The following is a 60,948-nucleotide window of genomic DNA, read 5'->3' as shown; positions in this document are numbered from 1 at the left end:
GATCAAAAGACGCCCTGAAAAATCAGATTAAAAGGGGCTTTTTTAATAGCTGCATTTATTTCCTATAAAAAATTAGAATCTATAGTTTATTATTGTTTTCTTATGCTGTATATATGCTATTAGGCGAATTTACCCTAAATAGGTAGCCTATTCAATAAGGGTACCGTCATATTTTGCGTATAACTGTTTTGAGTGGATTAATATTTCTACTTATTATCTTGCTTTACACTAAGTTTAACTATATGGTAGGATATCCTAGAGAAAGCATATCTTGAGGGGGTGTATTGGAGGGAAATTAGCTTGTCTGTAATGTGGATATCGGTTATATCCGAGGTCGGATATGCCGAGTTCACCCTGGATCAGTAAGCCCTTAGGGGTACCCCCTATCCTACTATAAATAGCTGGGAACATAAGTCTCTTAGAGAGGACTTGGTTCCTTCAATCAAGCATTATCGCATTTTCCCTGTGCATTCTGACAAAAAGCTCCCGAGTGCCTACCTTAGGTATGTACCTAGGTACCTAGTCACCTAGGTACCTTACCTGTACCTGTAGGTACCCGGTACCTACACCTAAGGTCGACCTAGGAGCACCTGGGTACGTCCCCCAGCTTTGTCATCGATCCTCGTCTTCCCATCCCCCAGGGCCCCAGCCTTATCCCTGGCCTCATCTCTGGCGACTTAATCAGCAACCTCGCGTTCGTCGATCGAGCTCAAGTTGTCGTAGACGCAGCCCCTTTTGAATGAGCCCTCTCCCCGCTTCCCCCCTGTCTACTCCCCAAGCGTGGTGGCCTGCCAGCCAGACAGATATGTAAGGGACACGCTTTGGGGCAAACCTGTGCGGTCCTTCTCAAACCGCATCATGTCTGTCATTCAACTCGAAGAGTAAGTAAGCACTCGCCGCCTCGTTCTTGAAACATTCCAAGGCTCCCAAAGACTCCCAACGCACCCCCCTCCCCCCCCATCCCATCTGTGGAAAACTCCCTCTAACATGCCCTGCCAAGACTTGTGTCATATCAGCTACGAATCGCCTATCTGGACGAAATCGCCGACGGGGTTGGTGAGAGGTTGCTCACTGTCAATGATAACCTTTTGAACTCGGCCTCGTTCAAGGCTGCCGGTTGGCGCCCCGACTCGTCCCATACCAAGCGGACTTACTCTCCGCCCATCCCTACGGCAGTCGCCTCGGATTACTTTCAAGCCCCCAAACGAGCAGGTCTCACGCTGGAAGATGGGGAGGACTATGGCGGTATGCTCACCGGGGGAGGGGCCGATACCATAGGTCCCGGAACGGCGACGAAGAGGCGCCGGCGCCTGGAGCAGATGGAGGAGGAGGAGGACAGCAGCGACCTGACCGACGAGAGCGACGAAGAGCATGAACAGAGGGCCGCGCAGCAAATCAAGTTTTCCAAAATGCCGGTGAGGCAGCGTGCCGGGTCGTCCCCGTCGCAGGTGCTGCTGCCTGCCAGGCCTCCGACGTCGCCCCGGGCCCATCGGCGAGGCTCCCAGTCCGCCCTGGGCGCCGTGCGTGAGCGGCCGCGTAGGGACACGGTCACCAGCAGTGAGATTTCTTCCGAGAACGAGTTCGACCTACCCGCGGCTCACAGGCACCGCGAGGCCGGCCGCGCGGCGGCAAGAGCGGTCCGCCTGCAGGAGAAGATCAGCGAGGAACCAGCGCAGCCGGGAATCAAAAGGGTCGGCACCGACCTCCTGCCCGAGGAAGAAGAGTACGACTCGGACGAGGTCTCGGATCTGTCGGGGGATTACGTCGCTAGCCTGGACTCGGCCTCGATCCTGGACGGCGTGGAAAACCCCATCAATGCCTCGCCGACGGAGCAAGTGGTGGGAACGCCGCCGAGAAACTTTGTCAGGCAATCCACGATTCGCAAGTCCCACGTTCCCGCCAAGCCCGCCGTCTTGGAAGCCCTCCCCCCTCCTCGCCCGATGAGCATGATACGGCCGGCGAGCTTGCTCCAGCCCACCAGTTTGCTCTCGGCGGCGCTCAAGGCCAAGGAGCACAGACCGTCCGTCCCGTTCCAGAAGTTTGCTCATCTCAGCGGCCAGGGGACTCAGGGCTCCCTCGCCGTGCGCATCTACGCCCCCTTCTGCAAGACTCCGGCCAAGCCCTTCGAGGTGCTGATTCGGCCCCGTGCCCAGGACGGCCAGGGTGCCGAGCGCGCGGTCACCGTGACCGACTTGATAGGGCTCAGCCTGTACCAGTACCACAAGGAGAGGAAGGAACCTCAGATTCCGCCCCGCAAGTACAGCGTCAACTGGTGGACGCTGAGGATGGTGGAGGAGGGCGGCGAGGTTGACGACGACTTCCCCGCCTTTGACAGATGCCGGCCACTTGCCGCCTTCACGACAGTCAACAACGCCAGCGCACGAGGTGGGGGCCGAATGCGGTCCAACTCGACCGCGTATGATGACTTTGCCCTGGTCCCCGCCTCGGGAGAGGAATACGAGGAGAACAACGTGCTCACCCCCCAGCAAGACGAGGCCGAGGCCGAGCCGAGGCAGGATGCTGCAGCATCAGCAGCAGCAGCATCGCAACAGCAAGCCAAGCGCACCGCCGAGAACCTCGACGACGAAGCCGCCACCGCTGCTCCAAACGCGCCAGCACCCCCGCGCAAGCAGTTGGTCGAGGCAGCTCGGCCGCGCCAGAATCCCATCGTCACAACCACGTACCGGCCCAACACCCCCCTTGCCGACACGCCGCAAGTACCCGTGACCATGCCCAACACGGCCCGCGGCCAGCAAAAGCTGCTCCGCGTCCACATCATGTCGTCAGACGTAGCGCCGGGACAAATGGTGACGGTGGATGTAACCACGGACACGTACCTGGCCGAGGTCCTCGACACTGTCTGTCGTAAGAGGCAGCTTGACAAGGCAAACCACGTGCTCAAGCTTCCGCTCTCCGGAGCCGTAGTCATGATCGATCGGCCCGTGTCGTCCATCGGCAACGTCTCGGACCTCGAGCTCTACAGAAGGCGGTTCGCCACCGACGGGCCTTTGAGCATGACCGGGTCGCCCAGCAGCTCGTCGCCGAGGACGGTTGGTCTGCCAAGCAGCCAGGGGCTCGCGCAGAGGAGAGACAACAGAAAGGGGCAGCTGCTGGGACCGCACCCGCTGGCCCAGGAGGGGCTCAAGCAGGATGAGCTGGGGACTGCCAACTACAAGAAGTACGTGGTCTGGAGGAAGCAGCCGATGCGGCTGGTGAGCATGAGCGAGAGGATATTGGTCATTGACGGGGAATACATTCACATTGTGCCTGCGTCCGGAGGGAAAGCGGTGCATGACGGATCAGGCAAGACGACGACGGTGCACTTCAGCAATGTCATTGGGTGCAAAGTTGCTCGAAAACATCCCACAAACGTAAAGGTGCGTCTCCTAAAGTATCCCGGGGCCTTATTCCCCCCCCCCCCCCCCCCCTTTCCCCGCCTCCCCCTTTACGTTTTTTTTTCTTGTTGTTTTTTTCTGGCTCTTTCTTTCAGCGCCTTTCTTCTCGTATTTGCTTTGCGAGTGTTTTTCCCCATCTAGATCTAGTTGCAGCCTGCTCAGTTGCTGACGACTACGACCCGTGGATATAGCTCGTGGTGTATAGGGCTGCCGAGAGCAAGCGGTACGATTTCGAGGCTCGCGGCGCGGACGAGGCGGCGGAGATTGTAGCGGAGCTGAAAAAGGGCATCTCGCCTTATCGAGAAGTGTGAGGGGCCGGTGCCCCTTTGTACGTCATACATCGTGGCTGGAATAGCGGACAGTCCGAGAGGCTGGCTAGACGGGACTGCGGGCTAAACGCTCGCTAGCTTGACGGTAGAGCATTCGATAGCCGCGGCGTAGCAATGCCAAATGCCGATCAGTATTGGGACAAGCCGTGTGGGGGGATCTAACCGCCAGGGGTGATTACAAACTGCTCCTGTTTTGGCCTAAAACGAAGCTAATGTGCACATCGTGTTCCAAGTGAAGAGATGGCGCAGCTAGCTAGCTACCCAAAGTAAATTCTCTGCAATGACCAGCAATGTCGTTTACCGACTACTTGTTTGACTGGTTGAAAGTTCATTGCATTCTGGAGGATCGCAAGTTGCTATAACTGCCCCGGCCCAGGAAGCGGGGGAAGGGTTACTTGCGGCGTTCGCTCTTCGTACTGGGGGCGCAGATCCCTGTAAACGGCGAGTGAGGAGGGGACGAGTCGGTCTGATCACCGGAAGAGTCGGTCTGACCAAGCGAACATTCCGCATCCTATAACTACTGGCCAAGTTGGACTCAGTACAAAAGTCGGGGGCGGGACGCCGCAGTACCCTGTTCGCTACTGCCCACCCAAAGTCCCGATTTCTTGGCAACAGAATTCTTAGAAGACGAGGCCAAATATTCGATCGATCGCCTTCATCATGTCGTCGGCCATGGATACAGACGACATAGTGTATCAGACCATGTTTATCGATAATGCGTCGATGCCCAGAGACCTGATGTTGTCGCTCACTCTTCATTTCAACGACGTTCTCGACGGGGACAAGCTCCATGGCGCCTTGTGTCGACTACTGTAGATTGGCGACTGGCGCAAGCTGGGCGGCCGGGTCAAGCGAGGCCAAGGAAGAAAGTGGGAGATTCATGTTCCCAAACGCTTCACCGCGGATCGGCCCGCCGTGTCGTACACAAAGGCATCCTTTGACATGAAAATGCGTGAGCACGAGACACTCAAAGACTTCCCAAGAAGCACGAGCGATGCTTCGTTTCAGCCTACAGGACAGGACTTCTTTTCGGTAACAGTGCCCCGGAGCACCCCTATGTCAATCAAAGAGGTGGTAAAACATGGCTTGCCCCTCGGGACGCTGCACGTCGTTACCTTTGAGGATGCCACTCTTGTGACCATTACCTGGCCACACCTGATCGTGGACGGCATGAGTCTCTCGGCCATCCTCCGCGCTTGGTCCTCGGTCCTGGCGGGCAAAGAAGAGCAGGTCCCCTCATTGTTGGGCATAAACGACGACGTCATGTACTCGGTCGGCGAGCGAGCAGACAATCAGCCGGTCGGCGAGGAAACAGACGGTCAGCAGAAATGGTTTTGGAAGAGCCAAGTTCTCGCGGGCTGGGGCTTCGTGGTATGGGTCATGCTGATCATATGGAGCATAATGACCGAGGCCGTCGAATACCGGACCATCGTCCTGCCAAGGGCTCGGTTCGCGCAACTAAAAGCCCGGGCAGATGAGGAGATAGCCGAGCAGCACGGGGGCAAGGATACAAAAGTGCCGTGGGTCAGCGAAGGCGATGTCCTGCAGGCCTGGATTCTGAGAATGGCGGCGCGCGCTCAGGCGTCTCGACGCACCATTTTCGGCATCGGCATAGTCAGCCTTCGAGACCGACTGCCCGAGTTTGCCACTTCTCCCCAGGGCGAGTTCATTCAGAACATGGTAGGAGGGTCGATAGTCTCTCTGCCAAGGGAGGCTGCCGGGGAGTCATTGGGATCCGTGACGTTGCGCTGCCGAGAAGCTCTGAAGGAGCAGACTGAGCCGGAACAGGTCAGGGCCCAGCTCCGCTACCTGCGAGAGCTTTGGGATGCAGGGAAGGATCCACAGCATCTAGTCGGGTCGCCGAGAGCTCAGACATATTACATATCTAACTGGAAGAAAATGGACTTGCACCGAGTCGTCGACTTTTCGCCTGCCGTGCGGACATCAGAAGACGAGGCGACGAGGAGCAATCCTGTGGGCAGCCCGGTAATCTTCATGGTGAACCAGCGACGGGTTTCGGCTCTCATGAGAACTGTGCTGGTGATTCTAGGGAAGGACTGGGAGGGCAACTACTGGATTACCGGGCGTTGTTCGCGCAAATTTTGGGCCGTGGTGGAGCAAGCCATCAAGCAGGAAACATTGGAAGGGGGTTCGTGAGGAGTTTCCAACAATGGCACGAGATGACGACGACTTGGAGAAAGGAGGTCTTGGAAGACTACTGGAACGGAACGAAACCCATGGGAATCGAAAGAATCGAGAGAATCTCGAGCTTGGCGTCTGTTGCTTCTGTCATTGGGCCCCACAAGATAGATGAATAATCGTTCCGGATTTGCGGACAGGCCGTTGCACTGTGCAGTTGACGATGTTCGCTCTTTCCGTTTCTGGCAATTACCTACCGTAGGTACCTACCTCCTAGGAGGTATGTACTGTTATACCGTACCTAGGTAGGCACGTAACTTATATACCTCATAACCTCCGTAAGTGCAAGAGGGACGGGGGGAATGACACGATGCATTGCGTCATCCGTCATGGTGAATCATGGTGAGATGCTGTTGTTCGCAACTCGCCTGGTTCTCGTTCGCCATTCTTTCAGATGGCGCCGCTTAGATTTCAGCATGTCGTCCCCCTCCCCCTTTTCTCCTGGGCCTATTGGGTCAAGCCGTCGTTTGAGGATGTCCGCCGTCCAGGTTTGATGTCTCGCAACAAGTCTGGGTCTTTGAATGAACCAAGGATTTTTTGTTTTTTTTTTAACTGCTTAGCAATCGAGATGCAACGCAACGTCAACGGCGCACCCCGTGTCCTCCAACGTTGGACTCGGACGGACGGACAGACCCATGTGGCTGATGGCAGCTTGACTCAAGGCCCCAAGCGAAACACCGGACCTCTCTCTACCACCCGCCCATCCCATTTCAGGCATGAGGAGTTTTTCATCACCGTTGAACGGGGCAGCAACGAGGCAAAGGTGCCAGCCAGTCTTTCCGCGCGGAATCGGGGACGGTTCGAGCTGACGGTTGTTGAAAAAGAAAAGAAAAGAAAAGAAAAGAAAAGAAAGAAATATCCGTCGAGACCCGAGACCATGGCTACTTGAGAACCATCCGTCGAGACTCGAGACCATGGCTACTTGAGAACCATCAACCAAGACGGGCAGGGGCAGGGGCAGGGCAACTTCAGCACCAACCTGGGCAAGGCGGCTGCTCATCGGCGATGACGCAACCCCCCGTCGGCCGATCCCCGTACCTGGTAAACCAACAAAATTCCTTGGTCCAGCCTTGCATCTCCCATGTCAGGTGGAGTGCCTCGTCTCCGTGCCCCAAACGTCAAGATCTGGCCGTTGCCTTGTTCTGGAGAATGACAAGGCTTTCGCGCTCGCATCTTATTGGAGATTCAAGGTGGCTGTGCGGACCCGACGTGGCTAATGTGGAGCCCGGAAAAGAAAAAACGCAAAGGGCTGGTCCACCTGGTCCACCTGGTCCACCTGCCAACTAAACGGTGGAGCTCTCGCCGAAGCTGCAGTTGGAGAGAAGTGGAGATTCATGACGATGCTTATTGTAATTTGTATCCAATGATCTCATTGTGAGTTGCTCGTACTCCAGACATCGGACTCCATGCTCTGGAATCTTGTACCTTTCCTTCAACCCCTTGCCCCTGAATTCCAGAAAAGAAAACTCCAATAACAACCACTAACCCCGTCTGAGAGCAGAGCTTCGCCACTTTCCTGGCCTGTGGCCGCTCCCCTCTTTTCCCGGCCTTGTTATAAATAAGCCGAACAAACACCATCTTCTTGCTCGGTTCCCACCACCTTCTGCTTCCCAAATCCCGTTTCACTCGTTGATAACTTGTACATCCCGCCGCCTCACCACCACACGCAAACCAAGCCGAAAATGAAGTTCTCAAACGTCGCCGTCCTTGCCCTCGGTGCTGCCGTCCAGGTACGTCTCGACCAAGTGACCTTTTGAACAGAGTCCTCGGCCGCCATGTCACCGCAACTAACTCCCCATCTTCCTTTCAAGGCCAATCCTCAGCCCGCGGACATGTCTGCCGTTTCCGCGGTCCTCTCTGATGCATCCACCCTCGTCAGCGGCATCCTCTCCCAGGCCTCTACCTTGGCCAGCGGCATCAAATCGGGGGCAGTCGCATCCTCCGTTTCGAGCGACATTGCCAAGGTGACAAGCGATGCTGCCTCCAAGGCTTCCAGTCTCAACAACATCATCGCCACCGCCACCGGGTCGGCCAAGTCGAGCGCCCAGAGCGAGCTCTCCAAGGTTACCTCCAACGCCGCAGCTGCTACGAGCAGCATCGCCTCTGCAGCCTCTAGCTCTAGCTCTGGCGGTGCCTGGAACCCTGCCCCTACCGCTGCCATGGCCGTCGGTGCTCTCATGGGTGGAGCTGCCGTTTTGGCTAACCTTTAGAGGAACCGACAAAGTTGACAAGTTAAAAAGCAGCTGGTCATGCTTCATATGCTCAGGGTTATCGCGGAGGAAGATGTTCCAAAAAGAACGTAAAGTTCTTCTTGGCATGTAACGATGTGCGGGAGAGCAAATTGACCAGGTTGGTGTGTGTTTAATCAACATGTTAATACGCTGTGGGGGAGACTTTTGAGTCAAGATGCAAACCAGAGTTTTGTAGTACAAAACTCGAGTTCGGATATTATTTTCGCCAAAGCGTTGTACTCCCATCATCCCATCATTGGTATCCGAGGATAAATTATTTGTAATTCGTTATATATAATGCAAAAGTCATTTGGGTATGCGTGAGTGCGGTACACTCGGAAACGCGCTAGTCTTGGGGGATGTTAATGCGGTGTCTTTTGTCGGATATCCCCCCATAGCCGGTCAATGCTTTGAAACGTTGCCGTCACATCCCTCATAATATCTGGGTCTACCGTGCCACCCAGTTTTTGCTGAATCTTGTCCGGGTGCCAGCGTACTCTCTCCTCCTTCAGCTTCGCCAGGAAACCTTGCTCTCCAGTGCTCTCCAAGTCAAGGGCGTGGATAAAAAAGGATCGGACGTCCTTTTCGTTGACGCCCCTATGCTGGTCATGGACGACAGGCCAGCTCAATTTCGCTGGGTCGCCATCCCAGACGGCCCACGAAGCAGCATACTCTTGCCAGCGCGTTGCCCATTCCTTCTTCTCCCGCCGCACTTGGCCACGGCGGAGGCTCTGCTCCATGTCGCGCCGTAGCTTACGGGCTCTCCTCTCCTCCTCCTCTTGCCGCTTTTGCTTCTCTCTGCGTCTTGCCCTTTCTTCCAGCAAGCCGGCGTGAGTCTTTTCCCACATCTTGGCCCGCACGTACGCCGCGTACTCATCGTCCGTCATTTGCTCCAGCTCGCCTGACGGGCCGACCTTTTCGCTCGGGTACACGTGGATAGGCTGCCCGTAAACCGACTCCCAGTACGAAGCCCCTTCGTCGTCGGCCATGGCATCAAAGAGGGATTCCCGAAAGGCGGCCTCTGGATCAAGAGAGGGGGGCTCGTGAGGGTTCGGCGGTGTCGGGGAACGGGTACCGTGGCCATGACGGCGATGGCGATGGCGCCGGCTGGGTTTGCGGCGAGGCGAGTAGCGCTCATCATCAACGGCGGCCCGGCTGCTGCTTCTTTCGTCTTGGTGGTTTCTGTGGCGCCGATGCTGGGATCGGTGATGCCGACTGGATTTGTCCGTCTTGAGTCTTATTCTAGATGTCCGAGGACGGGTCGTGTCATTATAGGACCCTTGTTCTCTGCCTCGGGCGGGTTCGTGCGTCTCCTCGGCTTCTTCTGCCGCGTCGCCACGGCCTGTAGCATTTCGGCTTTCGGCGGGTATTTGCGGTCGAGATTCATCCATGACTTCTCGCTCGAGCGGGTTGATGGAAGACAAGATATGTCGTCGTTTCAAGGCTGGCGGCGAAGTAGTCATGTGACTGAAGGAGGAGGGCCCAAAGGCTTGTTTCAACGAGGAATAGCTGGGTGGCCGTGAGAGCACCAAGTTTGAGAGTTGGTTATTTTCGTCACAGGAATAGACTGCTGGAGGGGTAGGAGTAATTTAGCCTCTTAGTTTTCGAATCTCGAGTCGTCTTGAGCCTTGACGTTTCGTCTCGTTTCGTTTCGTTGGAAGTTCTCACTGGCGGTTCAGCAGAGCGACCCACTTTTAATTTGTTGCTCCAGTCTTTTTTCTGCCCGACGGGTCACCGCCTCGCCTCGCCTCGCCTCGCCTCGCCCCGCCCCACCGGCCCTTCCTGCTTTGTGACTGCACGGAGTTATGCACTCCGTACTTTGTACTCGTTACATATTTTACACGGCGCGTAGCAAGGGAGGCTCTCAAATACCAATTGGCCGCCCCCCCCAAACGACACGAATCCCTTGACAACGACTTGCGACTGCTCAGGAGCCAGGAAACCATTGCGCTCGCAAAAGCGCTTCACAACTTCACCGACAGTCCCCTTGCAGTCACGATGCATTGGTGATGTCTCCTCAAAGGACTGCCTGGTTGAAGCCGCTTCTGTTACTTTCCGCCGACGAGGCTCCTTTTGCGACGACGTTGCCCAGCCATCCACATCCGCCATGGCAGGCATCTTTCTGCTCCTGGCGCTTTGCGTGAGTCGACTTCTGTCCCCCCCCCTCGGACATGTTTTCGATGTCTTCGCACGCTAATTGATCCCTGGCAGGCAGTGATGGCCGTTACGTACGAAAGAATCCTCATTAATTATCTTTGGGCTTTGACACCCGACAACAACCCCCGCCCCAAGTCCACTACTAACATGGCCGCCGCCCTTAGATCTTTTCTTGCTGGGGCGCTCCCCTTGTCCATGTCGCTTTCGCAATCGCAGCTGCGTCTAATGTCTAGCATCGGCGTCGGTATATTGGTGGGGACATCGCTTATAGTCATCATTCCCGAAGGAATCGAAGCAGCTGCTTCGTCGCCCATTACATCGCACGCTCATAAAGTCCGCAGCCTGGCTCGAAGAAGCCCGTGGAGCTTCGGTCTGGGAGAGGGAGAGATAATGGAGCAAATCGGCGCAGTCGCGACACTGCGTCGACAAAACCCCCCCCCAAGTGAGGAATGGCCGGCCGTCGTTGTATCACGCGCTACCCATCCAGGAGGCTTCAGGCGAGACAACGAGCCTGCCGCATCCGCGCCGCCCGAAGGTACCAAGCACGACAAGCCGAAACAGGAGGGGAGAAAAGACGGGCAAGGGGTGGAAATTCCAGCCTTCGAGGTCGGCTTCTCCATGATCCTTGGCTTTGTCCTCATGTTCCTCATTGACCGGCTGCCCAAGCATGCCTCGGCGAGTCTGCTGCCCGGCCCACAGCCTCAGCACTTTAGCTTGGACAACCTGGGCGGGACTGGCGTAGCAATGGCATCAGAAGAAGACGAGGAGGAAGGTCTCCTTGGCTCACTAACCCCCTTGTCAAAATTCACGAGAACCCTCGCTACAACGACGGGCCTGGTCATACATGCCGCAGCTGATGGCATTGCCATGGGCGCTTCCTCTGCCACCTCCAACGTAAAGCTAGGATTCGTCATCTTCATCGCCATCATGATACACAAGGCTCCAGCTGCCTTTGGGCTGACGTCTGTTCTTCTCAGGCAAGGCCTCTCGAAACGAGCGGCTCGTGGGCATTTGCTTGTGTTTAGTTTGGCAGCGCCAGCGGGGGCTGTTGCGACATGGCTCATGATCAAGGTGCTGGGTGGCGAGCACCTAGACGGCGAGAGCGGCACGTGGTGGACGGGGATGCTGCTGCTCTTTTCCGGGGGCACTTTTCTGTAAGAAACCGTTGATCCTTGTTTTGCTTGCTTGAAAATCGCCCTGCAGTCTGAGCGTTGAAAGAAATGGGGGGGGGGGGGTGGTTGGTTGGTTCGGGTCAAGTTGTTTCAGGCAAAGCAAGTCAAAGACGACGGGCTGAGGGTTGCTAACAAGGGTCGTTTTCCATCAGATACGTCGCCATGCATGCTATGCAAGACGACAGCTCATCTCATAGTCACGACAGTCATTCGGGAGCAAACGGCTATTCGGATGCGACGCCGGCGTCTCAACGTAAGCCCAAAGGTCCTGAAGCTCGTGACACTTTAGCCACAGTGGTGGGCATGCTGTTGCCGCTTCTGACGCAGTTCGGACACCATCATTGACCGGGGAAAGAGGGGGGAACTCGTGCTCGTGGGTAGGTTTTTCTGGAAAAAAAAAAAAAAAGAAAGAAAGAAAGAAAGAAAGAAAGAAAGTAACAATGTTGAGCTTGTTGGGGCCTGATTGCGGACATGTTTTCTGTCGATAATATGACGACATGGCCAAGGAAATGGTTGAAAATGATGGCGATGATGGCATTGAATCCGGATAGATTGCACGTCACCACCAGCGCTGCTGTTGCTTTCCAAGGGCAAAGCGATGGAGATGGATGGTGACGGGCGGTGATGGTGATAGGCGGTGATAGGCGGTGATGGGTTGGTTGCCTCAGGTGCCTCATATACCAGGTAGGAGGTAGCTGACCTAAGGTATGTATGTACTCCGTACGGATGTAGACGCCGCACCAACGGCAGGCAAATCCATCAGCACGGGCGGGGCAAAGGGCGCTCCCGCCGCACTGGGCAACTATCAGGGGTCCCCCCTCTCATGTCATCCATCCTCGATGCTTTTGCTATACTCGACTTTGGTATGGCGTTACCGTGAGAGCCGCAACTGGAGATATGGAGGGGAAAAAGAAAAAGAGATGTGCCCAGCCAGCTTCCGACAGGGCGCGAGTGCCCAGGGCGGCGAAGAGGTCAGTCAACTTGGGTATGTGTGCACGGTGATGCAATTTGAGATGAAAGAGTGCTGGTTGGTTGCAACGCGAATCGTTCCTGCCCTTTGTTGAAAGCTCCTCGTTTCGTTCGCTGTCGTATGGAATGACGACGGCAGCTTTGCCCCGCCCGCCATTGCTCCATGCGAGCGAAGCACAACCTGTCAACAATGAACATGGCTTGGCCCTTGGGGGGTGGGGGGGGGGGGGGTTGGGTGCCCGAAACGGCGGCCGTGGCTATTGAGTGCCATGGGATTCTCTGGAATGCTGTCTGGCTGGTGTCGATGATTGGATACGACAGCACGGGGTTGCCATGCCTGCCTGCCTTGCCTGCCTGCCTTGCCTGCCGGCCTACCTACCCATCTCGGGTTGATTGATCCAGATTTGTTGGACCATGCACCGTGGCGCGAGCATTCTTGCTGCACAAATTCCGAGATGAGATGGCTACCGCGTGGCATGCGAGAAAATGGTTCAATGGCCAAGTGGTGGTGACCAGAGGGAGGCCCTGACCACCATCCCCCCTCTTTCCCCTGGCTGACCGCGTGCCGGGCCACACGGTCTGGTCAACTCAATGCTTGGCACTTGCCCAGGCCAGGCCAGCCCTGGGACCAGCCTTTAGCGATTGATGGCTCCACAGGGCAGTTGCCCACCAACTACAGATACCTAGGTATGTATGTACATCTGGTAGGTTGTACTGTACGTGCAAGCGCTGGGGCGTCTGGTTGCTGCTGCACATTGATGATGAGTGCATGTGGTTCAGTGCCTTGATCCTGGAGGGGGTTTCTTCGCTGCATTGGTTGGTCCCTGATGGTTACATACGGCTCACGCTGGAGTTCGCGAGCGACCACACTGATAATTTCGATGATTGATGGCATGAGCCCTTGCATCGCCGGGCAGACAGACACTGGGGGTCAACTAACGTTACTAACCGCAGATGCCTGGCAGCCCCTGGGCATGGCAGCGTTTCAGCCGTCGTGCTACAGTATGTGCATCTGTCTGGTAACAAGGCACATGCAGACTCAGACCTCTGTTGCGCATCAATTGGTGCTCTCCAGGTCTCGCCAAATGCTGAATGCTACAGTAAGTTGAACGCAGCAGCACAGGGCAGCCAAGACTTGTCGGAGCTTGGACTCTCCAGTCCGCAGCTATCAATGTAGGACCAGCCAGACCGACACTCCAGTCCCCTCCCCGACTTCCCCTCCCCCATCGCCCTTTCACCAGAAGCAGAAGCAGACATGGAAGCATCTGACGTTGCCGCTGGCTTTGCTTGCTTGCTTCCCGATAGGCAGTTGAACAAACTTTGACAAGCGAGCACGCCCCGAGCCCTTCCAGTCTTGCTGACCCGGATCGCCCAACGAAAGGAAAGGGTCAGCCTTCGCCTCTTCTCCGTCTAATCCTGCCCTGCTTGACCTGAGCATGCGGCCTGCGGCCTGCCGTCAACGTGGACTCGTCCCTCTTCTTTTCCCTCTTCTTCTCTTCTTCTCATTCCCACCCCTCCTCGCCCCCATGTCTCGCTCTTTTCAACATCACCAAGAACCCTTGCAATTTCTCGATCCCCTGCCTGGCTCCCGTCAACTTCTCTGCTCGCTCTCTGCCGAACCGAGTCGTCCTCAACTTGAGCAATCCCCGTGCGAGTCCCTTGTGCTGCCGCCTAGTCGACAAAAGCTGGCATTTGGATCCGGATCTTCAATCTGCACCGTTGCAGCCCCTTGCGCACGATAATAGATAAAAAAAAAAAAAAAAAAAAAAAAAAAACACAACTACGGATTAGCCATTCCAGGAACCCAAAGCCATTTTCGGCTATCGAGGTGGTGGGTAGTCATGTATGTATTTATGCGTTCCTCCTGCTAGCGGCCCCACCCCCGGGGTTCAACAGCCCACACGCCCCACACACACTCTCACACCCCCCCCCCCCCCCTCCCTCTCCCCTCTCCTTCTCGTGCCCTCCTCTTCATCAATGCAGTGCCGATGCTGGCGCGGTCTTGGCCAACCAGAAACTGCCCCACCCTCCTTTGACTTGCTACAAGAGACCAGACTGGTTCTGGTAGAAACACTAGGACCACAAGTCACTACACTACGCTACTAGTACAGTATCATCCAACCTCCCACCGCAAATGCTTTCTTCCACATGACAAACTGCCAACGCGAGTCTTGTCGCAACTCTGCCGTCCTTCATCGACTACTTCCCTACCCCCCCCCCAAGATTCCCCAGCAAGTCCCATCATGTGGAATTAATTGCTTCATGAGCTGAAATGACCTGTTCAAGGCTGATTTAGCCCGTCCTTGGCTTGCCGAGCGTTTCGTTTTGATTTGTGCACCTCCCCTTGTCGAATCTCCCCGGGTGTCTTTGCAACCCCCATCGACTCTCGACCCTCGACTGTCGACTCGCGAATCACGCCTGTGCAGTCTGGCGTTTCGATTCGGGCTAGCCTTGTGTGTATTTTCTGGCCTCGTGGGACAACAAGCCGCCGCCATGGATTGCTACAACCGACCCGTGAGCCTTTCGGAAAGGAGAGGCAGCATCTTGACCGAGGAACTGGCACTCAATACCGGAAACACCGCCCTAAGCAACCCCAGGATAGAAAAGCTTCCCCAGAAACAGAATCGACACATGAGAGGGCCGCCGACCCCAAGCATACCGACACCTGCGACAGACTATGACCAACAATTGACCGGTTCACCGCCACCTCCTCCCACCCCAGCCGCATCGCCTGGCCCTGCTCATTGCCAACCTGATTGGAGCGATGCTGCTGACGACGAAGACTTCTTTCTTGCCAAAGTCCGACAGCACTTTAAGAACTGCTCAGGACCCCAGCGAACAAGAGTCCTGGCCGATCTGCTCAATCTCTGCACAAGCCAGCAGCTCAGCTTTGTTCACCAGTTTGTCAGTCCGCTCTTGAAGAAAGACCCCTTTACAAGCTTGCCTGATGAGCTATGTTTGAGGGTAAGTTGCATGCGAACCCTTGTGCATTTTCAATTCATTTCACACTCGGCGTGACTCCCCCCCCCTTTTTTTTTTTTTGGGATCTCCCCCCGCACTCCCGTTAACCAAAAGACCCAGATTCTCTCCTTCATCGATGACCCCAAAGTTCTTGCTCGAGCATCTCAGGTGTCCAAAAGATGGCGAGATCTCCTTAGCGACGACATGACATGGAAGAACCTCTGCGTCAAGCACGACTACGGCCGTCGACTTTCGGAAATCAATGCATCGTCCCCCATCTCCCTGATAAAGCCCGCAGCTCACGCTTTATCGAGTAGGGACTATGAGATGGCAGCTGGCAGTGGTTTTCCCGCCTCGCATCCGCTCTTGGGCCACAGCACGGGTTCTAGGAGCTTCGATGGCGCTACATGTCGACCGAGGCTACGATCGTACAAGTCTCATTTCAAGCAACGGTATCTGGTAGAGGCTGCTTGGAGATCTGGAGGGACGAGTGTCCACAGGAATATCACCCAAGAAGGCGGCGTGGTCACAAGCCTGCATTTAACATCAAAGCACATTATTGTGGCTCTAGATAATGCCAAGATTCACGTTTTTGATGCCAATGGAGATAATCAGCGTACATTGCAAGGCCATGTGATGGGCGTTTGGGCCATGGTGCCGTGGGAAGACGTCATGGTCAGCGGCGGTTGCGATCGGGACGTCCGCGTATGGGATCTCAAGACTGGGTAAGTTGTTGATGCCTTCGGCCCGTCCGCCGCCCAATACCGTCGGAGCCTGGTGGTGACTCATTTTTTTTTTCCTCTTTACACAATAGTGCCTGCCTGCACACACTGCGTGGACACACCTCGACCGTGAGATGCCTCAAGATGGCCGACTCGACGACGGCCATTTCCGGCTCTCGCGATACGACTCTCCGGATTTGGGACATCAGAACAGGCTTGTGTCGCAATGTGCTGGTAGGGCACCAGTCCAGCGTGCGCTGTCTGGAAATCAAGGGGGATATTGTGGTATCTGGCAGCTACGATACCTTTGCTCGAGTATGGAGCATCTCGGAGGGACGCTGCCTTCAGACGCTGCAAGGCCACTTTAGCCAAATCTACGCCATTGCTTTCGATGGCAAGCGAGTAGTCACTGGCAGCCTGGATACGAACGTGAGAGTCTGGGATCCAATGACGGGGTGAGTATGCTGCCTTTCTTGCCTCCGGCTGATGGCACCCCCCCTTTCTTTTTTTCTCTCTCTCTCTCTCTCTCTCGCGGCGCTGGTGCCGTAACGGTTCTTGTTGCCAGTGGACTGTGCTAACAAGCCCGACATAGTGAATGCCTCGCCATTTTGCAGGGTCACACATCGCTTGTTGGACAGCTGCAAATGCGAGGCGACACCTTGGTGACGGGGGGCTCGGACGGATCGGTCCGGGTGTGGTCTTTGGAAAGGATGTGTCCCATCCACCGTCTCGCGGCTCATGACAATAGCGTCACCAGTCTGCAGTTTGACGATGCCAGGGTTGTCAGCGGCGGCAGTGACGGCAGGGTCAAGATATGGGATCTCAAGACGGGCCACCTTGTTCGAGAACTTATCGCTCAAGGAGAAGCGGTCTGGCGTGTCGCTTTTGAAGAGGAAAAGTGTGTCGCGTTGGCACTGAGGCAGGGGCGCACCGTCATGGAGGTAAGATTCGAACGATTTGCTTTCCTTCATCCCACCTAATCTTGTTTTTCAATCTAGGTGTGGTCGTTTTCGCCACCCGAGGAACAACTCTATGACCGGCCCCTGTCACTGAGGGAGCGCGAGTTGCAGCATCACCCCAACCGACCTCACAGTGCCATGGATGATGACTATCGAGCCCGCGACCCGACCATTGCCGGCTCTAGCCGGGATAATCAAGATGTCGACATGCAAGATGCCAGCGTAGCAGCAGGGCCTTCGGCGGCGTCCTTTGCACGAGAAAACAAGACGTTTATGCACGATGACTGACGACTATTCAAAGCTGTGAATGCTTGCAATTGACGAGTGGTCAGTGCAAGCCGTGGCATGATTTACATTATCTACCTACCTACCTACCTACCTAAGGTACCTATCCTCCTTTGTCGGCAGAGGTACCTTTTGCATGCCAGCACCAATTGTATATGCTTTTCCAACGACCCTCGGCAGGGGCTCTTGTTACTTTTTTCGAATGAGAAACGAGTGTGAAGCTTTGCTTTGTCTTTCCAATCTGGACAGTGGTAGATCATGGGGCGGATTATACAGCTTGGGCGAAGATTTTTTTTGGGGAGCATGTTACAACAGGCGTTGCTACCTTATCTGAACGCGCATATTCTTTTTTGTTGGCATTTCCCATTGCGTTTTTTTTTTTTTTTTTTTTTTTTTTTGTTTTCTTTTTCCTTTCTTTTTTTTGACAGCCATCAATTTGGGAGAAAGTTGCATCATCGTTTACTACCCGCTAGGACCATGCGCATGGGAGTTTAGAAAAACAATCATATCTGGTGAGGGAGTAGAGCAGCAACCGGGATTCGGAATAGGAGTTGGAGGAGGAGCCCAGGTCGGTCGTACGTACATAGTCGGGGCTCGAGCGGCTATTATGGGATCCACATGCGACCATTATTAGCTGCAGCCATTGATATCTTTGAAAGATGGTTATCCCCAGAAGTTGCTGTGATGCGGATCGAGAGTGACACTGTCGTTGCAGCTGAGGACATGTTGATTCAGGTCCAGCCAGAAATGCACTGACTGATTGATATGTACTGTGCAGTCTGGTATCAATGAAGTTGAGTCCCGTCGGACTCTGTCCAGCGCTCTGTCCAGTCTGATAGGTACCAGACATATTCACTCTTCCAGTACGGACTACTGTATTCCGTACTCTCTCTCCAGTCTGGCAACTCTTCTCTCATCGAGGTACGTCCGCACAGTACGAAGTACTTGGAGAGCACCCATGACCCACCCGAGAAAATGCCGACGACGAAAACTGTATTTCTCCTCGTCCCTCCCTCTCTTGTCTTCCATCCATATCCAGATGCAAAATGTCTCCCATTGTCACGCTACCGCAGTAAACTCCTCAAGTGTCCCCCCACCGCAATTAGCCAGCTGCAATGGCCGAGGATGACGAGCCCCTGTGCGCCCCGCCCCGTTCACCGGCTTCATCATCTCAACGGTTCCGTCCCGGACGTACTTGTTTTGTATATATGTACTCCGTATCTAACAAGCTTCTTCGTCTGTAGAGCGCTCTCGGCACATACGCTCGCCGCATTAGCCGAGTTCAACGCGGAGAGAGATGCCCACCAGTCGAGGTTTGACGAGTTGAGCGCCCAGGCCGAACGCCAGACCCCGGTTTCAATGGATTCCTTCACCGAGGATTGGAACAAGTCTCAGTTCTGGGTTGGTTTTTTTTTTTTTTTTTTTTTTTTTTTCCCAATCTCCGCCGAGCCCCGTCGTTTTACCATTCCCTTTGGGAGTTTGGAGAGCGACGCATTTCGCGTAAAGTAATTTTCCTCCGGTTCCTCCGCCGCTGATGGGCTGCTTTATGCCGGCGGGGGTGGTTAGTACTCTGACGACACGGCCGACCTGCTCGCCGACCAGTTGCTGAGCGGACTCCGTCGCGGCTCCAGCATCGGCGTGGTTTCCGCCCCGAGTGTGTTTGTCGCCCTGCGCAACAAGCTGGTGAGTGGAGTTTTGGCATGCGGGTGAATCCCGCCAACGACCGACGGTGTTGGAAAAGGAAGGGAAAAAAAAAAAGAAAAGAAAAGAAAAAAGAAGAAAGAAACGCGTAGCTTATTTATTCGCAACCCCGAATCTGCCACCGGGGGGTGGGAGGGGACCGTGGCCAGGGGTGGCAACTGAAAGCAGCGGCGTGTCTCGAGCGACGATTGCCCGAAACTGGTTCTCCTGGAACACGATGATCGCTTCGCCCTTTTCCCCGAATACGTTCGCTACGACTACCAGCAGCCGCTCAAGCTACCAGGTATGAAAAAAAAGATTCTTTTTCTTTTTAAATGGGAAAAATAAAAAGCCCCTTGCCTCGAGTGCCGAGAGCCTCTTGTTGCTTCCCCCCCCCTCCCCCTCTCTCAAGATTGTCAGATTGTCTGGTCTTTTGCACACCCGGCGAGCCGGTGGTTGTCAGCACGTCGTGATGGAAAGCACATGTGGCAAGGGTCGTGGTTGGCGACACGCTGACAATGGTTGTTGAATAGGGCAGCTGAAGGCAAGTCTGGACCGTATCATCTGTGATCCTCCATTTCTCAGCGAAGACTGCCAAACCAAGAGTAAGTCCCCTTATTCTAGCTCCATCGACATGCTTCCTGTTCTTCTTCTTTTTTCCCCCCACATTGCCGAAGCCTACTTGCTACCTTTAACCCATTCCCTCCATTCATTGTCATCATCTTCTTTACCTTTCTTTTTTTTTTCTCTTTCTAACTCGGAATACGACTTGCGCGGCAGCTGCACTCACGGCGCGCTGGCTGTTAAGACCTAGCCGCCCGGATATCCCGCTGCCCAGAGTCATCGTGTGTACCGGCGAACGGATGGAAGCTTTGGTGACGAAGCTTTACCGAACGCTTGACGTGCGAACTACGGATTATGAGCCGAAGCACGCCAGAGGACTGAGCAACGAGTTTTACTGCTATGCAAACTTTGAGTGCCCGGCTTGGAGTTGGAAAACATGAGTGCGTCGTTAGTCGCGACGCCCTCCACGTATGCCATCGATGCTTTCACCGTCTCGCTGCCTGGACGACGTCTTGGTCAAACAACACGCCACTTACTACTCATAGGGCGGCAACATTTCCGTGTCAAGGTAGATGGAATACATGGGCATGAGAGTTTCTGCTACAATGTTGTGACATGGATTTTTTTTTTTTTTTTGGATCCCCTCGTCATGATGCAAGCTGCGATAGAAGAGGCCCGGCTTTACGCCAGGGAGCGTATTATATAAAACAGCAAGTAGGCTTGCGCACCCAGAACCTCTGAAATGGTGGCTAGTTCTACTCTGTGGTCGTTGAACTTGAACCACTATGCCAAAAAAAAAAAAAAAAAAAAAAAAAAAACACCCCCATCAGCTCCCGCTGCACAGCATGGATGGGAATATGAAAAGGAAAAAAAAGGAGAGGAAAAAAAAAAAAAAAAACTTACCTGATCGGCGACCCTGCAGTACGATACATAGTGGCCCGTCTCTATTTCTCCCACGTGCACAACGACGCTCAAGAGATCGTACATGCAGGACCGTTCCAATTCTAGGCTTTCCCGGTTGTCTCGGTTGCGAACCCTGTTGGTGTAAGGGAGCATGTTGAGCTGCAGGGGAAACTGGACGCCATGGTCAATCTTGGAGGCTGCTCGATCGTGTCTGCCCTGCTTGTACTCAAAACGCTGGAAAAGGGGGCGGGAGAGGGGGGGTTCACACTTTTTAGTCATCATTTCCCAGATACTCTCGAACAGCACCCGCAACGTTGGTGGAAACCTACCTTGAGCTGGATCGACAAGACGTTGGGCAGACGCTTGATGCTCGTGTAGCGTTTTGCTTGTTGAGGGGAAGAACAGCCGTGGCAGCGGTATTCGCACTTGTCAAACTTGACATACTCTTCGTCCAAGCAGTCATTCAGGGTCAAGGCTGGCACTTTTTGGCCCGTCTTTTTGGCCCTTCTTTGCATCAGAGTGTCGAGGCCGAGACTGAGATCCAGGAATGATTGCACGGTATTAGTAGTTCCCTTGCAGTTCTGGCAAGTCGTCGTTGTCTGCATCTTCCCGTAGAACGTTTGGTGAATGATGCAGTTGCAGCTGTGCTCAGACCCTATTTCCGGCCTCTTGCCGTCTCCGTTGCGTTCGTGCAGCTCCTCGGCCAGAAACTGGAAGAATTCGTGCGCGTCCTGCTCCTTTGTCGTGACGAGGTTTTCGAAAGCCTTCTTCTCAGAAATCCAGAAGCCAGACAAGATATTCGCTGCCGTGTAACCATTGGTGTTTTCCAACGCGTAAAAGTCTTGAAACATGTCGTCCATGGCACAGCTCAGGCAGTGAGAATCAAGGCAGTCGGGGTTTCTCTGATGTCCGTCGCTGAGGTAGAAGTTGCGCAAGAGCGGATTATGCAGGAAGCTCTGAAGCACAACGTTCTGGTAACATGTGGCACCAGCATTGTAGATGCCCCGCAAGCCATTCGCCCTGCAAGACGATATCGTCGTGTTGGAGCTTATGTAACGGGGATCTTCTTTTATCGAGTCCATGAAGAGCTCGTCAGGCCTTCTCTTGCGCCCTACGTGGGATATATGTTTTCAGCGTCGCGTCCCTCTACAAACTGCTAATATGCGCATAGCCAAAGCAAAGCAACATGGTACGAACCGGAGAATGACCCAGTCCCGATTTTACGTACGCGAAGTTCTTCCAGGGTCGGGTCCCAAACTAAATCGTCGCATATTTGGCAATATAAAGAACCGCTTCGAGAATCGACGTCTAACAATTTCGAGTTAGCACTCAAGAGGACGGTCCGGGCAAGGAGGAGAGCAAAGATTCTCTATTTCTTCCAGAGCAACCTACAAAAGCGGTGTGATTTCTTCGATCCGTGTCGGAGACGATCCTCTTCGGTGACTGTAGTGGGGCATTGGAGGCAGAGGTAGTTGGAGGTGAGCGAGGTGACGGGACGCCCTTCTTGGCTTGTTGATGTTTGAGGTACAATCGGCGTCGAATCAAATATGCCGCGAAGTATCATTTTATAATGTGTAATTGAGCTGTTCATAACTTCTTGTCCCTGGGATAGGAGAAGCTGGACATGTTCTATGAAAGATGGTCAGGGAACTTGCGAGCTGAGGAGCCGGGGTGGGGAAGGAAAGGGGGGGGGGGGGGGGGTTTCTTGGGTTTTATTGTGCATACCGCACCCGAACACGGGGATGCCTGGTGCAGGGGATTTGACTTTTGCATTCTTTGGGGACGCCGGTGTTGTGGGACGGGTGGTCATGATGACTTGGCTGGTTCCAGAGCGGATGAGGGAACAGATTGACGAGGTCCAGTGAAGAGACAAGGCACGACTTGGGAGTTGGGTGAGACAAATGCTTGTTGGGAGATTCGTCGTCAACCGCTTCTTCTAGACCAGGGTCTTGACAAGACCGTCGCCACGCCAGCTGCAGAAAGGCTGATTAGATCAGGCGGTGGCGATATCGCAGCCTGTTCCGTTAGATACGCCCGCATCTACTCATCAGAAGCAACTCTACCTTCTTCTGAATAACTCAAGCCGCTCGTACTCTGTCGGAATGGCAAAAAAGCGACGACCTGGCGATGGCGAGGTTGATGCCAGAGGCTGAGGCCCGCCTGGTCAACCAAGTTTCGTGCGATTTGGACAAGAGCGGAAAGAAGAGGCTCTGTGCCGGTGCAAGATACGAGCTCGATTGAACATCTATCTCGGCTTGTTGACTCGGTGACGGAATGGAATGATCAGGTCCGTCCCAGACTCCCGGTTGGCCGTGGCCGTAGATATCCAGCAAACGATAAAGGATGGATGATGGTCTGTCAACCACGAACAGCTCCGTAGCATTATAACCAACGCTGCTTTGGCCTTTGGCGGTAATCGGTAATCGTAATCGATAACCAAGTACGGAAGTACGGATGCCGGTCTGGTCGGTTTAACCTTGCAGCAAAAAAGCTGCCCTGCATCTATCCGGAGGCGCTGGAAATGCACTGTGGGGTGTGGCGGGAGCAGCTCATTCGCTGGGCCCGGTGGGCCACTCGTCCCCCGCCCCACCACCTCCTTCCCCGAGTCATCCATCCTCCACCAAAACTCCTGCAAGTTCACTTGCTCGATGGACCGTTAATTAACAACCAACAACCATTGCCCTTGATCCACGGATTCGCCAAGATAGTGCGTGATGCTTTCTCATGTCCTGATCCCCGACGCTGTATGCTCAAAACAACTAACTTTGCTACCAGAGCACATAGGATGGAAGTGGAGGCTCTGCAAGCCCAACTCAGCCATGCGCTGCAGCGAGCCTCGATTGCATTCCAAAGAGTCCCAGGCTCTGCCGTTCTTGTCAGGTACATCCGGTCGAGCTACCAGAACGATCCAGTGCGGTCCGCCATTGAACTTGTCTTGGTCTTATTCTTCATACGATATCTGTTGTCTCCGTCTTACTCGACTCATAAGCAAAACTTTGTCAAACTCGGAGAAGATGTTGGTTGCCTTTTTTTTTTTTTTCCAAGTCTTCCTTGCAACGTTCATTGTGTTGGACAGTGGCGTTTCAGGATTGGATTTCATGGCATTTCGCTGACCTTGCAATCGGACGTAGGAAATCGACGAGTTGATTGACGATTGGGCACCAGAACCACTTGTGTCCGAACAGACAGCACTAGAGGAGGCCGAGAGTGACAAGCTTCCTGTTATTGTCGGGTAGGTAGTACCTCAGCCATTGCCCTTTTTCTTCTTCTTCTTCTTCTTTTTTCTTTTCTTTTCTTTTCTTTTTTTTTTTTTTTCAATTCTAGGTTCCATTTTGTTCTACTTGATTTTCCTCGGAATCGTCCTGGCCTTGTTCTGTGCTATGCTTGGTCTAGATCACACTCGCTAAAATGCGCCTTTTCAACGTATAGACCTACTGGACCCAAAGTCAAGCTGTCGACCGGTAGAACCGTAACGAACCTGGCCTCTTATAACTTCTACAACTTCAACGCCAATGAGCAGATCAAAGAGAAGGCTATTCAGACCTTGCGGACTTATGGGGTTGGCCCTTGCGGTCCTCCTCAGTTTTACGGCACCCAAGACGTGCACGTCAAGGCCGAAGCTGACATATCCAACTATCTCGGGACCGAGGGCTGCATTATCTATGCGCAGGCCTTCTCCACAATCTCCAGTGTCATTCCCGCATTCTGCAAGCGTGGCGACGTCATCATTGCTGATGAGGCAGTGAATTACTCGATCCGCAAAGGATTGCAGGCTTCTCGGAGCAACATCAAATGGTTCAAACATGGCGACTTTGACGAATTGGAGAGAGCAATGAAGAGCATTGTCGTCGAGCAAGCCAAGGCCAAAAAGCTAACCCGCAGATTTGTCGTCACGGAGGGCTTGTTCGAGACGTGTGGAGACGAGACGAACCTTCCTCGGCTTGTAGAACTGAAGGCGAGATACAAGTTTCGCATCATGCTGGACGAGACTTGGTCCTTTGGCGTGCTGGGCCGCACGGGCCGTGGCCTTACGGAAGCACAGAATGTTGATCCTCAGCAAGTTGACATGATTATCGGCTCCTTGTCTGGTCCACTCTGTGCCGGCGGCGGCTTCTGTGCAGGCGCAAAGGACGTGGTCGAACACCAACGCATCACCTCCTCGGCATACACATACTCGGCCGCCTTGCCTGCCATGCTGGCCATGACGGCGAGCGAAACCGTCAGCCTTCTACAGTCCAATCCCGACATATTGACCCAATGCCGGGAAAACATCAAATTGATGAGGCTACAGCTAGATCCCCGCAGCGACTGGGTAACCTGTACCAGTGCTGCAGAGAACCCCGTTCTGCTGCTTGTCTTGAAGGCCGAAGTCGTGGCCACCAGAAAACTCGGTTTTGATGACCAGGAACGCATCCTGCTGGAGTGCGTCGACGAGGTGAGTGCTCAAAAGCCTTTGGACAAGGTCGTATCATGGCGTCGGTGTCATTTACTCTCGGAACATCCGCGAATGCCCGCCTAAACTTTGTTTGGTTAGTGCCTATTGAACGGAGTCCTCATTGCCAGGCTCAAGACGAGACCGTACGCAAACGCCATTGCCTCCCGAGACAGCAACTGGGTTCCTCAACCGGCTTTGAAAATATGTGTTTCATCTGGCCTTTCGAGGAAAGACATCGACAAGGCGGGGGCCACTGTGCGACACGCCATTGCCAAGATTATGACGCGAAAAACGAGTAGCAAGGCGAGTTTATAGGTTGTGATCAACCTTTTTTTTTTTTTTTCTTCTACTTGTTCTTCTTCTTTTCCCGGCACCGAGGGCCTGTATGAACCTGGGGGTTGCATTGCACAGAGTCTGCCACCCGTGGTCGTGTAGGAGATCGTGTCCGGATATCGACAATATCAGCCGCTGCGGCGGCGTTGTACTATGGCTATCGGGAAAACACATGGGAGGACGAGGCCTGCCCAGTGTCTCCCCAGAGGGCTGGCATATAGTTATTTCGATTTAAGCGAATATACCAGCACTGAGCACATGGGGGGAAGCTAACTGCTGCTGTCTGCAGACCCTGCAGTTAGTTGCTGGTGGCAGTATAGGACCCGCGCCGGAGCAATTGACATTGAACCAGACAGGTTCAACTCTGGCCCCTCATTCATCTTGACAGGTACATAATAAATTGCCAAAGCCCTTTCATGGCCTAGGCCCTACCTAGGCTGCTTTTCTAAAGTTAAACGGAATGGAATGGATGGCGGGTTCGTGTCGCTGACCTGCTGCTGGTTGTACTCCGAATGTACGGAGTATCCACACTCAGGAGCTCTGTACATCGGTACATTGTTCTTCCGTACCTTAGGTACTAGGTACCTGAGGTAGGTTGCCTCTTGTTAGCTCGTACTCGCAAACTCACAGATTCAAAGCCACTCCTTGGTTAACCTCATGGGCTCTTCAAGATTCAAAAAGGGTCGAGGCGCTACACTGCGACTACCGGCTACCGACTACAGACTACAGACTACAGCGCCGCGGGTGTCGACACCTTCTACTGCGCGCATACGGTGTCCGTCGTCCTTTCATTCTTTCTTTCTAATTCGCACAGCCAAGGCAAACGAAACAAACCAGACACTTTGCAACATCCGCGGCGCTTTCACTGTGCGTCCGCCATGTGGCGAGACCGCACCAACCTGTGAGTCGCCTCTACCAGCTTCATTCAAACTGCTTGGGGCCTGGGAAGGGGGGGGAAGGGGGGGCTGCTTAAGCCGTCGCCGATTTGCGTTGGTTGGTTGGTGATTTCGGACTTCGGCCTGACATTTCTGAACCCTCTTCCCCCCCCCCCCTCCCCCTCTAGTTACATTTCTTATCGCCAATCGTACGGCCATCGCCCTAAGCAACGGAAACCACCATACGCTCATCGCTCCAATCCCACGTCATCCGAGATCCTCTCCGGCGCCTACTCGAACAACAGCTATGGCGCCGACGACCGACGCGGACTGCTCTCGGGCGGCGAGCTGGACGACGACGATGGAGACGCCGTCATCGAAATGGACTTGCTGCCTCCGCGCTGGGCTGATGTGTCGGACGAGATAGGCGACTTGCTGGCGGAGGCGGCTTGCAAGGGCCAAGACCTCGACGTGCTGCACCAGAAACACGTCCTTCCAGGCTTCAACGACGACGAGTCGAAACGAATGGAAGAGAAGCAGATTGAGCTGCTGACGCGGCAGATAACAGGCACCTTCCACAGCTGCCATCGCAGCATCAAGCGCGTGGACGAGCTGGTTCGCGAATCCAAGCATGCCGGAGGCCTCTCCAGGGCAGAGGAGACCATGGCCAAGAACATACAGATATCCCTGGCGGCCAGGGTGCAGGAAGCAAGCGCCAGCTTCAGAAAGAAGCAGAGCGTGTACCTCAAGAGTACGCAACGCGGATAAATGCCGTTCGCCGTTCGCAATTCGCCGTTCGGGGCGATGCATGGGCTACTGTTTGCTAACGAAACGACGGCGAGTTTCTAGAGCTTCGCGATATGGACGGCCTAGCCAGCTTCCCAGCAGCCGAGCGGTCGTTGACGCCGCAGCCCGGCTCGTACTTGGACCCGTCTCTGCAGGAGTCTGATGCCGACCGGTCGTTTTCCCAGTCGACCCTCCTCGCCGCGTCGCAGCAGAAGCCGCTGGGTCTTGACGACGCCACGATTAGAAAGCGGGAAGGGGAAATCGAGGAAATCGCGCAGGGCATCATTCAGTTGTCGGATCTGTTTCGCGATCTTCAGAACATGGTCATCGATCAAGGCACCATGCTGGATCGCATCGACTACAACGTCGAGAGCATGAGCGAGCATGTCAAGGGGGCTGACGAGGAACTCCAAATCGCATCGGGCTATCAGAGGAGGACGGCCAAACGAAAAGTTATTCTGCTCTTAATCCTCGTCATTGCCGGGCTGTTCATTTTATTGTTGGTCAAGCCGAGACGGCGGTCGCAAAGCGTTGCCAAACGCGCAAAAATAGAATAATAAAACAGCTGCACAGCTCGCAAGGTGTGCTCCTAGACGACTTTTTGACCAGCGGGAGCCATCTGGTATCCCGACATTTTTTTATTTGCTTGTACAATAAAAAAGACTTGGTCACCGCAGAATCGAGTATCGACAATTGTCTAGGCAAATTCCCCCGTCCCCCCCCCCTCTCTCTCTCTCTCCATATCCCTGGTTCAGCCCATCTTGCCATACTTCCGAGGACTCTCGTCGTCATAGAACTGGCCCAACAGTTTCGAGTATCTGATCCAGAGTTTCGGCTGCTGTTTCCCAATCAGATGCGCCATGCTAATCACGTCAGGAAGAATTTCCGAACCCCAAGCTTGATCAACCAGGACCTTCATGCGCTGTAGGGATAGTTCGTGCCTGTCTCGAAACTTTTCCCTCGGATGCCCGGGCATCTGCCTCAATGCAATCCTCGCCAGTGCGGCGGACCGAAGTGCTTGGCAGTCAATAAGAACGCCTTGGTCCCGGAGACAAGCCAGCAGCCTCACGCCACTCGCTACGTCAAACGATGAGATTCCACCTGAAGGGTCCAAAAATGAAGCAGATCTGCACCTTGTACCCAGAGTCTGATCAAAACCCCAACGGATGATGGATCGCTGCAGCTTCCGGTCAAATATCTTTTGGACCGGGTGCTGCCGGTGGCGAAAAGGTAGATCTGCAGGAATACGCCCCTCCAAGCGCCGTTGGGCGTCCGGTGATGCATCCTCTGGCATTCCATCGCTCGGCTGCCAAGTCACTGCTGTCTGCACCTCAGGGCCGCCGGGCGGGGTGGGCGTTTCCTGATTTTCATCAAGAGGCTCCGACTGCGTCGACGTCGGATGGTCTGGAAGATGAGCGTTGCTCGGGGGGAGTCCTGGTTGGAAGGTGTTTGGTGGAAGGTCTTCAGGGTGAACTGGCATCAGACCGCCCATGCGAGGAGAGTACATCTGCACGATTTCCTCACATAGCTGCCCAAGTTCATCAAGCCGGCCGAGACGTCCGAGGTTGTAAAGCAACAGCTTCCAGTACCGTATCGGTATGGGAACCTCGTGAAGTGCCACTCGGCGAATCATGTCAATAGCCCTGTTCAGTGGAGACTTGGAATCTGCGAGAGCATGCTCTTTTGCACGCGTGCTTCGCTTAGGATGCTTTCCCAGTCTCGAAAAGGCCTCCTCGAGCAAAAGACCCGCATGTTGCTGGCTCAGGTTGACTTTCATTGCTTCCATGCGATCAAGTACGCCTCTAGCCAGGTCCATTCTGCGCTCGGCCAGTGCCTGGTCCAGAAGTGCATTTAATCGGCCCGTGAGGGAGTCGGTCTCGATAGCCAGTTCGACACCCTGCATCAACCTTTCTCTTCTCCAGTGCCCTTCCCGCACGGATGCAGTCATGAGCATTCGACGTCTTCCAACACTATCAAACTCGTCTGGATGAATGTCGCAAGCCAGCAGTTCCTTCAACAGCAGGTCGTCTCCGTTATTGGCGAAGAATACAACTGCTTTGCAGTACGTTTGGGGTGAAATGCTGATGCCCAACTTCTGGATGCAACTGATCCGCCAGGAAATCGATTTCGCGTCCGTCTCTCGCAGTGCGAGAGACTGCAGGGACCTGGGGCCTATCTCGCGAAGACCGAGCTTCTGCGCCAGATGAATGGCGAACTCAATCGATGTCCAGGAGCTGGCAAAAAGCCTTGCCACAATTCCATCGCTGTACTGGCCTTTGTCGGAGCCGTTGTTGTTGGTGCTGGCTTGGGGGGGATCTGGCTGTGCCGAAGTTTCAGGCCCGCCTTGCAAAACCGCGGTTTCGTGCGTTGTGAGAACGATGGATGGGTAATATCGGACAAGGAACTGAAGGAATGGCTTGGATTTTCTGTCTACAGGAAAGTCCCCGAATATCAGCAGCTTCTTGCGCCATATGCGGGCTAAATTCGATAAACCGGTCTCGAAAAGCACAGGAATTATATGGTCGTATAGTTTCCTTTTCCCACCAACAATGTAAAGTGCTCTCAGGCTGCTTTGCATCTGCGGCGACGGGTTGACGACATGGCTTGCGAGCAAGGCCCCAAACACATCCATCGACGGGGGAAACTTTGGCACAAGAGCTAGATGCCATCGAAGGCTGTCTTCAAACTTGTCATTTTCGAGCTTGTAATGCATGACTTTCTGGTATAACCCTGGCCAGGAAAAGCCCGACTGGGTGAGAAGACGAAGCGCCGAATCGACAAGAGAAGTCAGGCGGGAATCGATGCTCAAGGCAGCGGTCAAGATTTCATCACGGAGCAATTGTGCATCGCTTCGACTGAGTACATCTATTCTTCCGCTCTCCAGTAAATACTCAAACAGCTCCCATATCCCATCGTAACCCTGGCTGCGGCGGATGGGTTTGAGGAAATCCAGCCACGCAGCAGGACAGGCTGCCTGCAGCGCCAGGTCAAGTTCTTTCCTCAAGTCCTGTACTGGATTTCTATTCGAACTCGAACGTCGTTGTGCGGCCGATGTCATGAGTTGGCGCTTACAATTGCTCCCTTTAGAGAGCTGTTTGTTCCATCTCGACGACGACGACGACGACGACGACGACGACGATGGGAACCCTGAGTTACAAACGGAGAGTTCGGTCGACCAAGGTGATGCTGACGTCTTCAACAGTGTTTCGGAAATGAAAGGATGACAGATCGGTATGCCCAATGCAGTTGAATGGCATGCCGAGGCAGGGAGATGCTGGTCTGGTTTGAGAAGATGCTCTCCAAAGATTCCCGGCCCTGCAGCAGTGATTCGGTTGATATTTGCCAAATGACGAAGTGTCAGCTCCGATCTTCGCATTACCAAGAGACCGCATAAGGCAAAATCTATAAAATCACTCGCTGCGTTTTCTGGAGGACCAAAATGAGACCAGATGGGTGGGATTTGTATTTTGCGGCGAGATTGAAAGCCTTCTTCATGATCAAATTACTTATTTAGCAAGCAGATTGGGAGGCGGCGGGCTGCACGTGGTCGGCCACTGGTCAAAATGGTTTCAGCCTAGTGTCGCTGAGTCATCAAGATTGTCGTGCCTTTCAAGTCAACCACCGACGGCAGAGTCCATACTCATTTGCGCGTACAAATATTTTTCGACGACTTCCTTTTTCGACTCCTCGCCACGGACTACCGCAGTAATCGCCTCTGTTGCAAGAGTCATCGCCGTTTCGAATCAGATACTTCAAAATGGGGTCAGTTCTGACGCACGCCCAATGCAATGCTCTCGTGCCGCCTTGATCACCACCTATCATCGTCCCAAATGACTTTTCCCTGCGCAACCTGGACCTTGCTCATTCAACTGCTGACCTGAACAAAGTATCATCGATGCCAAGAACAAGGTGCCCGAGCACCAGAGATTCTACCAGCAGGCATACAAGGCTCACACTCGCCTCTGGATGATCGTGCGTCTTGGTTGATGAACAGCCGACCTCGCCGGCCTCAATGGACATGCTGACGCGACAGCAGGGTTCCCGAAGCCGATGGTACATGACTCCTTATCTAATTGTTTTATGGGGCAGCTTCGGAGGTATGCCGCTCCGATTGGCATTTCCATGGCCAAAACTAACCTGCTCTAGCCACAATGTACGCCGCTGGACGTAAGATTACTGGTCACAATACCTGGTTTGGGAAGGAGTAAGGAGACGGTGGTTTTCAGTTGCCATGCGAGGTAGAGGCGGCCACAGGCCAGCCCATGGAACGGTTCGAGTTAATAAAGATCAGTGCTATTACAGCTGTGCATGTCTCGGCTTGGATGGAGATACTGCTCCCGCTCTACAGAAGATTGTATGTGGGAAGTGAACTGATTTTGTTACATTGTGCCTGCCTCTCGAATCGCCCATAGACTCCGCTCAGAGAGGACATACATGGCTTGAATCGTGTTGCTGTACTGAAAAGCAAAATTAACCAGAGCTCGCCTGTGCTAGCTGAACATCATACTGATGGATCAATATCCTGTAGCTCCTGGGGCCTTCTCATCCTTCCGCAAACTTGCCAACATTTCTCGAAAACGTTCTTTCCCAGAGGCTGCAGCGCCACCCTTTGTGCCTTTTCCACTCAGGTCCACGAGTTTGGCAATACGATCCCAACTCGTTCCACTGGATACCATGTCCTCGTGGCTGGCAAGGAACGTCTCGGCCTCTTTTCTCGTCTGGGCAATTCCCTTCTCCTTCTTCGTGTTGTAGTTGTCGTAAAAGTCGTCAATATTCTGTTGGGCTTCCTTGATAGTCTCTTCGCGCTGTGCGGCGAGTTGTTCTGCTCTTTTAGCAATTTGAGCATTGCGCTGCTCTCGCCACTGCTTGATGACCTCCGGTTCTTCTTCGTCCCCAAGAGCCTGAGCCTGAGCCTGAGCCTGAAATCCAGAATTGTAGCTCACAGACGGACCGGTGACAGAGCTGCTTCCTTGCAAACCCGCGGTACCCTAGAAGATATTGTTAGGCGGCTTTCGTAAGTTTTTCCTTCTCCAAAGGTTAGAAATTTGGACTATACCACGGATGGGTTTGCAAGGTCGGGAAACTGTGTCTCAAACGTGGAATCTCCGGCAACGTTCGTTTCTAGGAGGTCGTCGGTTGGTCCCGCAAGCGCTATGGTATCCTGACTCGTCGCAAATTGGCTTGCGTCTTCACCCAAGAGAGCTTTCTCTCTGGCAAGGAAATCATCGGCTGACGGCTCAGCAGCGGGCTCTTTCGCATCGATTTGGCCTGTGAGAGACGGTTAGAATATCTGGCGAAGCTAGGCTTATCGCACTCCAATTCACCGACCTGCAGAATCAAAGTCATCCAAAGAGGGGAATCGATCCGCCATTTTGACTGGATATTGATCTTGGGAAACCGGGGAGATACTAGGTCGGTTCTTATTCGGTGATGTTTTTTTGAGTAAATGTTCGGGGGCAGGCGTTGTTGGCTCAGCAGCGAATTGGAGGCTTACATTCAACCAGACTTCTGGAGGCACCCAGTTGGTGACTGACTGACTGGAACCACAGGCGCATGTTGCTGCCAAGACTTCCCACTATGCTGCCGGGGGGGCACCACCCCCCCCCCCCCCCCAAGCCCGCTGGCCTGCCGCACAAGAGGTGGTTCTGCCGGGCGGTAAAACAAAGGGATCTGTACAGCTGTACTCCGTATGGCACATATGTTTGTGGTTTGTGTGGGTCTGGTCGGAGCAGCAAACGCCTCGCCAAACGAAGACCAAGAAAAGAAGCAGCTCTTGCTGATGGACGAATGCCAAAAAAATAACCACTTTTGCCACTCGGGACGCCACGCAGCAAAGCGCCAAAAGCAACCCATTGCGATTGCGATTGTCGGCTGTTCGTTCGCTCACGGATGCACTCGGTCATGATTCCGACACTGACACTGCCAAGCCATCTCTCAATTTATCCCCTCGTATCCGCACATGCAACCGTGACGCGATAACTGCCAAACAAGCGGACCACTCAAGCCCACCCAAAGGGGGTCCGGCAGACAGACAAGTCAAAGACATCGATCGTGCTGCATGCAGGGTCGATTTTGGAAGTCCTCCCTCCTTACTTGCGCAGTCTTTCCACTCTCCACGAGGTCTCCATGGCTTACAACGATGACTCGGTCCTGGCGCGACTCTCCTCCCTTAACGAGAGCCATGACAGCATCGCGACCGCAGCTCAGTGGATAATGTTCCATCGGTAAGCGGGCCTGCAAAACACTACGCGACCGTATGCATGCAACGACAGCCGTGCTAAGTCTTGTACAATATCTAGGCGTCATGCGGATAGAACGGTTCAGCTCTGGATGCAACGCTTGAAGGATTCGTCCAGTACCAAACGACTGAGCTTGATTTATCTTGCCAACGGTAAATGGTTCCCCCGAGTTTGGATTTGACAACTGTCCTTATATTCTGTCGTGCCGGTACGCCAACAGTTGCGGCTGACTCATTGCCATCAAAAACAGAGGTTGTTCAGCAGTCGAGGATACGGCATAAAGAGGATTTTGTCATAGCATTCTCCCCCGTTGTCGCCGAGGCCTCGGCTACGGCATACAAAGGTGCTCCCGCGGAAATACAGGCGAAATTGCGCCGTGTCATAGATGTTTGGAAAGACAGGTCCATCTTCGAAGCTCCTATTCAGGAAGCCATTCATGCGCGGCTAGATGGTATGTGTCAACGCCGCTCACCTCTAACCTCTATACTCACAACCGTGGCAGAAATCGATAAAGCCCGAGGCGTTCCGCTCTCTGGCTTTGGGGTATCTCCCTTCAAAGGTGCCTCGGTGCCACCCGAGTTTGCTCCTCTGGTTACCGCTCACCAAAAGATCGTGAAACTCAACCGCACTTCACAGACGACCGTATCGTCCGCCATCCAAGAATATGACAGCCAGGTGGACCCGGAAGCGCCCGTCCCGTCAGCGCCCGTATATGCAGCTCGTCTCAACGGTCTATTAAAAACACTAGTAAATGCAGACAATGCAGTCGCTGAATGCGTCAAAGCCCGCGAAGCCCTCGTGGCCGGGCTGGAAAAGATGCTCGAGGTTCACCGGTCTGCCTTGGTGAACGAGAAGAAGACATCAGAAGATATACTCGAACGGAAGACGAAGATTGAAAATCAAAAACAGGAGGTGGAGACGGCCATCATGCGTGCCTTGGGGCCACCAGAGAGCAATGGGGCAATGGCGGGGAGTGACTCTGGAAGCCCTCATCCCGAACCAGATCGGCCGGAGATGGAAGCGCTCACCCCCCCTCCGTTGCAGGATGATTCTGCCGCAGGGCCGTCAGAAGGACTTGATGTGGCCGATGCCGTGTCAGCACCTGGCAACAACATGGATATGAGCCAAGAACATGCACAGCCACATCGCGCAATGCCCGAATCTGCCAACGGACCCAACAAGAGACGACGCATAGACGACACAGGAGACTTTATTGATCTTGGTGGTGACGATGGCATAGAACCTGAAGTGGCGGAGATGCTGCAGGATTCGCCTAGTGTATGAGTGTAGGAATTCGAAGGAGCCACATGTCCATGGAACTTTTATCGTTTTTACCACGTGCTTGAAATTTCTCATTGTACAGCAAGATTGAAAATGAATAGTCCACAATCCGGGATTTAGGAAGTGCAAACCAGGTTTTCACAGCCCAAGCCGTGGGTTAAGTAATTTCGGGCTTTTTCAAAATGCCCGATTTAGACCAGTCGACTTGAACCCTCATTTGGGGAAAAAAAAAATTAAAAAAAAAAAAAAAACCTATGCCGGCTGTTGAATTGGTCGCGGGGTCAAGAGTGTTCAAAATGCAATATTGTTGGAGGGCGCACAATTATGGATATACCTTCTTCATGTTGGCTTTATCTGCAGGTATGTTAGGTAAAAAGAACCTAGCACTGTATCGCGCCAAGCTGGTTCCGGGTGATAGTCACCTCTTGTCAGCTCGCTTAAAACAATTTGACAGCAGACATGGTTGTCGTTGGGCCTCTCGGTGACTTTGTTGAGCCGTCGCACGATTATTAACGACCGGAACACTGTGACAGCCAGCGACAATGACCAGGCACAGCCATTCTACCCAAGATGCTGTGCCACACTCGTAGTGCTTGTAATTCTATGCTGTTTTCCGAATCCTAGGAGCCTTGCCATTATCATGTGGTCCTGTAATGTCGTGGTCGTGTAATTCTGATGATGCCTCGCACCGTGTTGGCCCTTATGCCTGCCTACCTACCTCTTATAACTTCCTCTGTCGTTTGGTTTATTTTCCTCCGTTCTATAATGTCATCGCCGAAAGGGCAGAGGGGGCCATCTCTGTAGCAAAATTGTGAAAATAGCAAGGAACGCCTGGCGAGGCTTTCCCCATGCCCCATGACAAGTGATGCAGATGAAAAATCAGCACATCAGGGTCTGGTATAATGATCACGATAGCAGGCACCCAATAGTACGGAGACAATTCTAGTAGAGCCATCGGTAGTTGGCCATCACAGCCGCGGGTGCCCATAAGCGCAGCCTCAATCAGGCATTCAGCAAGTGCCCATGTCTACAGAATCGGCTCAGTTTGTTCAGTTCGTGCCTGCATGATAAGCTAGTGAATACATCCTTCATTCATAGTTTCAAATTTGCTTTCAGCACGGAAAATGCCATCTCTCTGTTGCCGACAGTGAGGAGAGAAATCAATTGGTTTGCGAAGATGATGGAAGAAAGTTCGGGCTTCCCCGCTTCGCTTCTGCACGAGTCCAGAGCCTTTGCGTAGTAACTTGAGCCCAGGTAGCTTATTCCAAGCAATTGGAAAAGGCGGCCTAGGTTGTAGTAGCGCTCGGCTGCGCAACTAGGTCCGTCGTTGTTCGAGTTGTGCAAAGCGTACTGGGACAGAAAGGCTTGGCCTTGCAAAATTAAATATTGGCGATTGCTTGATTGCCTTTTCAATCCGTAGTGGACGTATGCCAGCCCCAGGCTGAGGTTTACCATATCATTGGTTGGGTCAAGCGATCGCGCTCTGAAGAAGTAGCCTATAGCAAAAAAAGAGTCAGTCTGACATCGTCTCCAAATCTTCATCTATTCCGATCGGTAGGCGCCCGTACCTAGAGCGTACGAATAGCTAGTCGAGGTGAAGAGAATATGACCGTAAAGCATTAACAGGCATATATCAATGTCTAAAGGAGCAGTCTCTCCTTGTTCGACTTTTCCGGCACCTCCCCGTTGCATGGCGGCCGTCTCGTGGCTAGAATCGATGGCTTTGATCTGTCGCAGAATGTATTTCTGGGCTGGACCAGACGTATACCAGGACACGGGTGACTGGCAAAGCAAAGACAGAAGAGCAAACATGCGATACGAGTCGGTTATTGCGCGGTCACGCATCAGTTGTCGAGCGATGGCAACGCATCGCTCATCGTCGTTAGCGTAAATGGCACATACTACCCCAGTCAGTGTTCCTGCTGCCATTCTTTCGAATGGGGGCCAGTTTTCATACCGCTCCATGCCACATAGATGCAGAATTCATGCCTTGGGGACTGGAAGACTGTTGAGTCTTTTGCTGCGGCACACACTTGGTACGCTTCTTGCCAGCGATTCATAGTTGCCAATCCGATGGCGTAGTCGAGGAATAAGTCTAGCCAATCGTCAAAGGTGATTCCTTGATGCGTTGTGGTATTCAAGGCTTCAGGTTGTTGGGTGTGTTGGCCAGGAACCGGGGCAATCGCTGCCGGGAATTAGTCCACCAAGTATGCACCGAGGTTGAAACAAGACAAAACCAACGGTTTTGCGCATGGGCGTCTTGCAGATTTCGTCAGACTTACATCGGGTTAGTCTCTCGTACATCTTGGAGAGCTCCGTGTCTGGCGACTCTCCCGTGCCGTTATTCAATGGTCCATTCGACCCCAGAAAATGCAAGTACTTATCCCAAGTGTAAAACCTCTTCAATGACCTAAAATCGTCAATGAGCTCTTTGGAACACGACATCCATTGTGATACCAAATCAGTCTGGCCCGCCGATATCTTTCGCTTGAGGTCCCGTACAACGTGAAAGTATTGCGAGAGTTTAAGAGCACGAGCTTGTTCGTCCTGGCGACGTTTATCTGGGCCAGCAAGTCTCTTCGGTCGATACCTCCTTGGTATCATCGGCCTGCCCGCGGGGCCTCCTGGAGTGACCCTGGTTGCGGCATTTCCCAAGGAATACCGCCGGAAAGCTCGTTGCGGTGTCTTCGCCGAGATGTGAGAATTTCTGGCTAATTCCTCGGATGCATCGCCGACGACGTTGCCTTGTGCGCCACGCAAAGCTAGCGCTTCTGCGGCTAGAATGAGAGCCTCCTCATCCTCTCTGGCTTTCTCATATAAGTTTGCAAGCTCAATCCGAGCGTCGATGTTTTCTTCATCAAGATCCAAAGCGGCAAGAAATAGTTCCTCGGCTTTTGCCTGTTGTCCCGAGCCTAGATAGCAGCGTCCTAGTTGGAGCAGTACAGCAGCATCTTGGTCGCCCGGCATGTTTTGCAGCAATTCAAAATACTGTATTGCTTGCGTGAAGTGTCCGCATTCATTGAGCTCGGCTCCTAATTCGTATGCTAGGAAAGGAAAGTCCTTGGCAAATATTTCCGTCGAAATATCGCCTGGATTCAGGTAGCTTAGATGGTTCTTATACATTAGTGCCGAGGAAATAAGCATTGGAGAAATGAGACACTCACTAAAGCTTCCTGTGTGTCTCCAAGTTTGAGGCGATATATTGCCAATCGAGCACGAAGATCCAAAGGCAAGGTTCGCCTTGGCTGTTGCACAGTTTCGCCGAGAGCAATGTAGTCAGTGACGGATAACCGTCGTGCGTCTGAAATGTCCAACTCTCTGTCATCCATCTGCCAATCATCCCAGAAGGTTTCATTCAAGCGCCCTGAAAGCCATCTGGAGATTCGTTTCAGCTCATATATCGCTTCGGCATAGCTCTCTACCATCGCCAGCAGCTCTACATAAATGCCGACATCATGCCATAGATAGTCTTTTTCCTGCTCGCTTTCGCCAGCAATTATGTGTGCGAAGCATCGTTTATAAGCGGAAATTGCAGGGAGTATGGCAGATGCCGCATTTCTGCTATCAATGCTTGCTTCCGCTAATCTTCTTATGATTTCCAGGTCATATGGACGTTGCTTGACAATAAACTTATACTCTGCAATGGCGGCCAGAAGGTGACCCTGTCGGTGACAAACGTCGGCTTTGCCGATGCGAGCTTCGATGTTTGTCCGATCTGCCCTTAGGGCTGCTGAGAAACAAAGCCTTGCAGTATTCAAATTGCTCGAGTCGGCGTCATTCATGGAGTCCAGCGCAAAGGAGGCACACCTGAGCCAGCCCGATACATCCTTCGGTCGAAGGTGTGCTGCGTAGACCATAGCAGACAGTGCTCTATCTAGTTCACCCCGCTCGCTAAATATCGCTGAAAGTGCCGTCCAAGCTTGGTGGGTTTCCGCATTGATCCTGATGACCTCGAAAGCTATGTCAATGGCCTGGTCATAGTTGCCACTGAGGAAAGCCTGGTTAACCTTCGAGAGCCTGGCGGTAATGTCGCCTCTAGGTTTCGCTGCTTTTCGTGGACCCCGGGCTCCCCTCCCTCGCGCTGCACTCCGCCTTCCTTGGGGAGCATCAGAAGCCCCTCTATGGGATGCCAAGAATTCTCTTACGGATTCATCAAACCTGGCAATGTCTCCTTGGAGCGCCTCAAGATCAGAGTCAACGTCGGATTCATCATCAGACGGCCTTTTGAACATCGATCGTTAGTTCCGCTATCGAGCTCGATTCTCATTCCGTAGCGAAGAAGGGACCAAAGAAACAAAGAAGATTAAGAAAGAGAATGGGAAGGAGTGGGAGAAACGGGACAGGGATGACAAGGAGACTGAACATGGAAAAGTAGACTGGCCATGTTAGCAAGTCTTTACCTTCCTGAAGGAGATCTATCCGTAGTCTCCATTCCGTTTACCTGTTATAGAATATTCGAATCTTGCTGCAAATGTTGGACCTGGGTTTTCACGGTAATACACCCAATAAGTTGGCAGTGGAAAGATGACGCGGTTTGATTGCAAGTCACAGCTCAACCGAGGTTGTTTCGTACGGGTCTCCTAGGTGGAGGAAGGTTTGGACTGCCTGCAGTTGTGAAGCAAGATGGGGGCAACATTTTCCAGCTTTTACTTTTAAAATATAATAATAAGAACCTTTTAATAAATGCGCTTATAACTAGCCTTAACACGGTGCTTACATAATCATTTTTTTTTAGTTTTAGCTGATTAAGATTATATAATATTAGATTTTTTCTTGTAATAAAAAAATGTCAAGATTTTATATATATTAAAGATATTATTATTATTAAATTACGCTAGAGGCTATTTAGAGCTAAATAACCTATCTAGTACTTCTATAGAGATAATTTAGAAAGAAAAAACCCGGCAGCTAGAAGGAAAACCCTTCCTATAATCTTAATTTCTACTTTATATCGCCCTACAGTAGGGGCAGTAGGTATCCAATGCGTAAAAGAATAGGATATATAACCGCTTAGGACTATATCTAGCGGTATTACTTAGAAAGAGTGCGAGTATAAATTCTAAGAGTATTAGGCCTAGATCGGAATACTATTAGGTGCGAAATAAAGGGAAGGTAAGGCTAAAGGGGTAGGATTAGCGGTATTCTCGCTAAGTGCACGCCTTTAGGGGCCTAGGCATATCTTAGGCGCATTAGTCTATAGTATATAAGCAAAAGTAAGCTGAATTTAAAGATAGAAGTGATTAGCCTTAGGCACTATATTGGTATATAGGTTAATAATACCCCCTAGCTTTATACCTTTTCTTTTTTTTCTTTTTTTCCTCTATAGTGCTAATTCTAAAGTATATAATAACCCCTCTATTGCAATATAAGGCCGATACTAACCCTATTAATAGATCAGTAGCAGTAGTAATAATAGCAATAGCAATAGCTATAATAATAAGAATAAGAATAAGAATAGTAATAGTAGAAGTAAAAATGCCTAAACGGTCGGCGATACTAAATAAAAAGGTAAATATAGGTCTTATGCGCTATAAAACCGCTTTTAACCTTTATATAGTAGCCTAGAGAATTATATATATAGCTATACGGGCTATATCTAATATACTTAGAGGACCCTAAGTATTAATACTATAATTAATAAGGTATAAGCTAGGTTATACCCACTTTTTAGCGAGGTTAATATAGGTAGGGACTAAAGCGGCCTACTATCCTTATACCCTAGCGGGTAAGATATATATACCCCTAAAGAAGACCCCTAAAAATTAAATCCTAATATAAGAACTCCTAAATATATAGGAGACTATTATTAGGGGGATAAAAGTACATTTTTAATTTATATATAGCGCGGGTTATTAGCTAATTATCTTTGCCTTTAGGTAGATAATTATAAGGCCCTTTAGTAGAGAGCTAAATAGGCATCTACCTCTTAGGGATATAAATAGGCAATAATAGTAATAGCAGTAGCAATAGGGGGCCTTAGCACTTTTAAAGCAACCTAAGAGATATTAGACCTTAAAAAAAAAGGTTTTTACTTTAGAATAATAGGCCTATACCTAAAAGGATATTATTATATTATTATAGGTTTTCTTAGCCTAAGAGGGGGGGGAAGGGGCTTTAGAGGGGGAATAGACTAAAGATAATAAAAATAAAAAGGGGGAGGGTAATAAAGGGAGTAAAAAGAGGGAAAAGAAAAAGGATACCTTTAATATTAAAATAATAACTATCGACTAATTTTAGCTTATAAGGCCTAAAAGATTTACTTATTTTTAGGGCTTTTTATTCTTATTATAAGATTACTATAAATATTATATAGGAGCTATATAGGGGAGTTTAATAGCTCTTTTAGTTATACTATATTAAAGGGATTAGGCAAACTAGAATTAATTAAATCAGTCGATATTAAGTATTTAATAGGCGATCGTCTATATAAAGTATAGTTTATTAAGTGCGATAGATATACTATATCGATTATAAAGTAAATTAAGGCTAGGACTAAATCTAAAAAGTATATACTTTTATTTATAATACTTTAGGCAGAAGAGAATAATATAATAAAGGTCTTTTAGGCCTTCTTTATAGTAGTAAAAAGGTAATAATATTAAAGATACTTATTAGAGGTAAAAGAAAAAGTTAAAGCTGATTTTTCCTATATAGAGTTAAATAAGTATTACTAACTTATGCTTTTATAAGCTTTTATATAATTAGGTTATTTTCGCTATAGATTAGAAGTTTAATACCCTTTCGGCCGCTAAGGTCTTATACTAAAAGCATTTTACCTTTACTATTACCTAATTATTTTACTATTAGTTATACTAATCTTTTATTAATCGCTTTTTAGCTAAGAGTTAGTTAAGATTAAGATTAAGGAATTGTTAAAATCCTATAGTAGCCTACTAGGCTGCTGGCCTAATGCCCTACTGGCTTACTGACCTTCTAGTCCTTATACCGCCTCTTGGACTTACGGTAGTCTTACCAACCTTAGGCCTTTGCCTTTACCTTAGGATTTTCAGTGGATTATTTACTGTATATCAAGTAAAGTAGGCCTTATTAAAAAGGTGTGGCATTGCTAAATTAGCGTGGTGGGCCTACTAGTGTGGTGGCGGCCTACTAGTGTGGTGGCTAGTCCACTAGTGTGGTGGGTAGTCACTAGCGTGGTGGTTAGTCACTAGCGTGGTGGCTAATTACTAGTGCGGTGGTTAGGGTGGTTGGAAAGGCTGGATATAGTGGGGCTGCTGACGTATTATATATGTGGCATAGCGAGCATTATGGGGAGCTTTCTTACTGGCTACCTTGGATGCCTAGGCCCACCCCTCCTTTGTGTATATATAGGATAGCTTTTCCCCTTCTTTCTAGATAGTTGAAGGGTAGCACAATCGAGTCTGTTAATGCACTATATGCCTCTTAACTTCTTACCTTCCCTGCGTTTTCTAGTTATCTTATATTTGCCTTGCCTTTACACTTGCCCTGCTTTATAGCACTTGTATAGTCTTAGGACTTGGTGAAAAATCTAGTATTTATACTAAGATTAGTTCACAGGTCGCAGACAGTCTTGTGCTATCTAGCTAGCTAGTAAGGCTCTGCTTTTATAGTGACCTTGAGAATTGCAATAGGTTATGAGCCCGGGTTTTTACTTTTTTATTTTTACCCTACCTTTTTGTGTTCACCCCTTAGTCTCTTTTGCTTATTAGTACTATTAATATAGCTATCCTTTGGTATCTTCGGCTTACCTATTATCACCTTTGGCTTACCCTTTATTACCTACGGTATTACCCTGCGGCAATCAATGGCGTACCTAACGGCAACTTACGGCGTAACCTCACGGCATTTTTAGCGTAACCTTACGTTATTTTCGGCGTAGCCTACGGCACCTACAGATTTTATAGTGTGATATCTACCACATTATACCACTGTATAACACCTTTATACCTAGTGCACGATACCTACTGCACTATACGGCACCTGTTATACTCTTCCACTTATAGCACTTTTGGTATGGCACTTACGGCACCCTTTTATATTACGGCACCTACGGCACCATATAAGCACCTTAAATACTAACGCTATAGTACGGACTTGCACAACGCCTACAGCATCTATATTTTTATACTGAGACCTACCGCTATATTCTGTGGTTACCTTTTATAGTAGGCTACTAGCCACTATATTTACTAGCTGTCTAGCTAGTTACTTGGCTATTTTACTAGTTATTCGACTATTTTGCTAGCTATTCAGCTAGTTATTCCTCTGTTTTTATAACTATCGGCACTATTTTTTAATGGATTTTTAAACCCTTTTTGCCTACTATGGCAGAGTCAGGATCTTATAAGGTCCCTGAATCCGATACTGAAGCTGATGTTAATGCACAACTATAGTTGGATATAGACGATATAAAATTCTAGATGAATATACTAACTGACCTTATATAGGGCCTAATTAGTAGGCAAAATAACGATTCCTAGGCTACCTAGGCTACTAATAAGAAGCCTATTAAAGCTATTGAAGCTAGACCTTCCACTAAAGCGATTACTACTAAGGATGATAATAAGGCTAACGTTATAGAAATCGACCAACCTTCTACCCCTATAAAATATAAGGGTAAAGAGCCTGTTGAAATCAGCGCCTTTTTAGCTGTATTTTGGTACTGGTCTCGCTACTGTACGACGTCTTTACGTTGAGATATCGCGGTGGCTATACCAGGCGCTATGGTGGGGCACAGCGCCCCACAACGCCGATTACAGTGGGCCACAGCGCCGGTCACGGCACCGGCACAGCGCCCCACAGCCGGCCACAGCGGCCGGTCACAGCGGGCCACAGGGCCCACAACAGGCGGCGCATTTCTACGGGATTACCAAATGGGCAAACCAGCACTTTCGGCCTTCTACATACAGTCACCCGCTACACCGGTCATTTACGGCAGACCGATATAGGGCTTCCGGCCCGTACGGCAGGCTGTTATAGGGCATCCGGCACACCGCTATAAGCCACTGGGCTTGGTTGGGTAGGCATTGGGTAGGATATTGGGCACGGTTGGGCAGACCGACTTTTCGTCGGGTTTTTCGCTATTTTTGCGGTTTTTCATTATTTTCAACCACTTTTTCAAGATGGTAGAAATATGCCCAAAATTCCCTCTTTCTAGCTAGAATAGTCACCAACAATTAGAATCAGATTTCCCTGATATCTTTGCTCTGGTCAACCCCGTGTGTGCGTTTTTAATCTTTAACCAGCTTGTTTTATTCTGCAACGCCTTGTACGCCACTGTCGGTACTTAGTATACTTTCCAACAGTGTTCTGAGTCACCATTTTGCAACAGAGCCTATTTATACTATAACGGGACTAATAACTATCACTAACTAAATTAGTGATAGGGCTATTAAAGAATTAGCTAAGACTGCCAACCGCTTTAAGGAATCTCAAAAGCTAAAAAGCCCCTATAATTTCGACTAGTAGAAGCAGGCCCTTACTATACAACTTAGGGCCTTTAAAATAGCTAATTTTATTAACGACCTTTCTATAGCAAGGCACTTCGATGAGTCTGAGTAGGCACTTCTACTACTAATGCTAAAAAATAGCTATAGTAAAGAAGCTATAGAGGCTATAGACTGGTGTAATGACCCAGAGGAAGCCTACCTTCTGCTAGTAGCCTAATATTGCCACTCACCAGAAGTATAGCGGGCATACTTATACCCTACCTTTCATACCCTTATATTTACCGGTTATAAAGGCACTTTAGAAGCTTTTAATAGCGAATTTAACAGCTATATTTCTCGCCTTAGAATCCTAGGTTTTAAAATCGACTCTTTCGACCAAATTAACTAGTATCTTTAGGCTATAGAGGGGGTATTTACCTGCTGGACTGAACGCCAACGCTCTATGATTAGGGCTTATAACGCCTAAGGTGTTATTAATAGCAGTAAATTTAACCTCTAGTATTTTATAGTTGACCTACTAGAAGAATAGCGTTCTAAAGGGTCTAATAAGGTGGCTGCTAATAATAACCCTAAGCAGCTTAAGGCTTCTAAGGACCCTAAGAAAGGGTCTACTAATACCGCTTCTACTAATAATAGCAAGAATAATTCTACTAATAATAGGAAAAAGAAGTAGCAACAGAAGAAGAAATAGGACTCTAGTAGCAATTAGCAAGATATTGAGGCCTTTATTATAGGCAACTATAATACCTAGGATACTAATATATCTTATTCTTCTTCCACTATATCTACTGAAAACCAGCCCTTAGCTATAAGCTATAGTGCTAAATCAGGCGGTAGGACCCCTAAAGATGCCCTCCTTTACGATATAGGCTCTACTTGTTATATTGTTAATGATAAGAAGCATTTTACTACTTTTCACCACTTTAAGAAGAATGATAAGCCGGTAATTACTACTGGTGGTGGCCCTATTTCCTCTACTAGTTGGGGCACAACACGATTTACTGTTCTATAGGGTATTAATCCTACTAAATGGGGTATTATAGAGCTTAAGAATGCACTATATATTCCTACCTTGGATATTAACATTATTAGCGGTGTAAAGCACTATGCCGCTAAAGGGGTACTAATTAAAAATCAGCTTTGGTCAGCAAGCCGTAAATGTATTGGCATTTTTAACTTTGAAAAATATGGCTTTTTCCTTTCACAGAAAGGAATAGATATACCACTACTACATTAACCTTGCAGCCATTATACTGTTACTAATAGTATAACAGTAGAGGTCCCCAGCCCTACTAACCCTGCTGATTATAGTGATCCTAAGGATACCACTATTACCCCTGTTCCTACTACTGCAACTAGTAAGGAACCTATAGAGGCTACTAGCCCTACTACCAACTCTCCCGCTATTACGACTAGCGAAGAGCCCGCTATTACGACTAGCGAAAATCCCGTAGTGGCTACTAGCCCTACTCCTGCCCCTGTAGCTGCTGATACAGAATATCAGAAGCTATTACAGTTAGCCGGCATTTGGCATATACGGTTAGGGCATATAGGTATTCAGCTACTTAAAAAGGCCTGTGCTAATACCCCTGGTCTACCTAACCTTAATAAGGTTAAAGATGCTGATTTTCGCTGCCTAGCCTGTATTCAGGCTAAGAAGGTTAGAAGACCTTCTAAGGATGCGATACCTAATCCAGCTAAATGCCTAGATATTATAGAAGGTGATACTTTTGCTATATCACCTATACCATATAACAAACGACCTATTGCCCTTATATTAGTGGACAGAAAATCCCGATTTCGTTGGCTTTACTTACTGCCTAATAGGGAAGGCACTATTGTATTTAAAGCATTACAGAGCTTTATATAGAGCCTACAGGTCAGATATGGTAAAACGCCTGTTGAATTCTACTATGATGGTGGAAATAAAATTAACAAAATGCTTAGTAATTGGCTTGTCGAATAGGGTATAACTTTTAATATATCTTGCCCCTATATTTACGAATAAAACGGCCTAGCTGAGCGCTCCATTAGGGTTATAGCTGATAGGCTATATGCTACTATGGCCTTGTCAAGGCTACCATCTAACCTCTGGTCTGCTGTAATTACTGGCGTTGTTATGCTAGTAAATATAACAGCTATTACTAACAGACCTTCTAGCCCCTATCAGGAGCTACTAAAGGATTATTGTCAAGGATTCGGGCTACGCCCGTATCATGCTAAGGGCAAGCTCGAGTATGCGCGCAGCATAGTGCTAAGGGGATATAGGTGTCAATTGTACCAAGTATGGTAACTTGGTACAATACGTACTCTTTTGTCTGGTCTAACGGTTAGGCAGAAGAGTAGGTTTTTATCTGGCGATATGCGCAGACACCCGCTTAGGGCCCAATTGGGCCACATCGTTACATTTATACTAAGTTACCTAAGGTTATAGGTTCGAATCCCGCATACGGTGCACGGGCTCTTCATCTGGGCTTATAGAGGACGTGCTACTAGCCTCTGGGGGGTGCGTGGTATCATATAGCCGGCTGCGGAGAGGGGAGCTATATTAAGGATTCGGGCTACGCCCGTATCATACTAAGGGCAAGCTCGAGTATACACGCAGCATAGTGCCAAGGGGATATAGGTATTAATTGTACCAAGTATGGTAACTTGGTATAATACGTACTCTTTTATCTGGTCTAACGGTCAGGCAGAAGAGTAGGTTTTTACCTGGCGATGTGCGCAGACACCCGCTTAGGGCCCAATTGGGCCATATCGTTACAATTATGACTATATTACGCCGGAGCATTACCCTGATCTTATTAACCTTAGGGCTATTGGAGCAGCTATTGAAGTGCTTATACTATACGAAAAGCGTGTAAAAAGCCGTAAATTAGCGCCCCGTATCGAGCCTGGTAGGCTCCTTGCCACTCTAGGTAATAATACTTACCTAGTCTACCTTCTAAAGAAGAAGGTTGTTACTAAAATAACTTTTATTACCTTTATTTATTAAAATGAAGGTATAGGCCCTATTTCTAATGGCCTAGAAGGAGACTTTAATAGAGGGCAAAATACAGGTTCAGAGGGGGTATCTAGCAGTAAAGAACCTGCTATTTTACTGGATGACCTTGAAAGTATTTCTGACCCTACTAACCTTACTAGTATTACTAATACTAATGCCATACTGGATGACCTAGAAAGCATGCCGGACTCCACTAATTTTACTAGCGTTATTAATACTAATGCTACCCCGGATGATATTACTAATACTAATGTTACTTTGGATTACCTTCTTAAGTCAGAAGGTATTATACTATAGTCCCCGGCTATTGTCAAGGATGACCTTATAGATATCTTTCTTAGCCTTACTCCTGCCGACCCTGCTAGCCCTACTGGCCCTATTAACCCTATTAGCCCTACTGACTTATTCCCTAATTAGGATTTATACTACCTGATATGGGATTCCTGCTATAAAGCGAAGCGTAAGCTTGCTAAAAATGCTGACGGCACGCTAAATAGCTGGAAGGATGTGCTATAAAGCCCTGAAAAAGACCTTTGGATAAAGGCCTTATTTAAGGAATTTAAGCAGTTATTGGATACTAAAGTCTTCTAATTTATTCCTAAGTCTAGCGTTCCTATTGATAGGAAAATTATACGCAATAGGCCTGTTTTTCGGGTTAAAAAGGATGCTAATAATCAGCCTATAAAATATAAGGCTAGATTAGTTATTAAGGGTTTTATATAAGTCGAAGGAAAGGATTTTTAGTATACCTATACTTCTACCTCTATCCTACCTACCTGGAGGGTTATACTGGCTTTAGCTGCTAGTAATAACTGGGAAATAGAGCAAATTGACTTTATAGGCGCTTTTCTAAATAGCGAACTTTCTGAGACCATTTATATAGATATTCCTGATGGATTCCTTAAATTTACAGAAAGTTTACTAACTAATAGCAAGCTTTGGTCTAATATATAGCGCTAACGGCTACTAACTTTACTTAAAGAAGCTGGCTTTAACCCTTCTATAAAGCAAGCTATTTTATTAAAGAAGGCCCTATATGGATTAAAATAAGCACCCCGCGAATAGCAATACCGGCTAAAAGACCTAATTTCTAGTAAAGGCTTCTTACCTTTAGCCTCTAATGCTGCCATCTTTTATAATAAGCAAACCAGCACCTTTATCGTTACTTATATTGACGATTGCCTATTAGTTGGTCTAAATATAACTTATATTAACCAGCTAAAAAGGAAATTTCATAAGGTTTATACTATAGAAGACCGCAGTCCGGCTTCCTTCTTCCTAGGTGTATAGATTATACGAAATAGGAAGGAAGGTCTATTATGGCTACACCAAGCCCAATTTATAGCAGAGGTTCTAGCTAAATTCGGCTTATAGGATACTAAACCTTAGCTTATTCTACTTTAATTAGGGATTCTAAATAAATTTAGTGGAAAAGATCTTAGCCCCACTAATTAAAGCCTTTATCAGAGCCTTACTAGCACTATAATGTGGCTTATAATGATGACTAGGCCCGACCTAGTATTTCCTACCTAATACCTCTCCCGGTTTATATCTAAGGCAACTAATGTATATCTAAATGCTGCGAAAGGCAGCTTTAGCTACCTTAAAGGCACTAAAAACCTAGCTATTTGCTTTAGTACTACTAAAAGCAACTAATAGCCTATTATAACCGCTTATTCTGATAGCGACTTTGCTGGCTATAAAGAAACCTCTAAATCCACTAGAGGCTTCTTGACTACTATTAATAGTAGTCCTATTAGCTGGCGTTCTAAGCGAGCCTCTTTAGTAGTGCTATCTACTTTAGAAGCTAAATCTGATGTATTACTTGAGACTATCCATAAGGTATAGTAGCTTTCTAACCTTTGTAAAGAGCTAGAAATTGATATTTTACGCCCTATACCGCTATATTGCGATAACTAGGGCTCTATTTTAAATTCTAACGACCCTAATCAGCATGCTCGCACTAAGTATATACTATTAAAATTCCGGTATATTAGGGAGCAAGCCTAGCTGGGCTTAGTGAAAATTACCTACTTACCTACTAATAGTATGCCTGCTGACGGCCTTACTAAGCCACTGCCGGGCCCTAAATTTACTAGGTTCCGCGAGTTACTAGGTCTTAGGGCCTGCTAACTTATACTAACATACTTTTACTAAGGTTTTTTCTTATATTTTTCCTTAGCACTTTTTACTGCATTTTCTTTTCCTATTCTTTACACGATTAGCTTACTACTACAGTAGCTAATCAGAGGGGGTATTAAAATCCTATAGTAGCCTACTAGGCTGCTGGCCTAATGCCCTACTGGCTTACTGACCTTCTAGTCCTTATACCGCCTCTTGGACTTACGGTAGTCTTACCAACCTTAGGCCTTTGCCTTTTACCTTAGGATTTTCAGTGGATTATTTACTATATATCAAGTAAGGTAGGCCTTATTAAAAAGGTGTGGTATTGCTAAATTAGCGTGGTGGGCCTACTAGTGTGGTGGCGGCCTACTAGTGTGGTGGCTAGTCTACTAGTATGGTGGGTAGTTACTAGCGTGGTGGTTAGTCACTAGCGTGGTGGCTAATTACTAGTGCGGTGGTTAGGGTGGTTGGAAAGGCTGGATATAGTGGGGCTGCTGACGTATCATATACGTGGCATAGTAAGTATTACGGGAAGCTTTCTTATTGGCTATCCTAGATGCCTGGGCCCACCCCTCCTTCGTATATATATAGGATAGCTTTCCCCCTTCTTTCTAGATAGTAGAAGGGTAGCACAATCGAGTCTGTTAATGCACTATATGCCTCTTAACTTCTTACCTTCCCTGCGTTTTCTGGTTATCTTATATTTGCCTTGCCTTTATACTTGCTCTGCTTTATAGCACTTGTATAGTCTTAGGACTTAGTGAAAAATCTAGTATTATACTAAGATTAGTTCATAGGTCGCAGACAGTCTCGTGCTATCTAGCTAGCTAGTAAGGCTCTGCTTTTATAGTGACCTTGAGAATTGCAATAGGAATAGTATATAGGCTAAAGGTCTTTAGTAGCCTTTCCTTTATCGGCATTAAAGTATTACTATTACCGCTATTAATATGTAATTAATCCTATCGGTTATACCTATTTTAGCTATTCTTTTAAGGAATTGCTAATAGATATAATTAAAATAGAGGTCGATTAAAGGTATAACTGCCTTAATCTTAAGGGTATCTAATAGTATAGCCTTAAAAGCCTTAGTAACTATATAAAAGTAGGCTAACTATTTTATAGCTAGGGATTTTATAATATCTTTTACTATCCCTCTAGGGGTAATAGGGGTATACTATACCTTTATACTAAAGGCGATAAAGATTTAGATAACCTATATATAGATAAGGCATACTTCCTAATATTAGCAGCTTTAGGTAGAGGCTGCTATTGCTATAAGTACGAGTTACTACCGCTTAAGTTTTTTTATAATCTTAATATAATATTCCCTCTATTTTAGCTTATAGTAGATTTCGACCCCTAAAAACCTAATATACTATTTCGGCTATATTATAGCGGTCTTAAACTATATTAGGGTCTCATCTGCCTTATATATATAGGTAAAGTAGATAAGCTTGCTCTTACTAAAGTTAAAATTTAATCCTATTTACTTAAATTAATTATTATAAATAGCCTATACTTTCTTAAGTAGCACTTTAGTCTCCTTTATATCTCTTTTATAGGCTATAATATTAGTATTATCGGTAAAGCCTAATATAATAATTAATATAATCTCCTATAGTCTTTTATAGAGTAATATAATATAGATAAAGAAGAGGATAAAAAAGAAAGGGGACTTTTAAAGGACCCTAATAGTAATCAGCAGTTTATCTATAAATTGCCCCTTAAAGTAAATTTATACCAAGTATAAGTCGGTAAAGCTATATACCTATACTATTAGCTAAAGTAGGAGCCTTTTCTTTAGTAATAGGTAGATAAAGCAGATATAATTAATAGTATTAAATATAGCTAAGATATTTAATTAAAGTAGTAAAGCGATCCTACTATAATATTAAGTTATATATATAATTTCGATTAGTATGCTTAAGGCTATATTAGTTAACTAGTTTGCCTTATTGCCTATTTAAAGGTCTAAAAAAAGGTTACTTTTTTTAAAAATAGTAGTAAGCTACTATATAATTATAGCTTTTAAGACTTTTCTTATTAAATTAAAAAGCAATATTAGCCTTTAGCCTTTTGCTTTAAAATACTCTTTTAGCTTTTTCTCTAATTTCTATAGTATTACTACTTTAGCCTCCTAATATAAAGCCGGGTAGTACCTAATATAGTATATCTTATTTAAGAGATATATAAAAGCGGTAATAAGTAGGGGGCTATATGCTTTAAGGAATCCTATTGGGAGCCTATTAGGGCCTAATGCTTTTTAGCCTACTATATTGTATAATACGATATATACCTCTTTATAGGAAAAGGAATTAGTAGGGGGGAATATAATAGTAGTAAGCTAAGGGAATATTAGGTTAGGGATATTATTATAAATAGCTTAGGAGGTAGGGAAGAACTATTTAGTAAAGACCTATACTTTTTCCTTATATATTATAGCTTTTAGGCCTAGACTGCCTTATTTTAGTAGAGGAATCTCTCTTAATTTAGGCAGGAGGCTACTATATAGATAAGCCTATTTCTTTAGGGACTATAGATCGGTATTTTAGGCGGTGGCTTTATTAAAGGCTTCTCTCTATAATTAATACTATTCTTTTTATACTATGTAGGATTAAATCGCCCCTACTTTTTATATAGCACTAAGATTCTCTAAGGTATAATATACTACTTATTTTCGGTAGGCCTTTTTTATAGTATTTTAGGCTATTTTAGTATAGGGGTTCTACTAGGGTTCCACACTAGGAGCTTTAGGTGCCTTTTTTAGGGCTATAATATTAGTAATACTCTAGAGTTAGCCGGTAAGCTATATAGTATATATATCTATTTTAGCGGGGGAGTGGAGTAGGGCCTTAGCGTAAAAGGTAGTAAATCGGTTTTTAGCTTTAATTTAGGTAAAGTATCGATTAAAAGATTTCTAATTATTCTTTATAAGAGGGGCTTTTATATAATAATTGCTAGTCTTAATATATATAAGCTAGGGAATATAGTCGGATTTAGTAAGGTTAGTGTTAAAATCCTATAGTAGCCTACTAGGCTGCTGGCCTAATGCCCTACTAGCTTACTGACCTTCTAGCCCTTATACCGCCTCTTAGACTTATGGTAGTCTTACCTTAGGCCCTTGCCTTTTACCTTAAGGATTTTCAGTGGATTATTTACTGTATATCAAGTAAGAAAGATTTTGTTGAAAAGGTGTGGCATTGCTAAATTAGCGTGGTTGCCCACTAGCGTGGTGGCGGCCTACTAGTGTGGTGGCTAGTCCACTAGTGTGGTGGCTAGTCCACTAGTGTGGTGGTTAGTTACTAGCGTGGTGGTTAGTCACTAGCGTGGTGGCTAATTACTAGTGCGGTGGTTAGGGTGGTTGGAAAGGCTGGATATAGTGGGGCTGCTGACGTATCATATACGTGGCATAGTGAGTATTACGGGAAGCTTTCTTATTGGCTATCCTAGATGCCTGGGCCCACCCCTCCTTCGTGTATATATAGGATAGCTTTCCCCCTTCTTTCTAGATAGTAGAAGGGTAGCACAATCGAGTCTATTAATACACTATATGCCTCTTAACTTCTTACCTTCCCTGCGTTTTCTAGTTATTTTATATTTGCCTTGCCTTTACACTTGCCCTGCTTTATAGCACTTGTATAGTCTTAGGACTTAGTGAAAAATCTAGTATTATACTAAGATTAGTTCACAGGTCGCAGACAGTCTTATGCCATCTAGCTAGCTAGTAAGGCTCTGCTTTTATAGTGACCTTAAGAATTGCAATAGGTTATGAGCCCGGGTTCTTACTTTTTTGTTTTTACCTTACCTCTTTTGTGTTCACCCCTTAGTCTCTCTTGCTTATTAGTACTACTAATATAGCTATCCTTTGGTATCTTTGGCTTACCTTTATTACCTTTGGCTTACCCTTTGTTACCTACGGTATTACCCTGCGGCAATTAACGGCATACCCCTACGGCAACTTACGGCGTAACCTTACAGCACTCTTAGCGTAACCTTACGTTATTTTCGGCGTAACCTACGGCACCTACGGATTTTATAGTATAATATTCTTTACATTATATCACTGTATAACACCTTTACCCCTAGTGCATAATACCTACTGCACTATACGGCACCTGTTATACTCTCCCACTTATAGCATCTTTGGTACGGCACTTACAGCACCTTTTTATATTACGGCACCTACGGCACCTACGGCACCTGGCTTCTACGGCATTTACGGCACTTACGGCACTTACGGTATCTTTATATTACGGCACTATATAAGCACCTTGAACACCAACGCTATAATACGGACTTGCACAACGCCTACGGTATCTGTGCTTTTATATTGAGACCTGCCGCTATACTCTGCGGTTACCTTTTATAGTAGGCTACTAGCCACTATATTTACTAGCTATCCAGCTAGTTACACAACTATTTTGCTAGCTATTCAGCTGGTTATTCATCTATTCTTACAGCTATTGGCACCATTTTTAACGACTTTTAACCATTATAATAGCACAGTCTAGGCCTTCCACTTATTAGGCCACTTTAGATTCCGACTCTAAAGCTGATCTTACTATACGACTACAGCTAGATATAGACTATATAAAGTCCCAGATAAACACCCTAACTATCCTTATATAAGGCTTAATTAGTAGGCAAAATAGTAACGTTCCTACTATTATAATTAGTAAGGAACTAATAGGGGCTTCTAGCCCTACTATCTCTAGTCCTACTAATATAAACAGCAAGGACACTATAGAGGCTACTAGCCCTACTACTACTAATGCCGCTTCTACTTATAATAGCAAGAATAATTCTACTAATAATAGGAAAAAGAAGTAGCAAAAGAAGAAGGAATAGGACTCTAATATTAGCAGTAAATAGTAAGATTGTCGAGTCCTTTATTATAGGCAATTATAATACCCAGGATATTAATATATCCTATTCTTCTTCTTCTTCTACCACTATATCCACTAATATAAGCTATAGTGCTAAATCAGGCGGTAGGACCCCTAAGGATGCCCTCTTTTACGATACAGGCTCTACTTATCATATTATTAATGATAAGAAATATTTCACCACTTTTCACTATTTTGAGAAGGATAACAAGCCTATAATTACTACTGGTGGTAGCCCTATTTCCCCTACTAGTTAGGGTACAGCACGATTTACTATGCTATAGGGCGTTAATCCCACCAAATGGGGTGTTATAGAGCTTAAGAATGCACTATATATTCCTGCCTTAGATATTAACATCATTAGCGGTGTAAAACACTATGCCGCTAAAGGGGTACTAATTAGAAATTAGCTTTAGTTAGTAAGTGTAAAGGACTGGCCCTAGGGCTACTGCAAATAGGCGTCGAATGAATATATTAAATAGACTAAGGAGGAAAAAGAGAGAGCCCGAATAGGGGCCTCTAAGTAGCCTATTTATGCCCATACGTAGTATAGGCCGAGTCCTTAGCGAGCCCTTGTGACCCTATGCCGGTACTCCTAAGGCTAGTCGCAGGCGCAGCCCGAGTCCTAGCCACATTATAGCGCAGGCATAGCCCGAGCCCATAATATACCCCCCTTCTCCGCCTCAAAGTCGGAAAAATCGCCTTCTATTATTAATTAATCCTCCGCTAGGGACTAATTATATCGCCGATTACTATATCGCAATATCCTCAAATCCATATATAGGCCAATTGCTGGGTATAAAAAAGATTCATCTATAACCGTAGCGGATATAGCTATATAATTGATAGGAGTCGTATAGTTATTAATTAGGAATAGTATAGTAGAAGCGTATAGAAGTTCGTCGTTATACTGCTAGCTAAAGGTTAACCGATACAGCTAAGAACATTATAAAAAAATTTTCGCTAGCTGCCGGCTAGAAATCTCCCTATAGTCTTTATTTTTCCTTATTAGGGCTCTTTTCCTTCTTCCCTTCTTTTTATTAAGGCTATTAATAAGCATTAAAGGTCCCTATTATCGTAAGTTTTATCCTATATTAAGCCTGTATTATATACTAATCGGTTGAAGTATTATTTCTATCCCGCTTGTATTAGTATTCCTTACCGAATTCTATTTCTATTGTAATTAGCTGCTAACTCCTTTCGTAGTAAGACCCGGTCTAGCCTATTATAAAGCCTATTAGTAAGTCTTAAGTCCCTACTTTTATCGCGAGCGTCTTATACTAACCCTATTCGGAGCCTAAATATATCCTTATCTGCTGCTAGAAGTACCCCTATTAGGGAGGGATCGAGCCTTACTTATCCCTAGAAGTTATACCGTACTACTAGCGATTATCTCCTAGAGGGGGACTCTTTAGATAAAAAGTATTAATATACAAAAGATAAAGAGTTTCTATACGATAGATATACTAAGTATATATAATCGACTGGAGAATTGCCTATATATAAGTATTACGGGAGAGCTAAAGGGTATAAAAGCTATGCTAATTCTTATGCATCCTACGTATAGCTTAATTAATATCTCGCGGGGAACCCTATACTATAACGCATTTTATATAGCTAGATTAAAGCAGTAAAGGAGGGGAGAGCTATTATAGAGCCCGCTCGTCTTAAGATAGATATATAGAAAGCGTATACTACTATCCTTACCCCTAAGTTTCGGGCTTTAAATGATTAATAGTATTACGCTTTTACTACTAAGTAGGTAGCCCTTAGCGCCCTATATTTAGCGTTCGGGCTAAAAGATACTGCCGGTATAGTTTCTACCGCATTTACGGTATTAACGCCCTTATAGCGCCAGGCTAGGTCTATTATAGATCTCGCTCCTATTTTAAATATTATAAGGGAGATATAAGTAGAAGCCTGGGAATATTATATTAGGATAGAGTAGTATTAGGTTAAAGCGTAATATCCCTGATTACCTTTACCCTTATCTCGGCCTGCCTTCCCTGCATATTATATAGGGGGGGAACTATCGTACGACTAGGGCAGCTAGTATTATATAGAGGCTCTACTGCTATTAGCGTAAGGTTATCTAGTATAACCCCTATAGCGGCAGGCAGATCCCGCTCTATAGCCCCCTATACCCTCGCTATCTTTATTGCAGCCGCCTCTATAGATACTATATCGTTTAACCCTATCTCGTTAAAAGGTCTTATTATCTCTTAGTGCGCCCCTACTATATTCGCCTTATAGTGTCCTACCGACTCTATTATATTGTAGATATATAGGGAATTATCCCTATCTAATATACAGCCTATATGCGCGTTTTACCCTATAAGGACTCCTACTACTATTGGCCTATATACTACTATAAGAGTAAGAGGAGGTTTAGGGAGATAGTGTCAAACAAAAACGGTGTTTTTTGCGCCTGCTAAGATAATGCAGTATGCGAAGGATAAAGGCAGTGGAATGGTAAAATCGCAGTAAGGTAAAGTAACGGCACAGATAAGATACGAGACTAAGGCGTAGGGACAATCTGATGTGCATTAATTCTGCATACTTGCTTCCTCTCCCCATACATTCCTCCCACTATTTGGGTAGGAATATCTAGGGATTTAAATACATAATATTCCAACATAGAACATCCCTAGTGAAATCAATCTGACGTAAATGTCATGACCATACTGTGATATCATAGATATGTGGCGAAATATGCATTTGTAGTGCATCGAGATTTGCGACGATAAAGTGGTGTGATCAATTTGTGATGCATCATATGTTTGCGCGTGAGGGAATGTATATAAGTACTGGGTACTCAACTTTACTAGCAGCCGCCATATACATATAAGTACTGAATACTTAATACTTTTCTCAATCTGATGATGCGGCGATGTGTAGAGATTGTCGGCGATAGATATCCAAAAATAATAAACTAAAATAACAATAAATAATTTCATTCTGATATACCCCCCTAGATAGGCTAGGATCTAGCTCTATCTAGCAAGTCGGTATTACTTAGTTAAGGTGGTATAAATGGTCGGTGTAGGCACTTCTTAGTACCTAGAAAGTAGCTGCTAATAAAAGCCGTACTAGAAGCATTCTTACTAGCCAGCCTAGCTGACCTTCGTAGTATAGGACTACCAGTCCTTACTTCAGAAGGTTGTGTGGAAGCTGCGGTAGGTAGCTGGACTGTAAGATATTGTTGTTTACTAGGAATAGCTTGTTTACGAGTAGGTATAGAAGTCGAAGGTAAGGTTGTACTAGTAGAAGGCATGGTAGGACTAGGAATATAAGGCTGGGTAGTAGTAGGAATAGGTATAACAGTAGTAGAAGGGTGAGATATATAGAGCTCATCTATATCCTCATACTCAGAAGCATTATCGATATGTTGTGGTGGGTATATTCTAAGTTGTTGTTATATAGCGGCGGCTTTACCACTATTATAGTTGTTCTCATTAACGGTAACATTACGTATTTATGTAATACCCCCCGAGCGTTTAGTTGGGCCGTTTTGTGCCGATAAATAAGGCGCTGTGACTTTATCCTCTATACCTAAGGATGTTTTATCGCGGTGACCTAGTCGTTTATGCTATATTGTAGCTGTAGCTTCCGAGGCAGACGCATTTTGGGTATCCTTCGAGATAGCTACTACTGTAGCGGGCGCTATAGTGGGTTGAATGGGATGAGATATTATGTATTATGTAGCCGCAGAATTGTTGATTGACGGAGACATATTTTTATCTAGTATAGTAGGATCTTCCCTACTAATAATAGATAAAGGAGGCGTAGTATCCTCAGAGGTAGTAGATATAGAAGGGCAAGATACCGTAGTATCGTCAGAAGGGTAAGATACCGTAGTATCCTTAGTTGGGTAAGATACCGTAATATCTCTAGTGCCAGTTGGGTAAGATACCGTAGTATCCCCAGTAGTAGTAATGGTGCGAGTTAGGTAAGATACCGTAATATCCCCAGTTGGGTAAGATACCGTAGTATCCCCAGTGCCAGTTGGGTAAGATACCGTAGTATCCCCAGTAGTGGTAGTAGTAGTGGCAGTAGCAACAGTAACTTCGCTATACTCAATAACCTGCTGGCCAAACATCCGGTTGGTATAAAATAAACGGTCCTTATTGTGTGTAATCCAGCCAGTCTGTGAGTTCCAGTGGTAATTCGCACGTATAAATCGCTCTAAGCTTGCCATATTAGTATGAAACGTTGGTATATATGCTACGTGTATTAGCTCGAAGATGCCTTTATTAGTATTTAATCGCACTCTTCCATATCCTAGTATAGAAGGGTTAGATTCGCCTGCAAATACTATTTCGGGCTCGATATTTAGTACGTAATCCAGCAACCGTTCCTTATTATTAGTAATATGAAAATTAGAACCACTATCCAGTATCCAGGAATCTTTAAGTAGATAGGGTATGGTTGAGAGAGATGCCTGTGGGCTGATAATAGGCGTTAATAATATAGTCGGTTTAGGTTACATAAGGTTGTGTAACGTATTACTATCCTTGCTAGCAAACGCACTTCCTAGTGATGTAGAAGGAGAGGGTGGTTATAGTACAATAGGATTAATTGTGATTCCTTTCGCTTGCAATACTTTAATAACTATATCCTTAAAGCGCTAATTAGATGAAAACTTAGATTGGATTTTGTTAAGTATAGTGGTATTGGGCTTCCAATCCTTAGGCGCCTTTTGCTGGTTTAAAATATAATAATCTTCCCAGCGATAAAAAAGGCCACAAATGCATAGTTGTTTTGGCTTGGTAATATCAGTTGTTTTTTATTGATTATTTTGTTGATTTTTACTTGCATTATTGGTGGTATACATATCCTGGAAAGAGGCAAAGGCACCTTATGCTCTTTGTTGTTGTGAGGCAAACTCTTGCTCGAATAAATCACTGATATAATGACCGTCGGGTATCTTCTTCTCCCATCCTTCTTTATTATTGCGTTGCTTTTCCTTGATTCTATTCTTCTAATAATTAGAAAAGGCTAGTGCAATAGATTCCACGGCATCGATAAAATCCTAGGTTAGTCGGAGTCCTTATGTATCTAGTATATTGATATTAATAGCTTCTGCAAGGACTTTCTTATAGGAAGTAATCCAGCTGGATATCTTAGTCCTATTAGGACTTCGCAGTACAGCTGTATAGCGTTAGCGGATATCTTTTTCATGGTCCCAAGTAGTGGGCTGCAAGCGTTGTTTTAATAGGTATAGCTGTGCGGCAACATCATTCTCCTAGCTTATGGTATTGTAGTAGTTGCCTATAGTTGCGATAATCCAACGTTAGATATTGACGAGAGCCTTTTTCTTATCCTTATAATCCTGTAGGGCAGTCCTATAGACATTCGTTATATACTACAACCTAGTAAAATCAGAATCGTCGAGGTTAAGGATAGAGGAAGCATAAGGCTTAATAGTAGAAGTAGTAGGCTCAATGGGTTATTATAAAGTAGGCCTATCTTGCATAGAAGGGTTGATATAGGCCCAGATATTTTCGTTAATAGCGAACTTCTCAATAATCGAGATCCATTTAAACTAGTCTTTACTGCCTAGCAGTTAGAAGTTTGCCGGGTTCCCCAGGTCGGTATTAGTAGCTATAGTGGAATAGGTAGGAAAGGCAGGATAGGTAGGATAAGTAGGATAGGTAGGATAGGTAGGATAGGTAAGATAGATAGGAAAGAATAACAATAAGAAAGAATAACAACCTAGCCTTAGTCAAAGAAAATCTAACGGATAAAGGTCCAAGTAAATCCAAAGGGCAAAATAATCCCGGTAAATAGTCCTAGGCAAAAAGGATCAATCTAGGTAGTCAATCCAGTCAATCCAGTCACAATATACCACACTTATAGTCTTCCAGCCTTAGTAATCAAAAATCGCTTGCCGGCTTCCTAAGTCAGAAGAAATATTTCGCGCAAGTAAATATGTCGGTACTGTTGCGTTCTTTTGGGCTGTGCCTTACACTAGCAATTTGTATGGCGGCACGGGTGCCCTAGCAGAACTTTTGCCTGAGGCTGATTTCTTCGTCGGAAAGAATATTTAATCGTAGAAAATCGTCTGGCAAGATAGCGACGATATAATAGAAGGTGCGTAAGTAAGCAGTCGGTATGCCTATTGCGCGTTGCACAGCGAAGGTCAGATTAAGGTAATAGAATTGCAATATGAAAATGCGCGATTATGCTGGTTTGCACGCTATTTATCACGCGTTTATACGGTCCTAGTAATAATATTAGCACAGAGGTATAAGAAATATAGCAGCAAGAAAAGATTGATATTGCATAGAATGCGTAATTACACTCTTGCAAACATATGCACAGCTGCGTGCAGCTGGCTAAAGTTAGTACGCAGTTGTTTGCGTATATAATAAAAGGGGGAAATAGCTGGTAATCCATCGGACCAGCTGGTAATTTGTCGGCATGCAGCTGGCAATAAATGCATGCGAATAATAGTCGGAGAGAAATCGAAAGGATAAAATAGATAGAATAAAGCGATTTACCGGGTGCAAACCGGGCTCATAACTGTCAAATAAAAACGGTGTTTTTTGCGCCTGCTAAGATAATGCAGTATGCGAAGGATAAAGGCAGTGGAATGGTAAAATCGCAGTAAGGTAAAGTAACGGCACAGATAAGATACAAGACTAAGGCGTAGGGACAATCTGATGTGCATTAATTCTGCATACTTGCTTCCTCTCCCCATACATTCCTCCCACTATTTGGGTAGGAATATCTAGGGATTTAAATACATAATATTCCAACATAGAACATCCCTAGTGAAATCAATCTAACGTGAATGTTATGACCATACTGTGATATCATAGATATGTGGCGAAATATGCATTTGTAGTGCATCGAGATTTGCGACGATAAAGTGGTGTGATCAATTTGTGATGCATCATATATTTGCGCGTGAGGGAATGTATGTAAGTACTGGGTACTCAACTTTACTAGCAGCCGCCATATACATATAAGTACTGAATACTTAATACTTTTCTCAATCTGATGATGCGGCGATGTGTAGAGATTGT

At 47.9% G+C, this 60,948-nt stretch overlaps 15 protein-coding genes across 15 annotated transcripts; 10 read left to right on the top strand and 5 right to left on the bottom strand.

Moving 5' to 3' along the window:
* Positions 1-858: 858 nt before the first annotated feature.
* On the top strand, positions 859-3,706 carry UV8b_06451 (uncharacterized protein; the record flags this gene model as incomplete). Its single annotated transcript, XM_043143948.1, has 3 exons — positions 859-881; positions 1,001-3,377; positions 3,587-3,706. The coding sequence occupies 3 exons, from the start codon at positions 859-861 to the stop codon at positions 3,704-3,706; spliced, it is 2,520 nt and encodes an 839-aa protein (XP_042999883.1).
* A 678-nt stretch (positions 3,707-4,384) lies between these two features.
* Positions 4,385-5,881, top strand: UV8b_06450 (uncharacterized protein; the record flags this gene model as incomplete). The annotated part of the gene is made up of 2 exons (XM_043143947.1): positions 4,385-4,492; positions 4,541-5,881. The coding sequence occupies 2 exons, from the start codon at positions 4,385-4,387 to the stop codon at positions 5,879-5,881; spliced, it is 1,449 nt and encodes a 482-aa protein (XP_042999882.1).
* A 1,724-nt stretch (positions 5,882-7,605) lies between these two features.
* On the top strand, positions 7,606-8,133 carry UV8b_06449 (uncharacterized protein; the record flags this gene model as incomplete). The annotated part of the gene is made up of 2 exons (XM_043143946.1): positions 7,606-7,653; positions 7,735-8,133. The coding sequence occupies 2 exons, from the start codon at positions 7,606-7,608 to the stop codon at positions 8,131-8,133; spliced, it is 447 nt and encodes a 148-aa protein (XP_042999881.1).
* Positions 8,134-8,516: 383 nt separating this feature from the next.
* Positions 8,517-9,617, bottom strand: UV8b_06448 (uncharacterized protein; the record flags this gene model as incomplete). Its single annotated transcript, XM_043143945.1, has 1 exon — positions 8,517-9,617. One exon carries the CDS (start codon positions 9,615-9,617, stop codon positions 8,517-8,519), a length of 1,101 nt encoding a protein of 366 aa, XP_042999880.1.
* A 644-nt stretch (positions 9,618-10,261) lies between these two features.
* UV8b_06447 (uncharacterized protein) lies at positions 10,262-11,828 on the top strand (the record flags this gene model as incomplete). Its single annotated transcript, XM_043143944.1, has 3 exons — positions 10,262-10,294; positions 10,366-11,465; positions 11,636-11,828. 3 exons carry the CDS (start codon positions 10,262-10,264, stop codon positions 11,826-11,828), a joined length of 1,326 nt encoding a protein of 441 aa, XP_042999879.1.
* Positions 11,829-14,945: 3,117 nt separating this feature from the next.
* UV8b_06446 (uncharacterized protein) lies at positions 14,946-17,382 on the top strand (the record flags this gene model as incomplete). Its single annotated transcript, XM_043143943.1, has 5 exons — positions 14,946-15,416; positions 15,534-16,138; positions 16,228-16,590; positions 16,728-17,076; positions 17,134-17,382. 5 exons carry the CDS (start codon positions 14,946-14,948, stop codon positions 17,380-17,382), a joined length of 2,037 nt encoding a protein of 678 aa, XP_042999878.1.
* Positions 17,383-18,494: 1,112 nt separating this feature from the next.
* Positions 18,495-20,063, top strand: UV8b_06445 (uncharacterized protein; the record flags this gene model as incomplete). Its single annotated transcript, XM_043143942.1, has 6 exons — positions 18,495-18,517; positions 18,624-18,780; positions 18,946-19,062; positions 19,249-19,363; positions 19,593-19,664; positions 19,840-20,063. The coding sequence occupies 6 exons, from the start codon at positions 18,495-18,497 to the stop codon at positions 20,061-20,063; spliced, it is 708 nt and encodes a 235-aa protein (XP_042999877.1).
* A 241-nt stretch (positions 20,064-20,304) lies between these two features.
* UV8b_06444 (uncharacterized protein) lies at positions 20,305-22,336 on the bottom strand (the record flags this gene model as incomplete). Its single annotated transcript, XM_043143941.1, has 6 exons — positions 20,305-20,406; positions 20,527-20,760; positions 20,856-21,637; positions 21,724-21,834; positions 21,919-22,155; positions 22,252-22,336. 6 exons carry the CDS (start codon positions 22,334-22,336, stop codon positions 20,305-20,307), a joined length of 1,551 nt encoding a protein of 516 aa, XP_042999876.1.
* Positions 22,337-23,311: 975 nt separating this feature from the next.
* UV8b_06443 (uncharacterized protein) lies at positions 23,312-25,276 on the top strand (the record flags this gene model as incomplete). Its single annotated transcript, XM_043143940.1, has 4 exons — positions 23,312-23,542; positions 23,658-23,758; positions 23,956-24,961; positions 25,061-25,276. 4 exons carry the CDS (start codon positions 23,312-23,314, stop codon positions 25,274-25,276), a joined length of 1,554 nt encoding a protein of 517 aa, XP_042999875.1.
* Positions 25,277-26,172: 896 nt separating this feature from the next.
* UV8b_06442 (uncharacterized protein) lies at positions 26,173-27,512 on the top strand (the record flags this gene model as incomplete). The annotated part of the gene is made up of 3 exons (XM_043143939.1): positions 26,173-26,195; positions 26,358-26,920; positions 27,019-27,512. The coding sequence occupies 3 exons, from the start codon at positions 26,173-26,175 to the stop codon at positions 27,510-27,512; spliced, it is 1,080 nt and encodes a 359-aa protein (XP_042999874.1).
* A 194-nt stretch (positions 27,513-27,706) lies between these two features.
* On the bottom strand, positions 27,707-30,013 carry UV8b_06441 (uncharacterized protein; the record flags this gene model as incomplete). The annotated part of the gene is made up of 1 exon (XM_043143938.1): positions 27,707-30,013. One exon carries the CDS (start codon positions 30,011-30,013, stop codon positions 27,707-27,709), a length of 2,307 nt encoding a protein of 768 aa, XP_042999873.1.
* Positions 30,014-30,712: 699 nt separating this feature from the next.
* On the top strand, positions 30,713-31,163 carry UV8b_06440 (uncharacterized protein; the record flags this gene model as incomplete). The annotated part of the gene is made up of 4 exons (XM_043143937.1): positions 30,713-30,717; positions 30,843-30,927; positions 30,992-31,052; positions 31,102-31,163. The coding sequence occupies 4 exons, from the start codon at positions 30,713-30,715 to the stop codon at positions 31,161-31,163; spliced, it is 213 nt and encodes a 70-aa protein (XP_042999872.1).
* Positions 31,164-31,469: 306 nt separating this feature from the next.
* Positions 31,470-32,326, bottom strand: UV8b_06439 (uncharacterized protein; the record flags this gene model as incomplete). Its single annotated transcript, XM_043143936.1, has 3 exons — positions 31,470-31,943; positions 32,012-32,223; positions 32,284-32,326. 3 exons carry the CDS (start codon positions 32,324-32,326, stop codon positions 31,470-31,472), a joined length of 729 nt encoding a protein of 242 aa, XP_042999871.1.
* A 755-nt stretch (positions 32,327-33,081) lies between these two features.
* UV8b_06438 (uncharacterized protein) lies at positions 33,082-34,478 on the top strand (the record flags this gene model as incomplete). The annotated part of the gene is made up of 4 exons (XM_043143935.1): positions 33,082-33,179; positions 33,255-33,346; positions 33,445-33,645; positions 33,697-34,478. The coding sequence occupies 4 exons, from the start codon at positions 33,082-33,084 to the stop codon at positions 34,476-34,478; spliced, it is 1,173 nt and encodes a 390-aa protein (XP_042999870.1).
* Positions 34,479-35,567: 1,089 nt separating this feature from the next.
* On the bottom strand, positions 35,568-38,907 carry UV8b_06437 (uncharacterized protein; the record flags this gene model as incomplete). The annotated part of the gene is made up of 6 exons (XM_043143934.1): positions 35,568-35,971; positions 36,044-36,376; positions 36,433-36,660; positions 36,758-37,589; positions 37,640-38,696; positions 38,876-38,907. 6 exons carry the CDS (start codon positions 38,905-38,907, stop codon positions 35,568-35,570), a joined length of 2,886 nt encoding a protein of 961 aa, XP_042999869.1.
* Positions 38,908-60,948: the final 22,041 nt, after the last annotated feature.

Source organism: Ustilaginoidea virens, chromosome 5 (assembly GCF_000687475.1).
Source record: "Ustilaginoidea virens chromosome 5, complete sequence".
NCBI classification, from domain to species: domain Eukaryota; kingdom Fungi; phylum Ascomycota; class Sordariomycetes; order Hypocreales; family Clavicipitaceae; genus Ustilaginoidea; species Ustilaginoidea virens.
Note: the sequence above shows the minus strand (reverse complement) of the source record. Positions and strands in the feature narration are given on the sequence as shown.